The following is a 71,855-nucleotide window of genomic DNA, read 5'->3' on the forward strand; positions in this document are numbered from 1 at the left end:
CAAGAGTAGTCAGTCCATTCCCTTTCTATGTCCCTGATTCTATTATAATCACCAGTTCATTCTGTTCATCAGATTATTTATTCACTTGATTCTTAGATTCACTTGTTGATAGATGCATATTTGTTATTCATAATTTGTATCTTTACCTTTTTCTTCCTCTTCCTCTTCTTAAAGGATACCTTTCAGCATTTCATATAATCCTGGTTTGGTGGTGATGAACTCCTTTAGCTTTTCCTTATCTGTGAAGCTCTTTATCTGACCTTCAATTCTGAATGATAGCTTTGCTGGATAAAGTAATCTTGGTTGTAGGTTCTTGGTATTCATCACTTTGAATATTTCTTGCCACTCCCTTCTGGCCTGCAAAGTTTCTGTTGAGAAATCAGCTGACAGTCGTATGGGTATTCCCTTGTAGGTAACTGAGTTTCTTTCTCTTGCTGTTTTTAAGATTCTCTCTTTATCTTTTGCTCTTGGCATTTTAATTATGATGTGTCTTGGTGTGGTCCTCTTTGGATTCCTTTTGTTTGGGGTTCTCCGCGCTTCTTGGACCTGTAAGTCCATTTCTTTCACCAGGTGGGGGAAGTTTTCTGTCATTATTTCTTCAAATAGGTTTTCAATATCTTGCTCTCTCTCATCTTCTGGCACCCCTATAATTCTGATGTTGGTACGCTTGAAGCTGTCCCAGAGGCTCCTTACACTATCCTCGCATTTTTGGATTCTTTTTTCATTTTGCTTTTCCGGTTGGGTGTTTTTTGCTTCCTTGCATTTCAAATCATTGACTTGATTCTTGCGCTCCTCTGGTCTGCTGTCGGGAGTCTGTATAATATTCGTTATTTCAGTCCGTGAATGCTTAATTTCTAGTTGGTTCCCCAATATAACATCGAGGGTCTCATTAGTTTTCTTGTAGATCTCATTAAGTTTATCGGCGGCTTCTAAACAGTTCTTGAGAGACCTTAAAAGTGTGGTTCTGAACTCTATATCTTCCATTGACAATTTTGTCCTGTTTCTTTGTCTCCGCATTTTGTTATGCTTTCTTGGTGCACCCCCTAGTGGTCTTTGTGCGCAGTCCTATAAACCTTGATTGTTGTAGCTAATACCAGGGAGGGTTTGACCTCCAGGCCAAGTGGCTATGAGAATCAGCTGTGTCAGCAGTGAGAGAACTTCTGTCCTCTAGGGAGGTGCTAATCTAGCCTTTGCCTGAGGCTATCCGGCAAATGCCTCTGTGCAGGGCTTGGGCAGGGCGGGTCGCACAGGATCAACAGGGTGGGCCAGAGAGAGCAGTTATGGCGGCTCTCAGTCCTGTCCCCAGGGGCTCTGCCTCTCTGAGTCCCAGCACCCGCTGCAAAGCTCGGAGAGAAAGCTGCACTCGCTCTGACCGAAGCCAGACAGTCCCGCTTCTCCCGTTTGTCTGGGTCCCTAAAGACTCGCCCGGATCTGGAGCTCAGAGTCTGCGACTCCCTCCCGATTGAAAACGCCAACCGCGCCCTCCGCCGCCAGCCCGCTCGCGCACTCCGCACCTCAGAATTTGACTTCAGCACTGCGCCTCCTCTGGGTGTCCGTATGCGTTTCTCTTTCCTCCTAGTTGTAGGTCTTCCACTCAGCCAGCGTTCCTGTGGTTCTGGGTGATGTCCCTACCGTCTTTTAGTTTCACTTTTGAAGTAGTTGTTCAAAGCAGCAAACTCCGGCGTTAACCTATGCCGCCATCTTGGTTCTCCCAGATGAATTTTTGGAGAGTTCGTTCTAGATCTGTGAAATATGCCGTTGGTATTTTAGTGGGAAGTGCGTTGAATTTATAGATTGCTTTGGGTAATATGGTCATTTTGATGATGTTGATTCTACCAATCCATGAACACGGTATGTTCTTCCATCTGTTTATGTCTTCCTCTCTTTTTTCAACATCCTGTAGTTTTGTGAGATCTTTTACCTCTTTAGTTAAGTTTATTCCTAGGTAGCTTAACTTTTTTGGTGCAATGGTAAATGGGGTTGTTTTTTTAGTCTCTCTTTCTGAGAGTTCACTATTGGTGTATAGAAATGCCTTAGATTTCTTGGGGTTAATTTTGTATCCTGCTACATTGCCAAATTCATGTATTAAGTCTAGTAGTTTTTTGATGGAGACTTTAGGGTTTTGTATGTATATCATGTCGTCTGCAAATAAGGACAGTTTTACTTCCTCTTTTCCAATTTGGATGCCTTTTATTAAAAGTCTTGTTTTAAAATGTGTGCGTCATTCAGAGTAGTGTGATGAACCCTCCCACTGCCCCCTCCAGATGTGAATCATCCCTTGGTCTGGAGTGTTCACCCTGTATACCTGACCTGCCCTAGTCATTTAGCAGCCATTTCGGTTACCAGTTCAACTACCTCAAGTACTTAGGTTTCAAGTAAACTTGATTTAACTTAATAATGGCCCAAAGCACAAGAGTGAACAATACTGTAAGTATGTATGTATAGGGAAAAAAAACACCATATATAGGGTTCTGTACTATCTGTGCCTTCAGGCATCCTCGGAGTGGGGGTAGGGGCAGGGGAGGGGTGGGGGCAGGGTCTTGGAATGTATCTCCCACGAATAAATGCGGATACTCGGAGACTCCTGTCCTGGATCTCAGTTGCCTCAGCTATATAAAACGCGGCAAGGAGGACTGTTCTTTGGATTCCAGATCACAGTGCTTGGCAGGTGCCCCATCAAGAGCAAGGTATTGAGACCACCGGAGAGACCAGGGGTATGCTCAGGCCAGAGAGCAGTATGGTGTGGGGCGGGTGACAAGTTCCTCCTTCAGAGAGACCCCCCGCCCCCCTCTGCTATTCTCATTTAATCTCTGCTTTGCCAGCTCCAAGCACTCCGCGAACCGCTGACTCAGGGGTAACGGAACGGCGTGACTACAGGGAAATGACCATTTTTTTTTTCCTTGCCCGGAGTCCCGAAAACCGACGAGTCTGAAATGGCTTCTGCTGCAACAACAACACCACCAACAATACCACGACCACCACCATTCCCACCGCCCCCGCCCCCGCCGCCGCCGCTGCCGCCGCCGCCGCCGCCGCCGCCGCCGCCGCCGCCGCCGCCGCCGCCGCCACCACCACCACCACCACCACCGCACCAGCACCAGCACCAGCACCAGCACCAGCAGCCAGAGGGTCAGGATTGGCCAACCCAGACTTTGCCCCCAAGCAGCCTTCCCGGGATTGACCTCTAGCACGGAGCCCGCAAAAAGTGCTGAGTCACGCGGAGGCGGCGCCACACGCCCCGAGGCGGGCCGGCCGTCACGTGGCTGGGGCTGTATCACAACAACCGCGCGGCGTGCAGCGCCCGCGCTTCCTCCCGCGACCGACCCGCTCTCCGAGCATGCTCAGCTCGGCCGCGCGGCTGCGGGAGCACCCAGCGCCCCGCTCCACCGTCCGGGTTTTCCCGGCGGCCGCCCTGGGTGCTAGGAGCCAGGGATGCGCTGTCTGAACCGCCGCTCTCTGGGCTTGGTTCCGGCCCTGAGAGTCTCCCCCCCCCCTCCCCCCCCTCCCGCGAAGAAATCACCAGGAATCGCCTTTGGGAAAGGCCTTCGGAAGAGCCGATTCTGCAATATACGAGCTCCTTCTTTCCTCCTGAAGGATCGCTGAAGCCCTAAGCATGTCAAACTCGCGGCATGTCAAACTTGCTTGCTTTCGGGGCTGTCTGCTGAAAACCCACTCCCCGGTCCTGGTTGCAATCTGCAGAATGAAATCCAGAAGTAAACCTAAAAATGCAAAACTCTGTCCAATAAAGGGAAATGACTGTTGTTGAATGTGACTTCCGTTGGGCTGATCTGTGGTGGGTTTCTTTACCCCTTGTAACAGTAGTTGGAAAGGCACTGTAGAGACCGTGGTTTAAATTGTGCATTAACTGCCCACGCTGCGCCCAATTGGGGATTGTCCAGAGCCCAGGAGCTCACTCTGGGGGTGCTAGTTTGGAGTTTGGGGGCTCTTCTGTGAGAATCAACCGGAATCTGAGACTGAGTGACTCAAATGATAGTATTAACTCTCACTACATCCAGTATCACGTAGAGCATTAGCTAGATTAGAACTATGGCTCTTCCGCCCCCCACCCCCCCCACCCCCTCACTGTTTCCTTTTTAAAACGAAACTGACGCTTTCCCAAGAGACCAGCTTCACCATATTGTGAGGAAATGAAGCAGGTGTAGGAGAAAGTGTGTGCTTTGCAAAGTGTAAAAGTCTACACCTGCGCTGCTTTAACTGGAAATGCAAGCCACATATGTAATCTAAAAATTGCCATTAGCTACCTTTAAACACTGAAAAGAAACAGGTGAATTAATTTAAATTGTTTTGACATATTCAAAATACTACTATAGCAACATATTCAATATAAAGTTATTAATGAGATATTTGCATTTTGGGGGTACTAAGTTTTTGAATTGGGTGTGTGTATTATACCCACATCACACCTCCCAGGCCACTAAATTTTCATTGGAAATACTTTATCTGTGTTTCATAAAATTAACAGATGGAAAAGTGGATTTATATCCCAACCTCTTCCAGATTTACTGAAAAGTCTTCAGCAACCAAATTAAATATCAATTTTGAAATTTATATTTAGGTGGGCTTAAATAAAACTAAAACTCAGTTTCTCAGTCAAATTAGCCATATTTCAAACATGGTAGCCACAGATGGTGGATGGCTATTGTGTTGAACAATGCAGATCTATGCAAATATGTGGTGAGATTGTGAGAATAACAAAAGGATCCTTTGGATGCCTCCTCACCTGTATTCAAAACAATGACCAACCCTGTCTCCCACCCCAGCCCCCATTACCTGCCTTCCATAGGAAGCAAACATTTATGCAAAGCACTTTAGAATTAAAGATACAAAGGCATAAATTATCTCTATCCCAGAGGAAGTCACTATCTAATGTGGAGATATTTTTAAAAGGATTCTTTTATAATGTAGAAATAGAGGCATGTTCAAATGTAATCAAAATACAGGGAGGAGTAACTGCAACTGGAAGAACAGGAATGTGTCAGGTGGAGAATTCTAAGCAGAAAGACACAACAGAAAGCCAGGACCACACAGGTCTGGAGAGATGGGTGGGGAGGGTACACGGAAGAGTAGGGCAGTAGGTGGGGTTGTTTGAGTCAGCTGGGGGTAAATTAGAATGAGACTTGGTTTCTATCCAGGCTATAACTCCAGGATTGAAACATCATCCCCTGAGCTTCAAGCACTGCCACACTCCAGCCCCTCCCCCCCCCCATACATACACATACCCTGCTGTGAAAATTACAGCCAGATCTTGGGTATACATGTCCCCAAGCCCTGAGATGGGCACATCCAATATGAAGGGTATGAGAGAAGAGACTCCTATCATATATCCACTTAGCAGTTAATAAGTGCTTACTAAATGTTAACTTTGTAGTGTGAGGGAAGTGGGCACAATAAGTACACACGTTCTGGCCCCAGTACATGTATGATCTAGTTGCTGTCACCCTTTCCCTGACCTGTCATGTCATTGCTCTGTCAACACATTTATTGAACAACTACTTTGTGGTGAGGTGCCTTGTATCTTCCCTTTCTTGCCAGGTAGGGCCAACCCCAGCTGTTTCTTCTATCTTCTACCCCTAGGGTAAACTCACACGAACATTATTGTAACCACTTACTGGATGACTCTTAGGCTAGGACCAGGTATTTATTTTTGGAGGTGATTCCTTCCAATGACCCATCTAGGGATATGGACAAAGTCCCCTTTGTTGCAATAAATGGTGTCTGTGTCATCCAAAGAATGTATGTCATCAAATAATTGGAGAATACACACATATTGTAATATACACACGTATCTAAAAACTTGTAGACAAATTGATTCTTCTTAATAACCAGATCATTTATTGACCATTAACTCTATGCACCTGTGCATATGCACATTCTTACAACAGGCAAAAAAGACAGGTAATATAATTTTGTACAGGTATGAAAATAACCTGCCCAAGGTCTCACAGGCAGTCAACGGCGGACACTAGAATTGAACACGTATTTCATCTGCCTCCCAAGTTAATATTTTTCTTGCCATACCCTGCTGTTCTCACCGTGCTTTTATAAGTGTGAAGCCCCTCTCACCTAAAAAACAATCCGGTGGGTCCTTCATTAATTCAAATAACCAACTTTCTTCCCCAAACCCGAGTCGATATCTTTGGGTAAGAGAAAACTAACTTCTACATTTCGCTTTTGCTTTCAGCCAGGCCGACCATACTCTTCGCCCCCCGGGAGCGCCTTCCCTCTGACTCCGCCCTAACCACGCCTGCGCACGCCCACCCCTGCAGCCCGCTTTGGTCTCTTCCGGCGCTCGGCCACGCCCTCCTCTGACCCGCCCCTATCCCCGGCCCCGCCCCTTTCCCCGCCCCCCCAGCCCGTAGTTTATAAGATCCGGAGCGACGGATCACTCCCAGGAAGGGCGGGCGCGCGGATGGGAGGACTGGGCATGCTCCGCGGCGGCGCAGGTTTTGGTCACAAGTAGGAAGGAGCCAGTGCAGGGCACCGGCAAAGAGAAGCGGGAGCCGCCGCGGCCCCGCCGCCTCGGAGCAGGAGCGGGAGCTGGGGCGGGCGAGGGGCGAGGCTGCCGGGCCGAGAGCTGCCCAGCCTGACCTCACGTCCTCTGCCTCTCAACCCGCGTGGTGCGCCGGACCCTGGGCCGGTCCCTGGGCGGTCAGGACCGCGCGCGGGGGAGCCGGAACGGACCGGACCCTCCCCCGGCCGACTGCGGCCCGAGGGCGCCCCCCCCGGGGCGGAGCAGCTGGAGCCGCCGCTGCCTCCTGCGGGCAGCTGAGTGTCCGGCTCGCGCCCCGCGCCGGGAGCGTGCGGCCGCCGTCAGCGCCCGAGAGGAGGAGGAGGGGGCGGCCATGGGGCTGCTGTCCCAAGGCTCGCCGCTGAGCTGGGAGGAGACCAAGCGCCACGCCGACCACGTGCGGCGGCACGGGATCCTCCAGTTTCTGCACATCTACCACGCCGTCAAGGACCGACACAAGGACGTGCTCAAGTGGGGCGATGAGGTGAGAGTCCGCAACCCCCCCCACCCCCCTCCGGGCCGCCCGTCAGGCCACCCTGCGCCGCCTTTGTTCCGCAAGGCCCTACCTGCGAGCCTCGGCCCCAGGACCCCACGGCTGTCTGCGCCCTGCACGGCGCCCCAGGGTCCCCGGGCGCCTCCCTGCCCCGGCTCGCCGTCCCTGCCCTCTCCCACTGGATTGCCTGGGGCGTGGGGCCCTGCTCTGAGCCTTCCGGCCGGGCTACTCTCACCCATTCATTCATTCATTCATTCATTCATTCACTCATTCACGTGGGTTTCCTCCTTCTCTAAGCAAATGTGGATTGGGCACTGGGAGGGCTCCACCGTGAAAAGGCGTGACATTTGGTGCCGCGGGGAGTTTACAGTCTCTGAGACTTCTCTGCCGGCCGCCTTTCGCGATCTCATCTCAAAATGCACTGTTGCTATTAAAGCGAAAGGAAAGTTGTCCTAGGAAGGAAGGCCCGTCGTTATTAGGGATCAGGTCTAAAGGATGTTCCCTTCTGCGCTGCACCCAACTCCTCATCAGTCCCCCCTTTGCGCACACACACACACACACACACACACACACACACACACACGATAGGGATCAAGTGAAACTGAACTTCTTTTGCCCCTGACGAGGAGGAGCCCTCCTGGCCTTGTTTAATTCTAACTGGGAACTCAGCGCCTCATAATTGGGATTGTTAGTACCTCGCCATGGCCTAAATCCAGCATCTTAAACTTTACACATCAGCGCTTCAGCATATGTTCTGCCTGGAGGTGAAATGTCTCTGGGTTCTCAATATGTTGAACCTTAGTTTAATTGGAATGATCTGGAAAGCATTGCCTCCGGTTAGAGTTACTCTTTTCTGCCAAAGCATTTTGTGCTCTCCTTCCCGTTTTAAAAAAACACAGGTATACAGTTTGCAGTTAAGATAATTAAATGACTTCTTGAAGAACCCATTTATATTTGTGTTTTTCTCACTCGCCTTCTATGGCGTGGTCAGGTGTAAATGATTTCTCTTCTAGACATTGCTGTCACTCTGGACCTAAGTGTCAAGGTGCTGCTCCACCAATACAGACTCTCTCCCTGAAAAAGTTTTTCTGTTTCTAAGACTGGAACATAATTCTACTTCTTGCAGTTGAAGGAATTGTGCAGTTTTAAGTTAGAAAAGTATAATAACCAGTAATTCACATTTCTACTATAAGTGTTTTTTTTTCCTGTCACAAAAGGAGTACAGTATGTTTGGTGATAATTCTTCAATTTTAGTCAAAAGTTCATTGTTTCTTTACAGCATCTAGCATTTTATATGTTCATTTGTGTATTTTATGATCTATCTACTGTACCCCTTAGAATTTTTTTCTCTCTAGGACTTTTATAAAAATGGAATACTATGAAGAATATTGATGTATTCATGCATAGTAAAGAATATCATGTCAAACTTTTGAGTTATTTATTTGAGGTGGTGTGTATTGGGTCACATTTAGATTATTTCTTACTATGGTTTCAGTTAAAGGAGTTGGAAAGCCAGGTTTATTGTGGAAGGCTTCCTTGATGAGATGAGGCTGTGAAAAAGAGCAGTAGAGTAATTACTCCAGTGTTAGCACTAACCCTTACACACAGTAGGAATTCATAACCACATTTGCTGAATAGAAGCCTTCAGGCAGGGGCAGACAGCAGGCGAGTTTGTTTTCATACAGAAGCCTAGGGCAGTAATTGAGAAACTGGCTGGGCAGATAAGAGGAGAGAAGGGTGTGGTGGGTAGCATGGCCCCTGAGATGAAGAGTGGCCTTGGCCGACAGAAAATGGTGTTTGGGAGGCGATATGCTGGACAGTGTTAACATGAAACCAAAACATTGCTCTTCATGGGAAGGTTTGGTGTTGTGCTTACCAGATCATGGACTTGGATTGAAAAAGAAGAAAAAAGTGCCTTGACACTGTGGCAGGAGAGCCTGCCACGTTAGAAATGCTCAGCCCTGGTTACTAGGACACTGCTGGTCTCTGGTGTTTAATCAGAAAGAACCCTGGCTCTGGAGTTTCACTGGTGTTGGATTCCAAGGCCTGCCCAACTGCCTGTGTGATTCCCAGCCTCAGCTTCCTCATTTGGCAAGTGAGGGAGTTGGACATTCTTTCCCTTCCAGCTTTTACAGTTTAAGTACAGTTGGAATAAATTTTTAAATAATGTACATCTTTCAAACTAGTATGTCAGTCTTTGAAACTCACCTGGAGATAATCTTTAGATTGCTGAGTAAATAGAGAAGGCTGTCACCAATGGCCATGGTAAAAATGGATTGTATAATAAAGGTGTGTGTATGCTGGCTTATTGGAACTAAAAAAGTGGGAACCTTATAGATAGGTAGAGTCCAAGATCAGCTTACAGATGCATTTTTTTACCTTTAGTGTGACAGGTGCTAACCCTTGCCACCATTTATTCTGTTTCTGTTGGAAATAGTTCTAACTCCTAGGTGCCAGGAACTCATAGGTTCATTTTGCCCCAGGACGGGGTGGGGGTGGAGGGGAGAAGATGGATATCCCTGGGTGCTCTATTGCTGCTAAACATAGTATGTATGCAAAAAAGTATGCACTTCTCTCTTCACAGCTCACACACAACTTTTCAGGTATAGATTTTGTTTATAACTTGGAGTCTGCATATTAAAAGACAAACCTATGAAATCTATGGTGCAAATGTGGCAATAAATACAACTTTTGAATTTTCCCTGATAATCACTCTAGTGTTAGCTACCTGCCAGCCCTTTGCTGCTATTTAGTGGCAGAGGCATTATCAGAATTGAAATCTGTCTGACTCGAGGTTCATTTCTTAAACACATTATACCGGGTTTGGATTATTTACAATGTATGAGATTTCATCAAATCTCCATTTACAGAGTTCAAACTCTACAGGTTGTGGAGGTGCCAGAACACAACATTTAAAAGCAAACATTTTTCTTAAATGTTTTAATCCAATGTTGTGTGGCTCTCAAAGGCAAGAATGTAAATTGTCCTCTAATTAGAAAAGTCCGTGTGAACTTTGAGAGGAAAATATATGTCTTTAATATTTATGAGTGTGTTCTTAACATGTATAAAACTAAGACTGAGGTGGTGGGATTTAAGGGTTAATGTAACATCTGTTGATTTTGAGCTACAAATTTGCCAGTGTAGGTGTGCTTTTGTAAGAGTGCTTAAGTGACTATTTAGAAAATGCATGGCTTGTCAGTCAATAAGATTATGATCATGTAGCAAAAGTAACATAATCCTCAGCTAAAAATCTGGAATCGACAAAAACATAGTCATTTTAGCCTAATGGAAAGTTTTGTGTAGCAATTACTTAATCTCTCTTAACCTCATTTTTGCCATCTGCAAAATGGGGACTATAGTACTATAGTCCCTTCCTGGTAGGATTATTAAGATTTAATACTTCTGTACAGCTGGCTCCTCTAGAAAAATGTTTCTGTACTTCTGAACCAATTACTATATCCCCATCATATCATTGTCAAATACCTCTGTGAAGAGGAATGCCTAGAGTATCACTTCTAATACTACTTATAGTAATGTCTAGAAGTGGTATTAGCCAGTGTACTTACTAGTATTCTATGTGTAGCTTCATTTTGAGGTGTAAATTTAGGTAAAGTTTATTAAGATCCCATATCTTGAGAAAAGATATCAGGATATTAATTGAGCCTTTAACATCAGAATTTGTGTTTCTGAACATTTTTAGATACTCAAGTCATCTGAATGTATTGTTAAACCTAAACTATATACAGTGGGGCCTTGACTTACGAGTTTAATTCGTTCCGTGACAGAGCTCATAACTCAAATTACTCATATGTCAAATCACTGTGACGTTCGCTGCGCCAACTAGCGGTGGGGTATCTGAAGCTGGCTCGTAACCCACATTTTTTTGAGCTTGCAACTCAAAGCAAAAAATCGACCGAGAGTCGGCGCGTATCTCAAAAAAACTCGTTAGTCGGGACACTCGTAAGTCAAGGCCCCACTGTATGGGGCATTACTGATGTTGCTGGTATTATTGGATGGACCATATCCTAATGAGCTTGCTAATTAATATTCTCTGTTCATGATTTAGCCAAGTTGTGTGTGTGTTTTTGTTTGTTTTTGGTGAGAGAGGATGTAGGGGAAGGAGGAGGGCAGAGAGAGAAAGAAACATTGATGTGAGAGAGACACATCGATTGGTTGCCTCCTGTTCATACCCCAACAAGGCTGGGGATTGAGCCTGCAGCTGAGGTAGGTGCCCTTGACTGGGAATCGAACCCATGATCCTTCAGTCTGTGGGCTGAGGCTCTGACCACTGAGAAAAACTGGCCAGGGCTAACCAAGTTCGTTTTTTAATATTGTAACAGCTTTATTTAGATATAATTGATATATAGTAAACTTCATATATATAAAATGCACAATTTGATAAATTTTGATATATGTATATACCTGTGCAACCATCACCACAAAATGTCCTGGTGCCTCTTTGCAATTTCCCCCTTCCCTCCCCTTCCCTAAGGGATCTTCTTTATATTACTGTAGCTTAGTTTGAATTTCGTAGAGTTTTATATCTAGGAAATCATGCAGACCAAAAATCTTGTACTTTTTTGGTCTCACTTTTAAACTCTGCATATGTGTTTGAGATTCATTCATGTTGTTGCATGTGTAAGTAGTTCATTTGTTTTAACTGCTGAGTAGTATTCCATTGTATGGATATACTACAATTTTGTTTATTCACTTTTTGGATTATTTCCAAATTTTAGCTATTACAATAATTCAAAACACTTGTGAACATAAACAGAAGTTTTTGTATGGACTTATGCTTAAGTCTTTATTATTATGTAGGAATGATGTGTTTTAGCTTTTCAAAGAAACAACCAAACATTTTCAAAGTGGTTGTACCATATTTTACATTTCCACCAGCAGTGTATACTAGTTCTAGTTTGTCTACATCATTGCCAACACTTGGTATACTCAGTCTCATTAATTTTAGCCATTCTAATAGGTGTGAGGTAGTATTTCATTTTGTATTTTTAATTGTATTTCCCTACAGACCAGTGATGTTGAGTATCTTTTTTATGTGCTTATTAGCCATCTCTTTATTTTTGGTCAAGAGTGTTAAAATCACTTGTCTATTTGAGATGCTTTCTTATTACTGAGTTTTGAGATTTCTTTATGTGTTGTGGACGTAAGTCATCTGCAAAATGTTCCTACCTATGTTCTCATAGTTTATTTTTGTTCTCTTAACTGTGTTTTTTGAAGAACAGAAATTGTTCATATTGATGAAGTTCAATTTGTTCCTTTATAGATTATGCTTTTGGTGTGGAATCTTGCCTTAATCCCAGGTTACAAAGATTTTCTACTATTTTTTCCCCCAAAAGTTTTATAATCTTAGGTTTTTACAATTAGGTCTGTGATCCATTTTGAGTTAATTTTTGTATATGATGCAAGGTATGGATTTTTGGTTTCGGTTGTTTTTTGCATATTGCCCCAGCACCATTTGTTGAAAAGACTGCCTTTTCTCCACTGTCGAAGGCATGCCATTTGTACCATTAGCTAATATCAATTGTCAATGTAGTTTTATTTCTGGATTTTTTGTACTCTTTCATTGGTCTATTTATCCTTATGGCATTACCACACTTCTTATTGCTATCCTATATAATAAAAGGCTAATATGCAAATAGACCGAATGGAGGAACAACTGGACAACTGAATGATGTGCGCTGTCCACAGGGGGCGTGTGCATAACATGGCAGGCTTTGGCCGCGGTGGGATGGTAGAGCAGTTGAGTGGGGGCACCAGACCAAGGCAGGGCACTGGTCGTTGTCATTGGGGCGAGCCTCTGGTACTGAAAATTCTTTGCTCCCACATTATGTGGTCCTGCCTGGCACTCACACCTGCTGCTGGCGCTGGCCCTACTTGCACCTGCTGCTGGCGCCAGCCCCGCTTGCACCCACTGCCAGCACTGGCCCCACTTGCACCTGCTGGCAGTGCTCAGCGCCTGTCCCAATCACTTGGCGCCATCAGCAGGTACGAGTGGCAGCTGCCGGCCCTGATAGCCACTGAGGGCTTCTCCACCTCACCTTGCTCCTGAGGGGCAATCAGGGCAGCAGCTGCCGCTTGCACCTGCTGATGGTGCTGGCCCTGCTTGCACCCGCTACTGGCACCAGCCCCAATTCCTCTGTGCCATCAGGAGGTGCGAGCGGGGCCAGCGCTGCTGGCAGACAGGACTGGGGGCCGCTGCAGGAGGAGCCAAGTGGGGGCGTGGAGAATGGGCTGAGACCCGCCCCTGTGCCTGCTGCAGCCTTGTGGCCCATAGTTCCTTTCAAGGTGCACAAATTTGTGCACTGGGCTGCTAGTAATTTTATAAGTCATGCGATAAGATAGTGTTAACTCTACAGCTTTGATTTTTTTTTTTAACTTGTTTTGACTCTTCTGGGTCCTTTGAATCTCTACATAAATTTTAGAACCGGCTTGGCAATTTCTACCAAAAACAAACAAAACAAACCCTGCTGGGATTTGGACTGGGATTGTATTGAATCTATAGGTCAATTTGGGGAAAATTGACATCTTCACAATAATGAGTCTTCTGATCCAGGAACAAATACATCTCTTAATTATTTATGATTTCTTTAATTTCTTTCACCAGTGTTTTGTAGTTTTCAGTGTACAAGTCTACATCTTTGTCAGATTTATCACTGAGTGTTTTATATTCTTTTATTCTATTATAAATAATATTATTACCTTTAAAGTTTTAATTTCTGGTTCATTGCTAATACAGAGTGGGACAGAAGTAGGCTTACAGTTGTGGTAAGTGAAAGAGTTTATTCTTGTACTAGCGGTCCAGTGCATGAACTTTGTGCACAGATGTGGTCCCTAGACCTGGCAGGCGATTGAAGCGTGAGCATCTGGCGTGGAAGGGCAGGTTCCAGCTGACCTCTGGGCCCTGGGCAGCACCCCAGGCCCCCTCGCACCCACCTCCACCTGAGTCACGGTGCCCAAGTCCCCACATGGAGATGTGATGAGCGCGGCCAGATGCCATGTGTCGGGGTGCAGTGGGGCCTCTGGGCCGCCAGCAGTGCTGCATGGAAGCCGGTGGGCAGTGCACTCTCCTGGCCAGCTTCGCAGACTGGCTCCTGTGCAAACCCACGGGGAGCCCAACCGGCCCCTGCAGTCCTGGTGGCTGTTGTCCAGCTCACCCAGAAGAGGTCGTGCAGGTGCAGGGAGGGCTTCTCATGGGCCTGCCTGGCATCCCTGGGGAGGGTAGCAGGGGGAGTAAGAGCGAGCTCAGTGGGTACTCCGCATTCTCACCACACCTCCATCCCCGTCACCCCTGCCCCTAGGTAGCCAGGGAGAGGTCGCAGCCCCCCAGCCCAGGTGCTTCAGGAGGTTGGTCGCCACCACCCATCCCCAGTTCCCCAGCCCAGCCCAGGGCCCAGCCCCAATCGGGCAATCAGGGCCTGCTGGCAGCTGGTAGCCGTCTGCAGGGCGATAGGTTGGGGCCAGGCCCGCCGCTCGGCTCCCTCAGCGCCTGTCGCCATCTGCGGGGCAATGGGCAAGGCGATTGGGCCCCTGCTCTCTCCTGCCTTGGCCTGGCACCACCTGCTCACCTGCTCCACCATCCAGCTGTGGTCCTGCTCTCGTCAGGGCCCATCGGGGCCAGCAGTGCCTCCACTGCCTCCTGCTGCCAATGCTGCATCGCTGACGCCTGCCATGTTCTGTGCCACCCCCTGGTGGCCAGCACAAGTCATAGTGAGTGGTCGAACTCCTGGTTGAACTCCAGGTCGAGGGGACAATTTGCATACTAGGCTTTTATTATATAGGATTATTATTTATTAATGTATTTCCATATGAACAACTGTAAACATACTTTTTGCATACCATGAATATAGAAATAAAATTTTGTATATTTATTTTGTATCCTCCAACTTTACTAAACTCACTTTTGAACGTGGACTATAGTTCTAATCACTGTTTTAATGTATTTGTTAACTCTCATCTTTGTCATTAAAGGTCAGGTCAGTGGGATTTTTTTCTCTTCATTTTGAATGTGTTTTCCTGCTTCTTTGCATGTCTAGTAATCTTTGATTAAATGCTAGACACTATGAATTTTACCTTGTTGGGTACTTGATGTTTGTATACTCCTAAAAGTATTCGTAAGTATTCTTTGTTCCTGGAATATAGTTATTTGGAGATAGTTTGTTCCTTTCAGGTGTTGCTTTTACAATGCCTTTATTTATTTATTTATTTATTTATTTATTTATTTATTTATTTAAATTCTCACCCGAGGATATTTTTCCATTGATTTTTAGAGAGGATGAAAGAGAGAGGGAAAGAGAGAGAAATATCAATGTGAGAGAAACAACATTGGTTGGTTGCTTCCTGTATGAGCCCCAGGAGGAGCCTACAATCCAGGTACGAGCCCTTGACTGCAAAGGAATCTGGGACCCTTCCATCTGCAGGCTGACACTCTATCCAGTTAGCCAAACCGGCTAAGGCAGTGGTTCTCAACCTTCCTAATGCCGTGACCCTTTAATACAGTTCCTCATGTTGTGGTGACCCCCAATTTCATTGTTACAAATTGAACATAAAATGTGTTTTCCGATGGTCTTAGGCGACCCCTGTAAAAGGGTCGTTCGACCCCTAAAGGGGTCGCGACCCACAGGTTGTGAACTGTTGGGCTAAGGGCTGCTTTTACAATTTATTAGGCAGATCTGGAGAAGTCTCAGTTTAGGGCTAATTCCCTTCTACTGAGACAAGACCCTCATGAATACTTTCCCCAGTGATCCTAAATTAGGAGTTATTCCATTATGACTTGTGGGGACAGCCTGCCCCAGCTTTGAGTTCTTGCCTCACATGTGTGGGTTAATTCACTACTGAATCTTTAAGGGGGACCCAGGGTTTTATGAGCAGCTCTCTTCTTTTGGTAGTTGGTCTTGTGACCTCTAATTGACTTGGTTTCCTCAGACCTTCAGCTCCATCTCTTCAATCAGGGTGTGGTTCACCTCCCTGCCCATAATTTAGAGCAGCGGTTCTCAACCTGTGGGTTGCCAACCTGTGAGTCGCGACCCCTTTAGGGGTCGAACGACCCTTTCACAGGGGTCGTGTTGCCTAAGACCATCGGAAAACACATGTATAATTACATATTGTTTTTGTGATTAATCACTATGCTTTAATTATGTTCAATTTTAACAATGAAAATACATCCTGCATATCAGATATTTACATTACGATTCATAACAGTAGCAAAATTACAGTTATGAAGTAGTGAAAATAATTTTATGGTTGGGGGTCACCACAACATGAGGAGCTGTATGAAAGGGTCGCGGCATTAGGAAGGTTGAGAATCACTGATCTAGAGTCTCTTTTTGATCAGTAAGTTGGGGCAGTTGTAGGGCTCCCTTAATTTGTGCCCTCTCACCCCATATCTTAGGGATCTCTGCCCTTGGTTATCTGATGTCCAGTGTCTTGAGAAACTATTCTTATAGCCCTAACCGGTTTGGCTCAGTGGATAGAGCGTTGACCTGTGGACTGAGGGGTCCTGGGTTTGATTCCAGTCAAGGGCACATGCCCAGGTTGCCGGCTCGATCCCCAGTGAGGAGCATGCAGGAGGCAGCTGATCAATGATTCTCATCATTGATGTTTCTATCTTTCTCTCCCCTCTCCCTTCCTCTCTGAAATCAATAAAAAATGTTTAAAAAAACTATTCATATATATATATGTGTGTGTGTGTGTGTGTGTGTGTGTGTGTGTGTACACACACACACATATTATATTCTCGCTCTCCCATTCTCGCCTTCCCCTCCACCCCTATTCCCTCTCTCTCTCTCACACACTCTCTTTCCCCTCCATTGTTTAGGTGGGTGGGTAAAATTTGTTGCTATTATACTATCTTGATCAGAAGTGGAAGTCTTGCAGTTTTCCTGTTCTTTCAGCTCTACTTCTTTGGCTCTAAACTTTGTCCAAAGGCTGGCTAACCTCATGGTTATATCTCCAGCAACTAAGATGTAGCCAGATTTTTAAAATCAGGATTTTCTTCGCACTTATGCTGTAATGTTCAACACTTGATATCACTGTTATCATCCTATGGCCAGGTTTTATTTTGAAAGTTTGCATCTGTTTTCTGAATGGACTTTAATTTGAAGATAGGAGTCCAATTCTTTTCAAATGGTTGTGTGATCATAGATATGAAACTTAAATTTTTTTGGACCACAGTTTCCTCATCTGTAAGACAAATAAAAGAAATCTTAATGCTTGGTTTTGAATTGTATGCTTTTATATATAGGTAGATATACCTATATATATTTCTAATTGTATCTTTTAACAATTTAACTGTGTCAGAATTCTTCAAATGCCATACGACTTATGAAAATCAGTAAATACACACTGGAAATGGTAGAATCCATTTGCTTGCCTTGCCCTGTCACTTTTTGGAGTTTAGCATTTTTCTAAGATAATATATTTGGCTACTAAGAAACTAATCTGATTATAAAGCCATAGATCAGCCATGGGCAAACTACGGCCCGTTTGAAATGAATAAAACTAAAAAAAAAAGAAAAGACCGTACCCTTTTATGTAATGATGTTTACTTTGAATTTATATTAGTTCACACAAACACTCCATCCATGCTTTTGTTCCGGCCCTCCGGACCAGTTTAAGGACCCATTGTGGCCCTCGAGTCAAAAAGTTTGCCCACCCCTGCCATAGATACTAGGTTTCTAGAAATGTTTTCCTTTAACTTCCTTAGTAAACCTATTTGAGTCTCACAATTTTTTTTTTTTTATAAAAAGCAAGATGGTATTACAAAACTTTTCCCTTAGGAAAGCTGAGACTTAACCTTTACTTAGTGTGGCAAAATACTAAAAGCCTTTATTTCCATGGTGGATGACTTTTAAATTAAGAAGTGCTTATTGAGTACCTACTATATATTGAGGACTTATGCTAGGTCATTGGGTTGAAGAGAGAAACCAAGAAAAGAGAAGCTCTCTGCCTTTGAAGAATACCAGTGGTTGGTGGGGTGGGTTTGCTCTATACCCTGACATCCTGGGAGTCTTATAGATGGGGGGACCTTCTGGTAGGATTTCAAAGGGCATGTGCAAATATGAAATTTTAAAGGTGCCTAAAGTTGAGGGAGTACTGCTATAACATAGGACGAAAGCAGGGGATAGGGAATGGCTGGAAGTTAAGGTATAAAAGTGGATTGGGTTCAGGTGGTTGAAGGTCCTTTATAATAAAACTAGAGGCCCGGTGCACAAAAATTTGTGCACTCGGGGAGAGAGGGGGGTCCCTCAGCCTGGCTTGTGCCCTCTCGCAGTCTGGGACCCCTTGGGGGATAATGACCTGCTGGCTTAGGCCTGCTCCCGGGTGGCAGTGGGCAGGCCCAATCCCTAGGTGCAGCCCCTGGTCGGGCTCAGAGCAGGGCCGATTGGGGAGTTGGGGTGCCGCCCCGTCATGCACAGAGCAGGGCGGATCGGGAGGTTGCAATGCCACCTTCAGTAACACTCAGGGTAGGGCCGATTGGGGGGTTGGGGCACCGCCCCCTGTCACACTCAAGGCAGGGTCAATGGGGAGGTTGCGCGCCACCCCCTGTCACTCACAGAGCAGGGCCAATCAGGGCGTTGGGGCGCTGCCCCCTGTCACATACAGAGCAGGGTTGATGAGGCGGTTGTGGCGCCACCCCCTATCACGCACAGAGCAGGGCCAATCAGGGGGGTTGGGGCTCCATTCCCTGTCATGCACAGAGCAGGGTTGATCAGGGGATTGAGGAGCTCACCCCTGTCACAGAGTAGGGCCGATAGAGGAGTTCGGGCACCGCCCCCTGTCACACACACAGCAGGGCGGATCAGGGGGTTGGGGCGCCACACCTGTCACACTCAGGGCAGGGCCGATGGGGAGGTTATGGCTCTACCCCGTCACACACAAAGCAGGGCCCGTGGGGGGACGCGGTGGGGCGCCGCACCCTGTCACACACAGAGCAGGGCCAATCAGGGGGTTGGGGTGCCACCACTGTCGCACTCAGGGCAGGGCCGATGGGGAGGTTATGGCTCTACCCCGTCATACACAGAGCAGGGCCCATGGAGGGGGGGTTGGGGCGCCACACCCTGTCACACACAGAGCTGCAGGGCGATCAGGGGGTTGGGGAGCTCCCCCCATCAGGCACAGAGCAAGGCTGATCAGGGGGTTAGGGCGCCTTCCCCTGTCACACACAGAGCTGCAGGGCGATCAGGGGGTTTGGGCGCTGCCCCCTGTCACGCTGATCCCGGTGCTGGGAGGCATATTACCCTTTTACTATATAGGATAGAGGCCTGGTGCATGGGTGGGGGCCGGCTGGTTTGCCCTGAAGGGTGTCCTGGATCAGGGTGGGGGTCCCCACTGGGGTGCCTGGCCAGCCTGGGTGAGGGGATGATGGCTGTTTGCAGCTGGTCACACCCCCTTCAGGGTGGGGGTCCCCACTGGGGTGCCTGGACAGTCTGGGTGAGGGGCTGAGGGCTGTTTTCAGGCTGGTGGGTGACTGAAGCTCCCAACCGCTCCTTTTTTTCTTTCTTTTTTTTATTCTGGGCCAGCTTTAGCTCTGGCTCCAGCTCTGAGGCCTCTGCTGCTGAAAGCAGGTATCTGGTTTGTTTTGGTTCTATAATCGAAACACTGTATCATCTCCAGCTCTGAGATCCCGGCTGGCTGAAAGCGGGTTTCTGGGGTTTTGTTTAGCTTCTTTATTTGTTACAATGTTTCAAACTGCAAGCTCAGAGGCTGGCAAGGCAGGCGGGGAACGTTGGAGTCCTCTGTCACTGAAGCAAGCAAGCCTCATGTTTGCTTCAAGCTGCCTGGCTGGCAGTTAATTTGCATATTGCCCTGATTAGCCAATGGGAAGGGTAGCGGATGTACGGCTAATTACCATGTTTCTCTTTTATTAGATAGGATAGCCAGTGAGGGCAGACATGGTATTATAAGTCCAGGAATGATGCACAGAGATTTTTTTTTTCTTCTAGATAGATTCCTTTGATAACAGTGTGAAAAATGGGTTTGGAAGGGTCACTAGAGAAAAGATGCACAGGGCATCGAGAGAGAGAGAGAGAGAGAGAGAGAGAGAGAGAAGAAAGTCTAGCCTAAGGCTCTAGAAATAAGAGTGATGCATATTAAAGAGCTACTTTGATGAGGAATCTGAGTACTTGGCACCTGAGTGATTATGTCTCTCACCCAGGGCCCAACTTAGATGACCAAGTGAGTAAGAATTTCTGTGGACCTAGTTTCTGAGGGAACTGGTTTGCTGTTGTGGTTTGGAACCATTAAGGAGCCCTCCTGTACTACCTCTACCAGATGGACAGTGAGGAGACAGCTGGAGCAACATTTGAGCTGGCTGTGTGTGTGCCTGCGCAGCCACAGACCTAAAGGTGGGGAGAGCAAGGTAACCAGTGAGAGGAAAACCTTGGTGGTGGTCAGAACCCTGATGAATACACAGGTAATGGACAGGTTTAGTGTGCGATCTGGGAAGGGGCGGAGGACCGCTGTGTGTGGAAGAAGTGTGGCAGATTTCCAGAGGTGTGGAAGGATGGGAGCCGAAATGAAGCCATTGGATTTGCTGATTAGGAAGGGACTGCAGACTTTGGCAGCAACCTATTTCAAACATATTAAGAACTTGGGAAAAGAGCAAAAATTGGGTTCTGGCCAAAATAAATGGCACAGAGCCCATCCATGTTTTCAGAGCTTGTAGAGTCCTTGAAATCATGGTGATAATTTTCAGAAAGAAACGGTATTGAACTGAGAAAGCATGTGAGTTTGGGTCACTTAAGTAGTATCTCTGTGGCTGCTAAGTTGTCTCTGTTGTATATTGAAAGTGATTGTAATGGATTGAGTGTGTTAGGATAGCGACCCTGAATCTCGACTTGAAGGTTAGTTTCTCAGACATTGTTTAAGAAGATGGGGAAATATGAGGAAGCCTCAGACTTCTAGCCAGAAGAGCTCATTTTTCATACATCTTTATATAGGTATCTACAAAACTTGATTTTCTAGATCACTATGCCTTGGAGAGTTCATTATGGCGAAGGTTCTACTCTGTTGGACACTCTTTGGAGAGCTTTCTGTATTCTTAGATTTTTGTGCCTGTTATGGTCAGGACTTGGTAGTTAAACTATTTCTACAGCAACATTACAAAAGAACCCCCAAACCAGATGTTCCTGATTACATTAGTATTCACACAGACCCACTGTCTTTATCTCCCTCCCCCGGCCCCTTTTTTAGTCCTTTGGAGTCAGTTTTTTCTTTCTTTTTGAACTGGATGCTGACTTAGCAGCCCTAAAACAAAACCCTAAGGTGAGAGACTCCACGACCCTTTTCCTGGAAATTAGTAAGACTCAGCCTGCAACTTCTGCCACTTTTGGATCACTCATAGGGCTGGGGTGCCCAGAGTTTCACATATTTTAATGCTCTGGAGAGATAGTAAAGATGAAGGACCTGTGAAAGCTGGCTGGCACTTCTTGGAAGCTTTTTAAAGAGTTAGGGGTTGTAGTAGTTGACCCTAAGCACAAGAAAGTTAGCAGTTTGTTTTGTTTTGTTTTTGTAATCTTGTTTGTAAAGTATATACTCTGAGAACTGTAAGCTTCAGATCAGCGGTCGTCAACCTTTCGACCTCACGGACCACTGGCTGGCGACCACTGCTTCAGATGAACCTAAAAAGGTTATTTGGGGTTGCTTCCTTCATTTCTTTCTCTAAATATTTATGTATTGACACAAATAAGGTCCTTGGGATGTATGTTGTTGTCTAGCACACTTCTCAACAGTCCTGCTTGTGCTGAGTGTGGTAGTCCTCCCCTCTGGGCCCCCAGGGCCACCTTGGCCATGGAGGGGTCAGGATCTGCAGGGTGTTACTCAAAGGGTAAGAACTAGGAAGCAAACAAAAGTCCTGTAAGTACAGAGTTCATGCACTTTACTCCTGGAAGTGTGTCTCTGGTCCTTGCCCAGGGATCACTGACTTTATAACAATTCCTGCAAGCTCCTTCATCTAGGTTTCCAGCTCAGGATGAAGTACAAAATATCATTTGAAGCAGAAATGAGAGGCCAATTAAGAGAGAGGAACTGTGAAAGGAGCTCTAGACGCAGCAGCCGTGGGTCTCTAGGACCTTGCTTTGTTTGGACTCTAGTTAGAAATGAAGTTGCTAATGAAGTCCAAAGCCTTAATAAAAAGTGGAGGTGTATTAGTTTCTTCCTGTTGATAGAAGAGGATGTTTTAGAAGGAGTTCCCCGATATACATATAATTTTTTAAGACATCACATGCTTAAAAAGGTGTAAGCTTTAAGGAACAAGAAAATGCATTTGAGTAAAATTACATTCCTGGCAATGCAGAGTAAATAATGTATTGTATTTGAGAGTAAAATAAAAATTGATGATTATATACTAAGAGGATTTCTGAAAGAATTTAATTACAGAAATAGTAGTTTAGAGCTGGAAGGGACATTAAGGTGTTTTTATTTCTTTCTTTTTTTTTCTTCTTATTTTCCAGATGATGAAACTAAGGCCCAGAGATCAGAACACACCCCAAATGTCTATAATTACAATATTTGTGTCAAGTGAGGGAAAATGAAGATGGCTCTGGGCAGGTAGCCACCTTGCACAAGTCCCAGAGGCACTTGTGTGATTGGCGCCTCTAGGGGGTGGGGACAAGAAGAGGGTCTTGGTGTTGGGGCATGTCAGCAAAGTTTCTCTGAAGAGGTATTGGACTTGACACCCACAAGAGCCAACTATTTGAAGGGCTGAGCTAAAACCTTTCCAAGCAGAGAGAACAAAAGTGTGTCAAGGCCCTGAAGTGGTTGTTGGAGAAACAGAAAGGTGGCCAGTGTGGCTGCAGTGTGGTGATGGGGGCCGGGTTGATACGGAGGGAGGAAGCAGAGGGGGAAGATGATCTGAATGCTTTTGGTAAGAGGGTTGGATTTTTTGCTGATTGTGAGCCCTTTAAACGTTTCCAGGAGGGAGTGACTTGATCTGCGTGGTGAAGGGACCCAGCAGGGTCTGCCTAGTTGCAGTGTTGGGTAGGTTCCTACACTAGTAGCTTCACCTTTGACTGAGACCATTAGTACCTAAAATAAATGCTGTTTGAAACAACATTTTGGTGAAATAGTACTTTCCTTCCCATAAATGACAGATTCTGATACTTTACTCGATTTTATTTCAAAAAGATTTTTTAATATTGACTGCAACCCACCATGGCCCTCTAAGGGGTTGTAACCAGCATTTGAAAAACACATATAAGACACTATTCTGCCTCAATAAGTGTACCACGGCCCTAGAGCTAGAAAATAATAAATGCTAACATTTGAATGGAATTTGTACATACTACTCTTGTAAGCACTTTATATGCATTGTTTCATGTAATTCCCTCCAGTGGCTGTATGAGGTAGCTATTCTCCCCATTTTACAAAAGAAAAAACTGAAAAAGTTAAGATTCAAACTGACTCCAAAGCCTGCACTCCTAGCTGCTCACCTAGGGACCACCTCCCAGATAGATACCTTGAAGGAAAAGAGCTCTGTGACTGTGTATAGGCTGCAATTTGAGATGAGATTGAAGGTGAAAGGAAAAGAAGAAAGAATAGAGGAAGGGGTGGTGTCAACAAAGAAAGTAGGATTTTGTTTGTTTCTGAATGAAAATATAATTGCCTTAGAGCTACAGATGCAGGCTTAAGTATTTTTCGTTACCAGATGGCTGCCAGTGATTCCCTTTTAGTGAATGCCAGTATTCCTTCAAAACTATAATATTGAATATGATTTGTCAATTTCTCGGACTGAAGGACAAATGTTAACAGGTTTGGTAATGTGGCCACAGCGTCCCAGCTAATGTGCTGGCAGCAGAGCCTATGACCAGGCAGCTGCGGACGGGCCCTTTAAATGAAGATCAGGCTGACCTCACTTGATAGTTATGCAGACTGTGCCAGCCTCATCCCAGGACAGCAGGTAGCGGGCCAGAATCAGAGCCCCAGTCAGGAGCTTGACTCACCTCTTCGAGAGCTTGCTCCTTTCACTGGACTCTCAAATATGGCAGTGAAGGAGTTTATGTTACCAAGAGTCTCCATCTTCCAAATCCCATCTGAAGCAGGTCTGTTGGTGGCTTCTGTCCTACCACCCAGGAGTAATTCCTGAAGGAGAGCCCCAGTGCTGCCCTTACGAGATGTGATCATGAGAGAGGAACTGCTCAGATTCTTGTGATGGTGGAAGAGCGTTAAACGTGGAGATCTTGAATCACTGTCTCGGGGGGCATAGGTGGGCCCCCTCTGAGCACAGCAGTTACTTTGGAGTTAGAATTCCTCTGTGGTAGCATTTGCTCTTGGTCTCTTTAGAAAGCACTCTTTCCCCCCCCCTTCTTCTTTGACTGGGTTAGTCTACCACCAGTTCCCAAGAACTAAAACCCTGATTTTCTCATAGGCAGTCCCTGAATTTAAGCCAGTCTAATTTATGAACATATTAGGGGCCCAGTGAACGAGTTCGTGCACCTTGAAAGGAACTGTGGGCCTCAAGGTGGTGGTGGGCACAGGGGCAGGTCTCAGCCAATCCTCCGCACCCCCACATAGCCCCTCCCGCAGTGGACCCCAGTCCCCTGTCTGCTGGCAGCCCCGCTCCCACCGCTTCTGCCGCTCGCACACACTGACAGTGCTGGCCCCACTTGCACCCACTGATGGTGCGGAGTGATTGGGGCCGGCGCCAGCAGTGGGGGCGAGCAGGGCTGGTGCCATCAGCCGATGCGAGCGGCAGATGCCGCCCTGATGGGCCCTCAGGAGCAGGGGGAGGTGGAGAAGCCCTGAGGGGTGATCGGGGCCCGCAGCCGCTGCTCGCACCGCTGATGGTGCCGAGCGATTGGGGCTGGCTCGGCCACCAGCGGCAGGTGTGAGCGGGGCCAGCTCTGGCAGCAGGTGCGAGTGCTGGGCAGGACCGTGGTGCATGGGAGCAAAGAATTTTCAGTAACCACCAGAGGCTCGCCCTGATAACAGCGACTGGTGCCCTGCCTTGGTCTGGCGCCCCCACTCACCTGCTCCACCATCCCGCCGCAGCTGATACCCGCCATGTTCCACACGTGCCCCCTGCTGGTCAGCTCATGTCATAGTGGCCGGTTGTTCGGTGGTTCTGCCGTTTGGTTTATTTGCATATTAGGGTTTTACATATATAGATGTCACAAGGGAACGTGCTTGCTTTCTCGCTTGCTCTTCTCTAGTAGTGTATCAGGCCCTGAGCTGGGGTCCCCTTTGGAGGGTGGGTGTTCTGTAGCAACAGTCCTGCCTCTACTAATGTCCTGAGCTCTCTGTACCTGGTAGGAGCCACCTTAGAGGTTCTTGATGGACCTTACCCCCTACAGATTCTTGATGCGACCTCACTCCCTCTCACAGCCCCTGTCCCACCTCCAGCTGAGCACTGCAGAGCAGTTGCTTTAAAGCAGCCTCTATCTGGGGGCCAGAATACCCTCCTTGGACTCTGGTAGGGGAGTGTGTTCTCAGGAATGAGCCAAGGAATTCACTTGTCCTTAGAACCCAGAAGCTCTATACTCAAGTACAGGTATTTTGAGGTAAATAAAAATTACTTACATTGTTTCTTTAGGAGGAGCAGTCTTCTGGTTTAGGTTCAGGTTTCTCAATTGCAGACTGTCTGCATTAACTTGGCAGCCATAGCAAACATCACCATTGATAACTTTACTTGATGTGCTACTTTTTCTGAGGTTCATTTGTGTGAGAAGACTGGTTGGGTTCTGTTAGATTTGGTTTAGAAATAATAGGAGTGCCTTAACCATAAGAAAATGAAAATTTCATATGCCTGAAGTGTAGTGGTATGGTTAAAAAAAAAAAAAAAAAAAGTCAGCTAATGTAAATTCTCTGGGCCAGAAGTGAAAGTCTCATTCCATCTGTAGGCCATGAAAGAGCAGATCTACATTCGGGGATTTCCTGTGTGATGAATTCGTATGTCCGGGTACAGTTCCAGGGTTCTGCTCTCTCTTAGGTATAGTCCAGTGCTGTCCAGTACACCTTTTTGCAGTAATAGAAATGTGTGCACTAACCATAGTTGGCTAGTGGGACTTGGGAACTGAATTTTAACTCTAAATAGCCACCTGTGCCTTGTAATGGACAGCATGCTTTTTCTCTTCCCTTTAGTGAAAGGTGTCATTGTCCCTCTTAAGAGATCCACCACAATTTTCCCAGCAGCTCCCAGTTTCTTTCTCTTTTAAAGTCCTAAAGTTTGTCACTTGAGTTTCATGTCACTAATCTTGGCACATGAAGAACTTGTTTTCTCAATGTGGACCAAGATAACGATTCAGGGAAGTTACTATACCTAATCGTGTAGGAAATTCATTGCTGTTCTGCTGCTCTGTAGGCTGCCCACGAAGATAAGGTCAGAGTGAGGCCACGATGATTTTGGTTTCAGAAGTGTAAACTTCCTTAGAGTTCACCTGTGTAATTCTGCTGTATGAGATCATATTTTATATTGAAGGGGGAAGTGAGAGTCAAAATATATTATACTATGAAAATTTATATGTCTTTAGACGACACTGCTATAACATTTCTTTCGGGGACATAGCACAGTTTAATTTGACATATCAACAGCTACCAGTTTAAAACATCATGTACACAACTATACAGAAGCACGTTATAATTTCTGCTTCATACTTGTCTCCCCCAAATGCTCAAATATTACCACATAAAGCAGTGGTTTTGATATTTAGTAATATCATCCTTAGACATATCTAACCTGGGAGTTTGCCTTAAACCGAATTTTGAGCCATATCAAACCTTATTACATCTATATTAGAATTTCTTACTGAATTTTGACCACTGTTTTAAGCTCAGCTGCTCTTTTGGTCTTGTCATTCAGGTCTTCCCTATTTAAGTATAGGTGATTCTTTTTAAGTGTCACTATGGCTAGCGCCTTTTTGGGTATTGTGTGCTAGATATGGAAAAGGGTGCCATCCAACTAGATGGTTGAGAGGGCTCAAAAATATTAGTCATTTATATTTTGCCACATGGGGAAATAGTCTTCTGGACAGAAATCATGGTCACTAGCATTAAAACAGTTTATAATCTAGAAAAGGACTATTGTAGCATGATCCCTGTGGTATGGGGCCAGTTTATCTGTATCTCTGACCAGTCAGACAGGGAAATCCTGTGGGAGTTTGTGTTTATATTGAAGCATCAGCAGACTCTCTCCTTTGGGGCAGTCCCCTTCCTCCCAGAAGCCTTCTGATCTCCCAGATGGGACCATATTCTCCTATTAGATGTGCACATCTCAAGCACTCACGCAGGTCATTTAGCTCTGTAGTGTTGGTTGTGGCTCCAGCCACAGTGTAAGCTCGAGAACAGGAACCACACCTGCCTGGCTCCTCACAATATTCCCGCACAGGACTTCCTTGAGTGGATGAAAGGACCAAGCATATGGGGGGTTAAGGGAGTCGGGCGTGGCAGAGGGGGCAGCAAGATGCTGTTTGGGCACTGATTTGGTCATCAACTCTCACTAGAACCTTAACCCTCAAAGGGCAATGGGTTTCTTTTTGGAGTTAGTGTAAGGAGAAACCTGGGCCTCTGAGAAGCAGCAGGTAGTTCCTAGCAGTCAGGACTGTAGGCTTGGGCCTGTGGGAGAGCCAACAATGAATAGAGGAGCTGGCCCCCAACCCTGAATTTTGAATTTCAGTAGGGTGGCTTAGAGACCAAGGAATTTTCTCAAAGTATAACCTCTCTAAATAGGGACGTGCCTATAATTGCTTCTGAGTCTTATAGAAGTAGATTGTTTGCCTAATTAAGCACTGTTTTCACCTCCAGAGGGTAGAAATTTAAAAATATATATTTTATAAAATGTCTAGCCTTGCCTTACATTCTAAGTTCCCTGTAACCCGTACCTTAATGGTAGAGTATTAGAATGTTTTTGTTGTAGTATTAAAAAGGAAAACTTTTATTTTAAACTTGGTAAATACCATTTAAAGACAACATAAATACTAAAAAATTTAATGTTAACTGTTATCTTGAACTTTAATCCCACAAATATTTCACAGTCTACTATATGTTCAGCATTGTACTGGGTACTTACATCACCCTCAATTAAGATTATATTTACTGGCCTAATTTCAGATGAATAAAGCATCTTGTGCTTGTGCAAACCTGCATTAAATAACTAGAGGGTTATTGTGTACAGGTCATTCCTAGCAGTGCTATGTAACAGTAAACTAATAGTCTTTGAATGTGCCTTTGATTAAACACCTCAGAGATATTAGTGACTGTTATTCTAGTAGGATAACATTTAGCCATTTAGGAATGAAATTTAAAAGATTGTCATTGTAGAAAAAGTAGAGTGCATTTTTAAAAGATGAGTGTCTCACAAAGAGTGTAGGTTATTTTTATGGGGCTTATTCTCCCTCCACTAAAAAAGACAACTGTTGGGCACCAAATAGCAGTGTCCCTAAGTTACATCTGCATTATGATCTTTGTACTGAAAATAGTACAGTGGCTATTTTTGCTTTTTTCAAATGATGTGTTAATTACACAGATTTGAATTAGTCACTCTGCAGTGCATTTTATGTTCTTTGGGCATACACTTTTAGAGTTGTGTATGTGTGCAGTGCACATAGATATTGCTATAACTCTGGGTGTACCGCCTACATGCTATTCAAAGTCAGGAAGCTGGTTCAATTTAATCATTGGCATCTATGTTGTGTACAGAAGGGCCTGTATATCCTGTTTTGTTATTTTCCCTTTAATTTTGTCTTTTCCTCTCATCATCCGTTGTATGCAAAAAGATTTAGGATGGGGACAAACTCCAGAAGGAATAAAATAAATCACTGTGGTTTTAGGTATTTTATATTGGGAAAGCATTGTCTTATTGTATCACTTTTTATTACCTCTCAACAGCAAGGTTACTGAACCAAAATCCGTTTCAGCTCTAGTTTGACTCTTAAAGATTGAGTTAATTATTTGAGTGTTTGTATGAACTAGAATTGGAAATAAATATAAATGTATTGAAGTTGGTGGGGAAGGATTAAATAAGATAACAAAAAAGCCAAGAGGATAAGGAACCATTTGGGGCACTGGAACAGAATGGTCAAGATAACTGTAGGGACAGTTACTTCAGAATGCCTTACATTTGAGTTTGAAAAATCTTCAGGGAATTCTTAAGGTTTCTAACTGAATTTAGATTTTATCCAGAATTAAGTTTGTTTTTCTTTCTCATTTGATAAGTGTTCTGATGTTTTTCTGTTTCATTTGCTTAATGAGATCGAGGCTCACTATTTTTCAGTTAAGGAGAATTGGGTTTGTTAGGATTTTAAGTGTCATCCATTTGGCTGATATGTAAAGCTCAAACTGAGTTTGAGTGCTTTGCTCTTTTTCCCCTCCCAGGTTCTATCTAAATTGTGGGCTAAGAGTGATTTTTGAAAACCAAGGATTTTGACTATTTCAAAACAAGGAAACTAACAAAAGTAATTGCAATTTAGGTTATGCAATTGGTGCAAAAGTTCTTGTTCACTGTGATATTAAATGATGGGAACCCAGTAAACTAGGAAGTTTCTCTTCATCTTTCAGAAGCATGTTGTCTGGTTAAGAAGATAACCCTGAAAACATGCTGCCAGGCAGATATGTTGGAACCAGTGATGGAAGGAGAAGTACTGAAGGAGAAGATGCCTTCTAACTGGGAGCGTTAGGAATGCTGGATAGAGCACATGTGCGCTCGCTCCTTCCTGAGCCTAAGAGATGGGCTTACCCATCTGTTTAAATCTGTAACCTTACTGTTATATCTCAGCTACTATGATACATTATCAGGCCCACCTCATAAAATTGAGGCATAATCAGTTTGAGAGATTTTCAGCCAGGATTATAACCTTTCCCTGCCTCATGTAGCTTACAACAAATTTTTAAAAAGCTTATTTCTAACCAAGACTGGCATCCTCTATAGTCCTAGCAGTAAGGTGTGCTGGGCCTTGAGGCCAGTCAGAGCTGGGTTCAAATCCCTGCTCCGATACTATGGCCTTGGGCAACTTACTCGGCATCTCTGGGCTTCTTTTTCCCATCATGCCAAAGGGTGATCACGCCAACTTTGACAGGTGATCGTGACGGGTTTGAAGATTAGGATCCATAAATGAAAGTTTATGGCATACCTTTTCTCATTATGATCATTTAGAGGTATATTTGTTTCTCATACCTATGATATTTCATATATTCATCCTGAGACTTAAAGGTTCCTGTTCCATCATGTTTAAGCTATTCAGGAGTCATGTGTCTGTAGATGCTATCTGAAAACCTGTACTTAAAATTGGGAGCAGTTCCAGATTCTGCCGCCCATGTTTCAGGCATTTCACATGGGGTGATTGTACACGTACAATCCTACACTTCTGGCTCGTGTACCTAAATCAAGTAGTCTTACCTACTTTTTGAACTAAAAAAATTCTAATGGAGAAGCATGAATGGAAACTTGGACTCATTGGTGAGGTAACTATCTTGTCAGTTCAGGCTGCTGTAACAAATACCACACACTGGGTGGCTTATTTATTTCTCACAGCTCAGGAGGTTGGGAAGTCCAGGGTCAAAGGTGTTGGCAGATTTAGTTCCAGGTAAGGGCCCCATCCTGGCTCACAAATGCCTGCCTTCTTGCTCTGTCCTCACACGTTGAAGAGAGAGATCACTTTTTATCTTGTCTTCTAAGGGCACCAATCCCATCATGAGGACTCTACTCTCCTGACCTAATTACCCCCAGAGGCCTCACCTCAAATACTATTACATTGGAAATTAAGAGCTTCAGCATATGAATTTGGGAGGACAAAAACATTCAGCCCATAGCAACAATTAACACAAGTTAATTCAAAGTTCATTATTTTGTTGCTTAAACTTGCCAGGCTATTTCCTATGGTTACTAACAATCCCCCACCTACCCCTCTTTAATTATATTGCTTAGCTGAAGGGCAAAACCATTTCTGTGCTAAGGATGGCTGGCTCAAATGCCTTCCAAGATGGGACAGGTACACATAAATAAGGGGATAGGCCACTGTAGATCACAGAGCACCCCCCCCAAAGGGGAGCAGCCCAGCCCTGTAGGACCGTAACATAGTGCTGGGCTCTGGGTGTGTGTTTCTAAGGCTGGGAATCTGGATTGACATGCAGCTGTCAGGTAGTAGATGTATTGTTGCTTGCCTTTTTTTTTTTTTTTTTTAAATTTTAATACTATGATAAGCCAAACAAAATACATCTGTGTATTGGCATGCCTGTGGGGCATCAGTTTGCCTCATCTTCTCTGTTTTGTGCCAAAGGTACTCAAGTGTTTGCCTGGAAGATCCAGTTCCATACCTTTCATTTACATAGGGTAATGTGTGTTTTATTTCCGTTGTGGAGAGTCATAATCTTCACTGTTCATATCAATAATCATGATTTAAAGCACCTGGTTGAGGGAAAACAAAAGCAGGTTTTATGTGTACTCTGTCCAGAAAAGTCTTACTTTGGTATTGAACTGTTGATTTTTATCAGAATTCCCCCAGGTATTGTTGTAAATGCACTAGAGCTCCTTGCATTATCCATTTGATCTGGTTTCAGAGTTAGGAAAGTATCTTACATTTTTACTGAAAAACACTAAATCAAGCATGTCAAACTCAAAGGCTAACACGGACCAAATAAACGAGGCGTGCCGAGAGCTTGACGTGCTTCCACTAACTGGTTGAAACTCCTAAAATAACTGCTCCGTATTGGTGTGTTGATGATTGAACTCTCCAGTAGTGGGACTTAAGTGGGATTATTAAATAACCTGCTAGGAAGTAAGGATCATCTGCCTTGGACCAGAATGCCCAGATAACCACTTTACAGTAAGCCAGTGGAGGAAATAAGTTTTAAAATGCAACTTCTTGCCAATGTAATGTATAGAATCTTAGCTTTGGAATACTTCCCTCTTGAAGTACAATTTTCCAAAATGGGCATCTCAACCTTTCTGTAGCATATTAAGTAGAAGAGGGGAAAGAAGGAATTGAGGTATAAGAGTGGTCCTCAGTGCCACTATTAACCATTTTCTTCAGGTTTTCATATTATGCAAACATGTTTATGATATGCCATCATGTCAGGAATGTGACAGTCTCAAGTTATTGTCGATCCTTTCCAACCTCCATGTTTCCTCGCCTTCTCTTAAAGGTCACACTGAGCACCAGTCTGAAAGAATGTTCCTCTTTCTCTCCTTAATCTCAATAGGTGGAATATATGTTGGTGTCTTTTGATCATGAAAAGAAGAGAGTCCAGTTGGTCCTGTCTGGAGAAGAAGTCCTTGAAACTCTACAAGAAAAGGGGGAAAGGACAAACCCGAAGTAAGCTGGAGGCTTGTTTTAGTGTTTCTGAAACTGTCAAACTACTAGAATAGCCTCTTTCCTCAGATGTGAAGGACACAGGATAGCATACCAGTTTAGAGCCGGGCTCTGATTCCCAGCTGCCTGGGTGCAAATCCTGGTTCCTGTACTTAATAGTTGGGTAACCTTAGGCAAGTCCCTTAACTTCTCTGTGCCTCAGTTTCCTCATCTGTAAGGGAGGGATAATAATATCTACCTTGTAGGGTATTGACATTTTAAAATCCATTAACATATTAGAGCACTTAGAATAGTAAAGGCAATATAGAGCTTGTTTACTATTTTTAAAAATTGCCATAGTGTTCCTGAGACCACGAACGATGGTGCCAGATTAAACTTGCAGATGGGTTTTGTTTGGCTGGTGGGATGTTTTCTAAATATTTATTTAAGTAGACAAAGAGGGGAAGGGGGCCTGTGCTCTGCAGTTTATTTTTCTCCTCACCTCAGCCCAGAACTGAAAGAGCCTTAGGGCCTCATCTCCTTTCCTGCACAGGGACTGGCTTGTCCTGACAGAGAGTGCCCTGTGCGTGTTTTCACTTATTTATAAATATTTTGGACCTGGTACTTTTAACCCTTATATAGTTGAAGAGCTATGGAAAATTAATGGCCTTTGGGAATTATAAAGCAGTTTTTAGCTTCATTTATACCTAATAGTTTCTAACATTTTTGAGGCAATGCTTTAAAAGAACTTCTAAGAATTGAGTAGACTGCAGCAAAGAATAAGATGGAGCAAATTTTTATTTTCTTCTCTGTAGCCACCCTACACTTTGGAGACCAGAGTACGGGAGTTACATGATTGAAGGGACGCCTGGACAGCCATACGGAGGAACCATGTCCGAGTTCAACACAGTTGAAGACAATATGAGACAGCGCCGGAAGGAGGCAACTTCTTTATTAAAAGAAAATCAGGCTCTTTGCACAATAACTTCATTTCCCAGGTTAGTTCCTACGTGAACATGCCCCAGGGGACAGTTCAGAGCTCAAGGTTATAAAGAGCAAATCATGACCAAGCATTTGACCCTAAAAGTTCTCATACTTTACAGACCGGTCATTCTTCACAGCACTGCCTTTGGCTGCCTCTATGTTAGAGCTACAGGCAGATGTTGCACACCAGCTCCAGTGGGTGGTGTGGCCTGGAGCCCTGTGGTAAGGGCTGTGTCTGGGCTTGGTGGGAAAGACCAGGAGGACCACTGTGGCCGGGTAGCAGGGTGGAGGCAGCAGCACATCCTGTGCCATGCAGCTCTGACCTTGTGAGGAATAGTGAGTTCTCTGACCAAGTGCTCCTTGCACCCTCACATGTGTTTGCCTACCGGTAAAGGGTGACATTGGTGGCCTATCAGAGGTCACCTGTTGGAGGGCCACCATCAGTGCACCCAGGGCGCTATCGGCATTGAACAAGGGGCGGAGGGGGCATTAGGTCATATTTTCCCTCTCCCTGCCAGAAATAAAAATACGTGGAAAATGTTCTTTTCCACATATTTGGATATTATGGGGAAAAGAAAATTTTAGATTTGTCTAATTGGGAATTGTAAAGCAGTTTTTAGCTTCATTTATACTAATCTAGTAATGGCTAAAAGTTCACAAATATAAATAGAAATAGTGAGATTATGTTTTTAGCTTACAATGAGGTACATAAATATGCTACAATTATATGGAGGACCTGTAGGTAAGAATACGGTTCTACCAAATCGTCAATCTGATCTATGCTAGATATCTGTCAGAGTGTGACCAAGTATGCTCACCTCCTCAAAGTTCAGAGAGCTTCGGGGATTAGTATCCATGTCCTGGAACAGTTTGATAAATGTCTGTAGTGGACACAGGCATTCAGAGTCACACCATTGGTCTCAGAAGGACACTTGAATGAGAATTTTCTTTAACATTTCCGTGGTCATATCTAAATAGTTGAAACCTGTTTAAGCAACTCATCAAACATTTAGAAAAACATCTCTTTCTGTGATTCCTTTGTTCATTTGTGCAGGCCACTCCCCTCTCCCTGCCAGAAATAAAAACCCCATCTGGGTGAGGGTGGGCAGGTGTGCTTGGAAGAGAATTGGCATGTTCCTTTGCCCAGTGTTTGAAGGAGGTAAAGAATTCATGACTGCCATTCACAGGATACCCGAGTGCCCGCTCCACACCAGACCCACACAGTGAGGATGCAACCATGAGGGAAAGTAGTGAGGGGGTGTGGTGCACAGAGAGAGTGACGTGGTTGTCTCATGGCCTCTGCGTGGTGGAGGAGGGCGCTGCCCAGGGAAGATGATTGTTAGAGACATCCGAAGTTCTAGTAGAGTTTAATAGAAGTGGAGAGGGAAGGCTGTACTAGGAAGGGGGTGCAGCATGGGCACACGTCCTAAGATGAGCCAGGGGAGGACCGAGCCTAAAGAGCTGAAAGAAGGCTGGCCAGTGTGATGAGGATGCTGAGAATGAAATGGAAGTGTGGGGTAAGGTGATGCCGGGCAGGTCGTTGGTGGGCCAGTTGTGTTAACTAAGAATTTCAGTTGCTATCCTAAAAGCAGTGGGAGCCTTGGGAAGGTCGGGTTGGGCGGATTGCATCACGTTTTAGTTCTGCAGCCCTGCACTTGGGCTGTGGTGTCAGTGTGGCTGTAGGATGGGTGCAGGGCTTGTTAGGAGACCAGCAGGGGGCTCAGTGAGGAGGTGAGGAGTTGAGGGCAGCCTGCAGAGGGTGGGTGGCGGAGATGGAGAAAATGGATAGATGAAGAGATGGGCAAAATCAGCAAACGGGGTGGAGAGAAGAGATGGCAAGGCTGTTGGTCAAGTAATTATTATGAAATTTACAGTAATAATACCTGTAGCCTACTTCTTGGCCTTTATTTGACAAGTTTCAGTGAACTGGAAAATTCAGTATCTTAAATTTTCCTTTTTTTCCTTAACATTAAAGGATTCTACCTTTCACTTAGCAAATTAAAAAGAAAAAGAGGTTTGTAATGCAAACCAGAATTGTTTTCTCTTATACTTCAAAATTCAGAATGGTTAGTAGTGTGGCAGTAGGCCGCAAAAGGACATTTTTTTAAGTTAAATCTAATGTGTTTTTTCCTCGTGATAATGGCTCTGTATGGAACCATTGCCACCCCTGCCCCCCTTTGTTTTTAAGATCTAGCTTCGTAAGTCATTATGAGGGGGAGTTGAGACAATGAAATAAGTTTTATTCTAAAAAGTCTACTGTATGTTTTGGACTTGAAAACAAAACAAGAATAATATTTAGTTGTAGAAGTTGTAGAACTTCACCTTACATCTATAGAAAATGATAAGGAAGGTTTTATTTTGGGATCAACAGTAAAAATAGTACTTGGTTTCTTAAGTGTAAACAGCATGATTTTTCTCTCTGTAAAGAGGCAAAAATTCTATAGTGTGGAAGTGTAGTCCAAAACAATGGTCATATGACAATTTGAGTTTAATCAAATGTACAGGGAATGAAGAATTCCATTCCCCAGTCACACTGCTGCAGTCCGCTCTCAGGGGTCCCCTGTGGCTAGTGGCCACATGCTGAGATTGGACAGCACAGGTGTTAATGGGGCCGTCTTGGCAGGAGGTTCTGTGGGGGTGCTGGTCCAGAAGCAAAGCAGAGCTGTGCAGGAGTCTGAGGATCTGAGCTCTGACCCCCAGATCAACACCCTGGCGGGGAATGCCCGTGTACACTTGTCACTCCGCTAAAGGACTCTCCCTAACGCACAGGGCATGTGCCACAGGAGTTCCAGCAACCCTGGGAACTATTTTCTAGATAAGATCAGCAAATTCAGTTGTTCTCAGGTCAGGTGGAAGTGAGGCGTGGAGGCTAGTCTTGGCTCTCAGCCAAGTTTCCTACCACTGATCTATACCCTGACAAGAACCTCCCTTGTGTGGCTTTCACTAACTTGATCGTCTTTGCCCTCCCTCAAAGCACACTTAACCACTGACCTTAAAATTCTTAACTCAAAGAACAGGTGGTGTGACAGCAAGTGAGGTGGAATTGGAGCGTTCTGACCACAGGGATGCATACAGAGCTGCCCTTTTCTGTGTGGGAACTAAAACTTCTTTAGGTCAAGTAGGTAATAGGGTTGGGTTTCAGACCTCAGAGAGAGATCTCAGGGGTGGATGGGGACACCAGTGGAGACACTAAATCTAATCTTGAAGGATTTGTGAGGTGACCTGCAGAGGCAAAAAACAGGAGACCCCTTTCAGATTCAGGCAAAGCTTATCAGGGGGTTGGGGCAGTGTCAGTACAAGGGTCAAAAGATAAGCTGAGAGTTTAGAGCTAGTAAAAGCAGAAGCCTCAGAAGCTGGATAGGGGGCACCTATAACCCCTGGGTTGATGCTGTTAAATGAAGAGATGGGCAGGATGCAAGTGGGCCTTCTCTAGAGCAGCGGTCGCCAACCTTTCGGACCTCACGGACCACCAGTGGCCCTCGGAGCACTGGAGCACTGGTTGGCAACCGCTGCTCTAGAGGGTGTTCTGTGGGCGATGAGTGAACGAAGTTCTCTGATGAGGTTAGTAAAGGGCTGGAATCACAAAAGAAGATCTTGGTGAATAAGAAAAGCAAAGGCGTGGTTGTAATGGAGCATAATATTTACAAACCATTTGTGTGCTTGACCCTCTGAAAAAGGGAATGATAGAGGCTAGGTATTTTAACAGGTGCAATGATGACGAGGCATAATTAACTCAATTTGTTGTAGATTAGGCTGTCCTGGGTTCACGCTGCCTGAGGTCAAACCCAACCCAGTCGAAGGAGGAGCTTCCAGGTCCCTCTTCTTTCCCGATGAAGCAATAAACAAGCACCCCCGCTTTAGGTGAGTATAGCTTTGTGTTTAAATACAGGTGCCCCTCACTCAGATCTCTGCCTTCTGAGAGGATGATAGGCCTGCCCGGGAATCCTTTTCAAGCATTTACTGAATTCTGGCTCCCTCTGTAATTAACCAGAGAAGACAATATATAATACACACACACATACACATGTACACACAAACACACACCTGTTGTGTACCCAAGGCTGCTTGATTATTGCTTCTGGGGCCAGGTTTGACTTGCCTATTTCCAACTCATCTTAAAGTCATTAACTTAGCCACTGTATTCTCCTTTAATGAGCAGATTATTTTCCATCCTAGTTCTGTAAACACCTATTTTGGGAAAGCTTTCCCGTAGTTATTTCTGCCTTGTTCTCCTCTAAGTTACCACCAGTATCTGTGTGATCTTTTCTTCCCATTCTGTATACCCTGGTAATAAGGTAAATTATGTACATCTGCATATAATAGGCACTCTCCACCTTTTGTTCTATTATAGTGGTTCTCAACCTTGGCTGCACATTAGAATCACCTGGGAATCTTTTTAAAATCCTGATTTCTGGGCTTCATCCTTTGGAAATTCTGTTTCTTTGTTACTAATGTTGTGGCCCCACCCCATAACAAACAGAATTTCTGGAGTATGAGGCCCAGAAATCAGGATTTTAAAAAGATTCCCAGGTGATTCTAATGTGCAGCCAAGGTTGAGAACCACTGTTCTATTATCTTCTAGGTCAGTGGTCGGCAAACTGCGGCTCTCGAGCCACATGAGGCTCTTTGGCCCCTTGAGGGTGGCTCTTCCTAAGCCTTAGGAGTACCCTAATTAAGTTAATAACAGTGTACCTACCTATATAGTTTAAGAAATTTGGCTCTCAAAAGAAATTTCAATTGTCGTACTGTTGATATTTGGCTCTGTTGACAAATGAGTTTGCCAACTACTGTTCTAGGTCTTTTTGTGTTTAATTCTTGGGTTTAAGTTGCTTCAGGGCCCACACCAGTCTAATAGCTTTGTACCTTGAGTCTCACCCTTCATCCTGAACCTGGCGCCTGACCTAGAGTTAGGGATGTTGGGACTTGTCAGTACTCATTTTTAAGAGGTCTGCAAAGTTTTTGGGGGGAGACAAAGATTTATAGACATAGTTCCCAACTTCAAACGTTAGAGTGTGCGAAGGGGAAAATAGATATTCAGCTGCAAGAAAAGATAGATTATGACTCTGTTAAAAAAAAAAAAAAAAAGGTAGCATTGCCCTGGCTGGCCAGTGGCTCCGTTGGTTAGAGCATCATTCTGCACACCAAAAGGTTGCAGGTTAGATTCCCATTCGGGGCACATACATACCTAGGTTGTGGGTTCAATCCTCGATTGGGGCGCGTATAAGGGGCAACTGATTGTTGTTTCTCCCTTTCTCTCTAACAGAGACAATATAAACATATCCTCTGGTGAGATTAAAAAAAGAAAATGGGAGTGCAGGGATCCTCCTGGGAGAGAGCAGGTGCTTCTGACGGAGAGGATCCATGCAGGCTCATGAGGCGATGGCACTGAGTCTACAGCGGCACTCTCCAACAGGATGTTAGTTTAAATTTTCTAGTAGCCACATTTAAAAAGTTAAAAATGTAGACTTGGCTTTATAATATATTTTATTTAACCCTATATATCTAAAATATTATTTCACCTTATGATCTATTTTTAAAGTATTAATATGAAATTTTTTTATACTAAGTTGTCAAAATCTGGTGTGTATTTTTCTCCTCCCAGCATATTTTTATCAGGACTAGCTACACTTCAGGTGCTCAGTAGCCACATTTGCTTGGTAGCTCCTAGATTAGACATCACAGGTCTAGAGGATAAGTATTAAAGCTGCAGGTTGGGAGCAGCAGTAATGAGGTCTTGGGGCTCCAGAGATGCCTGGGAGAGCAAGGCATCTTTTAACTAAAGTTTGGTTAAAGTCTTTGTAATGTGGGAAGTGTTAGAGGTGCAGGGTGAGACCAGACCCTGCGGACTCCAAACACTGAGTTAGGAGGCGCAGGGGTGAAGCAGGGGAGAGAATGGCAGTCTTGAGTAAGCACCCAGGGGAGTGGTATTAATGTGAAGCCCTTTTTCGGAGGATCGCTCAGGGTATCTTGATCCATATAAATTATCTAGAGTGGCCCCAGAATTAGTTTGAAGGTACAGGATGTCATTCATTTACTTGTATATGATCAAATTTTCTTTTACATAATGGGTCTTTGGTACCGATGGGACTGATGGACGGTGTTTGGTTGTCTGTTTCAGCACCCTAACCAGAAATATCCGGCACAGGAGAGGAGAAAAGGTGGTCATCAATGCACCAAGTGAGTCCACAGGCGTGGCAGGTGGAGAGGTTCCTGTGGAGTTGTTGTTTAATCCTTGGCTCTCACCCATTTCTTTTCTTTTTTTTTTTAATACAGTATTTAAAGATAAGAACACACCGTCTCCGTTTATAGAAACATTTCCTGAGGATGACGAGGCGGCCAAGGCTTCAAAGCCAGATCACATCTACATGGACGCCATGGGATTTGGGATGGGCAATTGCTGTCTTCAGGTACTAGCTCCCAGGCAGAGGCGAGTGCCCTCGCCCACTTCTCTCTATAACTTCTGTCCTTGACAGGTTTGTGTTTCCGTTTTAAAAATCATATTTAATCAGGTTGAAAAGGTAGCTGGTATGCTTTTCTGAAAACCAGTGAAGTTATTTTAGTAAATTCGTTGGAAACGCTCTCTTGACAGAGAATTGACAGACTCTGCCTTCCACTGCAGGGATGCGTAGTTGTTGATTAACATAAAATGTGAACTGTTCCCAGTCACTGTCTCTGTTCTTTCTATAAGCCTGATTTTTGCTGCCATCTAGCGACAGTGTAGCTTTGAGGTTATAAACATGGCTTCGATCTCTTGTTTCTGAAAGTGAAGTCTAATAGATGCATTCCAGTGATTTTGTCATCAAGGGAAGGACTGTTTGGACTTTAAATCTTTATATTCATGTGAGGCCACCTGGCAGCATAAAAAGAAAACAGCCTGAATTTGCCCTGCCCCTGGCTGAGTTACACAGGAGGTAGAACAGCCGTTCTGACCTAATCAGATCACGGAGCCCCTGGCAGGGACTGTGCCCAGGCTCACTTAGGGCCTGGGGGGCAGAGCCCGGGACTCCTCAGGCAGCGCAGGGCCTGGCTACTCTGGTATTTGGGTAACTTCCTTCACTTTTTTTGGCCTGTTTTCTCAGCAGTTTAAAGAAGGGTTTATATTAAGACCTCTTCTAGGTCTGACTCCAAGCTAATATTTACTTCTGTTCATAAAAACAATGAAATATTTATTTTTAATCTTTATTTAAAATCCTCTCAGAACAAGAGTTGAAAATTTGAAAAATATCAAAGAAAAGGGAGCCTCTTGTTATTTAAGGAGGTTTTATCTAGGTCTCATTATTTCAGCTGATTAGGAACAGTGTTCTTGGAGCAGCACCAGGCATTGTCCCCACGTAAGGGCCCCTGGACCTCCAGCCCGAGCACTTTCGACACAGGGGCCGGGAAACCAGCCTCCCCATCATCTCAAACAGCTGCAGCACAGGCACACACCTTCCTGCACATATCTCTAATGCATTTATTTTCACGGCTATGTGGAATCAAAATCGGCTGCCAGGGTCCGAGTTTTCCGTGCTAAATGTGTTTCAGTAACCATGGCCAAGGGTACAGTTTTCTCCTGCTTTTCCTGACTTCCATAGGTAGTATAAAGTATGTGGCTTCCAAATAAACAGGCCAGCAAGTTTCCTTACACATGGCCGCACTTCATAAAAAAGGAGACCTTTTGACTGTTAACTGCTTATCTGCCTCCCTATCTTAATTACAAATATTTCCAAAGAGAACCATTAAGCTCTAGAACTCTCAGTGCACAGCTTTAAAACTCTATTGGTGCTGTGGGAGAACCGCTTGCCTTTTTTTGGTTTAATATTAAACCAAGGTGTTCGCCAGGGACATTGCAGTTGTTCTGTTCCAAAGGGCTATTCTTTGAAATGCTGTATTTTTACAAATAAATGCAGTCTCATGCTATCTACCAGCCACATTTTTATTGCTGGTTGATATAGTTTTCTATCCAATTTAAGCTTTGTCATGGGTTTAAATTTCTTTTTCTCAATGGTACGTCCAATACCCAGTGTCAGTACTGAAAAAATTGGTACAGATGTGAAGTGTGTGGCACAGATGTGAAGTTGTGGCAGAAACAACTTCCACAATTCAACACAGAGCTTCCTGCTGTGAATCTCTTTAGTGGAACACTAGCAACTGCTTATTACGGTAAAGCAGAAAAAAATGTTTAAAAAGTAATTGAAGATTAATGGAAAATTTACAAGACAAATCATTTAACCACATTCAAAATTGACTCTTGGGAGCTTTTCAGTAATCATTTATTTATTTATTAAAAAATATATTTTATTGATTTTTTTTACAGAGAGGAAGGGAGAGGGATAGAGAGTTAGAAACATCGATGAGAGAGAAACATCGATCAGCTGCCTCCTGCACACCTCCTATTGGGGATGTGCTCACAACCAAGGTACATGCCCTTGACCGGAATCGAACTTGGGACCTTTCAGTCCATAGGCCAACGCTCTATCCACTGAGCCAAACCGGATAGGGCTTCAGTAATCATTTAATGAGTTCATGTCAGTAAGTTCCTGTGTGTTGTAAGAGGTCTCCCCACACCCAGAAAATCATGTGGCTTTAAACTGGGTTCTAGATAAATTTTAAATATACTTGTATTGATTTCAGAGAGGAAGGGAGAGAGAAAGATCAATGATGAGAAAGAATCATCGGTCGGCTGCCTCCTGCACACCCCTGTGGGGGATCGAGCCCACAACCCGGGCATGTGCCCTGAACGGGAATCTAACCATCACCTCTTGGGTCATAGGTCAAAGCTCAACCACTGAGCTACACCGGCTGGGCCTAGATAAATTTCAGATTACATATTTAGGTTTTTAACATCTACTGGTATTTTTCATACACTCATTTTTCCCCTCTCATCAGTTTCCTGGTGACATTGCTTCTCTTCTTCTTTTTTTTTAAAATCTTTTTTATTGATTTTTTTACAGAGAGGAAGTGAGAGGGATAGAGAGTTAGAAACATCGATCAGCTGCCTCCTGCACACCCCCTACTGGGGATGTGCTCACAACCAAGGTACATGCCCTGGGCTGGAATCGAACCTGGGACCCTTCAGTCCACAGGCTGACACTCTATCCACTGAGCCAAACCAGTTAGGGCGCTTCTCTTCTTTAAATACTTTAAATGGATACCAGAAGCCAACTGTTCATATATTTACACCTTTTTAAGGTATTAGAACTTTTTTCCTTTCTCCACTAAGCCTTTATCTGCAGTGATGTTGCATTTGGTTTGGTAACTATGGTATCAGCTCTAGAGTAAGGAGGATAGTAAGTGGATTTAGAATAAGCCGCTGTGCTGTTGTAACGCAGCTATTGAATTCCAGGTGCTAATTTTCTAACTCGTCTAGGGTTGGCTTTCCCAGGATCTGCCTGTGGATGAGCTAGTATGCAGTAGGCCAGTTAACAGAACCCAGTCACAAAACTGAAAAGAAACAATGCTCACTGTACTATCTTTTTAAGAACAAAAGTCACAGACACACACTAAAATTTTTAGAAGTGCTGAATAGGACCCAAGTAAAGTAGAGAAGTCTATTCAGAAGAATTCAGCAGTCAAAATACTTGGGGAACATTTAAGTGCTTGTAATCTCAATCCATGTGAATTTGGCCCATGGGGTCACAGTTTTTCAAGTATCTCATCTCACCATTTTATTAAAATAAAACTTACCTTTGCCCGTGTGTTCTCCTCTATAACACCCTCATTCCTTCAAGATACTGTATAAATGTAATAAATATCTATTATACTAAGTAGGCATCAGACACTGTTCTTCACACTTGGCATAGACATCCCTGCTGTGCTGGAGGTTTCTGTGGTGGGGTCACAGCAGATAAGTGAGTAAATACTTTGTGCACCCTCCCCCATCTCCTCACTTCTCGTTTACCCCTTACCCAGCACAGACTAATTTCCGAGTTTCTGCCTCTTTCCAGACACTACCCTCCTTCTGGTTATCAGTGACCTAGTTGCCAGCCCTGCTCAATCTTTATCTGTTTAACCTTTGATACTCTTATTCGTTGATGTCTATGACTCAGCTCTTCTCTGGGTTGAATTAATCTGTAATGGCTGGGCAATTATTACATTTTACTGAAAACATAGCCTTAGCATAGGAAGTGTAGGAAGATCAGGACACAGTAACCTGTCTGAAAGATTGTTTTCTATAGTCACCACGCTGACCTGAGATGCCACTGTGAGTCAGCAGGTGCACCTGTGACTCCAACAGCAGTTCTTGGCTTTTAAGAATGCAAAGTTGAGACCTGGCTAAAACTATTGGAACTAACATGTTGGTTTAGCTATTTCAAGTATTAAGCAATTTAAGTAATTTCCTGTGCCAACATTAAATTCAAATTATCATCTTATATAATAAAAGTATAATATGCAAATCGACCAAACGGCAGAACAACTGGTCAGCAGAAGTGGGGCCGGTGAGCAGGCAGTGCCCGGCCAGCCAAGGTGCATGCCAGCGGACAGAGGGAGGGAATGGTGGTGGGGGGTGGCAGTGAGTAATGGTGGCGGAGGGGTGATGGGGGGGGCGGGGCTGGCCACTTGTCGGCCGGTGCCGTCCCCTGATTGACCCGCCTGGTCGCCTCCTGCAGAGGGAGGCCATGGGTGGCAGCAGTGGCAGGGCGATGGGGTTGGGGCCGGCCACTCGCCATCCCCTGATTGGCCTGCCCAGTCGCCTCCTGCAGAGGGAGGCCAGACTGTGGCTTAGGCCTGCTCCTGGTGGGGAGCGGGCCTAAGCCGTCAGTCAGACATCCCCTGAGGGCTCCTGGACTGCAAGAGGGTGCAGGCCAGCCTGAGAGACAGCCCCCCTCCCCAAGTGCATGTATTTTTGTGCACCAGGCCTCTAGTCCTATGTAATCCTATATAATAAAGTGCTAATGTGCAAATAAATGATTGTCACGCCCTCGTGCTGTGGCCGGGGGACCTGAGGCTGTGCTCGCCCTGCAGGGCTTGATGGGGGTGGGGCCAGCCGGGTCTGGGTCTCGCGCGATTTTGAGGCACACGCGGGGGTGCGGGGACTAGACTCTGGGTCCCACGGCGCACCCCAGGCTCTGACAGGAGAGTTTCATATACATTTTACTAATTTTCTTTCATCTCTGACACTTCTATTATAGAGAAAGGACAAATAGCAATATTAAAATATTTCCTCTAATTCCCTTTTAATGTGCACAAATTTTGTGCACCAGGCCATTAGTTATTAAATAACAGTGACAGGAAATTAGAACTGTTCCCAATTTGCAGTTAATGTAGATGTGCCAACACAACCACAATTTATATCCCTTGCTCCCTTCCACTGCTCCCAGTGTCCTGCTCCAAAAAAGGTAGAACATTTTTTTAGATTCTTTTTAGTAGTTATTTGTGGAGGATTTGTACTAATCATTATGTGATCTTTTTCTCTGCCTAACTCTTAAATGTCCTACTTACCCATCATGTGCAGACTCTCTAGGTCAGCGGTTCTCAACCTGTGGGTCAAGACCCCTTTGTCAGTCGAATGACCCTTTCACAGGGGTCGCCTAAGACCATCCTCCATATCAGATATTTACATTACGATTCATAACAGTAGCAACATTACAGTTATGAAGTAGCAACAAAAATAATTTTATGGTTGAGGAACATGAGGAACTGTATTTAAAGGGCCAGAAGGTTCAGAACCACTGCTCTAGGTGATCTGCCCATCTTCAGGACATCATCTGAGCCTACTCCCCAAATATTTCTCCAGCCCAGGTTTTTCTTCTAGGCACCAGTTCTGGACCCAGCCACTTACAGGGCGGCTTTCTTTGTCTGTCTGTCCTTGGCTCCGTAAGCCTTTGCCTCTTCTTCCTGTCTGTCCTGGGAGCACCCAAGCCAAGTGCTAAGTCACACCCTCACTCTCTCTACCCTGTGGCCTCAAGAGCTGGCTGCCTTGTTCCAGTGTGCTCAACTTTTTCTTAGGCGGTTGCAGCATTTGAATTTCTCTGCCTTCCTCCAGTCTTGCCCCTTCCAAGCTGTTTACCAGTGCACTCTGAACCCATCCTCGGTATCTCCAAGTCCCCTTTTCACCAAAATGCATGTAACCTCTCAGCCAACTGAAGTGAATGGGAAGCTCTTGAAAGAAACCAGTAGAAGAGGAAATGCCTTAATGAACTTTATCATTTATCTAATGTCTTGTTTTTCTTCATTGACTTTTAAAATCTTATGTTAGTTTTGAACATGATTAAATACCACTTTCTAGCAAAATTCGTCTAGGACAAGCTTTTAAACAAACTCCTGTATTAAACGTTTCATCAATGGAATGACCATTACATACCAGGCCCCTCCCTTCTTCAGTCTTCTTCTCAGACTTCACTCCTAGGGGAGGATGTTAATAATTCTTTGTTGTTAATAACTTGCAATTCTTACACAGGTAACGTTCCAAGCCTGCAGCATTTCCGAGGCTAGATACCTGTATGATCAGTTGGCCACTATCTGCCCAATTGTCGTAAGTAGAAATCATATCTTACTTTAAATTCTTCTTTGCATAGAATAAAGACCGCATGTCCGAAGTTTGCTGAGTGTGCTAGTTAAGTCCATTTCAGACTTCATTCAGAAATGAACTAACCCAGATAATATGTAGATTAAGAACCAGTGGACTCAGTCTAAGCTGTAGACTGTTACTGTTGCTAGGAAGACATTTATGTGCTAAAGTGTTAAGTTCCAGTATAGCCATCTTCCCTCTTCCATCCTTCATGTCCTCACATTAGAGAGAGGATGTTAAATGTACCAGATGCAGGGATTCAAGTCACTCCTGGGGTATTCCACTATGAGAAACAGGCACAGACAGTGCAGTAGAGCTGTGTTGCATAACTGATTCTTCGTGACCAGAGATAACTGCATGGAGCTTTTTTCAGCATGAAAGTGACATTTTGAACCTGCAGGTGCTGACTTCTGTTTGTTTTTAGATGGCTTTGAGTGCTGCGTCTCCTTTTTACCGAGGCTATGTGTCAGACGTTGATTGTCGCTGGGGCGTGATTTCTGCATCTGTAGATGATAGAACTCGGGAGGAGAGAGGACTGGAGGTGGGAATGATTTTTCCTTCATAGCCTTTTTATATCAAGCAGATCAACCAGAGCTATTGTAATAACCACTTGTGATTGTGAAGTTTCCCTCAAATTTTTATCTTGAGTCACACATGGGAAGAAATTCATCGGTTATAAACCTATCTTTGTGGTCTTTGGCTTTAAAGTGTTTGTTCTGGGGTGAATATGTGGAAATGTGATTTGGTTTGGGGGGGGGGTTTAATTTTCATCATTTGTTGAAATCTGTATTTATTTTATCTTCTAAATTAATAGTGTAGTTTTTGTTTTTAATATTTTGGCAGTCACTGCTGATGGCTGTTTTTACCAAATGCTTTTTGGCGCTACATGAGTGCTTTGTATATGATGCTTTCTGCCGTGGAAAGTATACTCTGTTGTCACAGATTTTTTGCCCCATATGAAGGGTTAGGTTTTGCCTTATAAGGGTCAGTTAGTGCCTCTTGTTTGCCTCTTGTTTGAATTGTGACCTTGCATTTCTCCAACCAACAGTATCCATCAGAACCACCTCTGGAGATCTTTAAAAAAATAGACCCCTGGCCCATCTCAGACCTTTAATAAGTTTTCTAGGACTGGAACCTTGACATAGGTGTTTTTAAAGGAGCCCTCCCAAGTAACTCTGATGTTCTGAACCAGGGCACACTACTGCTACTCTGCTCTTCATGCAATTGCTCATAAATTGTTGAACATGCTTTCTAAAAATAAACGAACTTCAAAGGAGAAATCATTTTGATAGTTTTCTTTTACAGTATAGGCTTTTTATTAATCATTTTGCTGTCAATCTTGGCATTTATTTTTGAAGCTTAATAAGAATGAAGGTGATGTGCTTTAAAAAAGAAAAAAGTTAAGGTATATTTAAATCATCAGGCAAAAAGGCTACTTAAAAATGAGGGGGGGGGGGGAAGGCTACTTAATTTATCCAGGCTTTTTAAATATAATTTTCCCTAATATTACTTTTCAGTGTTAACTTATTTTTTCAGAGTCTTATGTTAAGGTTAGACATTTTTATATAATCATTATATATAAAAACATACGGCATTTTAATGTAATTATTTGGGGCATTAGTTTATTTCCAAATGATTTTATATGGCATTCATTCACATTTTTTAAATTTTAGCCACTGAAGAACAGTAACTATAGGATTAGTAAATCCCGATATGATTCAATAGACAGTTATCTGTCTGAGTGTGGAGAGAAGTACAATGACATCGACTTGACAATAGATAAAGAAATCTACGAGCAGCTGATGCAGGAAGGTGAGCATCCATGTCTTTTTTCCTAGATTTGACTGTACGCCTTTAGTTCTTCAAAACTCTTTTAAACTTTTTTTGCTGACTCTTGGTCTGGTTTCTGTTTTTAGTGTGAAGTCTCTAACTTTTCTTAGGAGGCTGCTTGTTCCTAAAGTTTCAAATTCCAAATACTTGTGAGATCTTCTTGGCTTTTAGCAAAAAGAACTTACTTTGGAGGTCTGTATCTAGGCCCCCACCAGTGCCCCAACAGGCATTGTGTAAGTAGCGAGTGAAACTCCGGCGCTTCCCCAGGGCCCGTAGGATAAGGGCCTGGGCAACATGAGTTACCGAACACACCAGCCATTGCCTGAGCTTCTAGACACCCGCTCTTCAACCTCCTGAGCTCTGGATCTCCAGAACTTGGCTGGAGATCCTGGCTGGAGATCCTGGCTAGGCTGCTGATCAACTGAACTCCGTCTCCGTGTCATTCCTTTTCGCCGACTCCATCCACACCTCTGGGGACCCCTGGACCTGCTGGGGTTGGACTCCGGCATCCGGCACTGAGCTGTCCGTCTTCCTTTGGGACTTAGCGGACAGTGGAGTCTTGAGCTGTGTAGTGAGTCCAGTGCAACCTCTCTTTGCAGGCATTGACCACCTCCTGGCCCAGCATGTTGCTCATCTCTTTATCAGAGACCCGCTGACTCTGTTTGAAGAGAAAATACACCTGGACGATGCCAATGAGTCTGACCATTTTGAGGTAGTTCCTGTTTTAAATGCATTTTTATCTCACTAACCAAGACGGAGGCAGTTTTCTGTGTCTGTGAGAAATTGGCCAGTGGAAACCTCACATGCCTTTCATTATCCAGTGCAGTATAAAACCAAGACAAATTTTAAATTGGTTCAAGGTACTTTTATTATGATTCTTACAGGTTATAGCTCCAGTTCTAAATTTCTTATTCTGTATTTTCTCTTGTTTGCAGCATGGTGAAAAGTTCAAGCATGCTACATAAAAATAACCTGATCAGTTATTTCAGAGCTGCTGGCATATAACCAACTTTTATTAAACACTTGCTGTTTGTTTTCCTAGCAGGTCACATTCCAAGAAAATCTTAAGTTGTACCTTTTTGTACTTATAAACTGAAGAGTATTAGGTATGGACAGCAAGCAGTCTCCCCTCATTAACTATCAAGTCATCTTAATATTTTCTGGGGCCTATGGAAAGTTGGTTTTATTCTCTGCCTTTTTTATTATAGAACATTCAGTCCACAAATTGGCAGACAATGAGATTTAAGCCTCCTCCTCCAAACTCAGACATTGGATGGAGAGTGGAGTTCCGGCCCATGGAGGTAAGACGCGCATCAGCAGGAGCGAACTCACACACCCGTCTTCTGAATGCCCATGACCCCGTGACGCTCTTAGCAGAGGCTCCTAAATTAACTGGAAACCGTAACAGATCAAGTGTGTGCACGCAGTGAGCGCGTCCAGAAGCTAAGGAGGGTTGATTTCTGAGAATAGATTGTGAGCAGACTCAGACCCTGGTGGGGAATTGGGGGATGACGTGATCCAAGGAGGGCTTTGTTGGGGAGTGGCTTGTGTGGTGGGTTCCTAACTTCTGGGCTCCTGCTTGTCTAGGTTCAGTTAACAGACTTCGAGAACTCGGCATATGTGGTGTTTGTGGTGCTGCTCACGAGAGTGATCCTTTCCTACAAATTAGATTTTCTCATTCCGCTGTCAAAGGTAAGAGTGTGATAAAGGGTAGCAGCGGGTCTAGATAGCTGTGACTATTCTGTTCATTTGTATGTCATATTTATTTTAAATGTGACCTCATTTAGAATTGTTCACCTTTTAGAATAAAATGCTTCTCCCGCCACCTTATTGTTTTTTTCCTTTTTGATGCTACACTGGTGGAAACTCCTGAAAAAGTGCTAACAGTGGTTTCTTACTCAGCCCATTTGAAAGATAGTGGTTGGAGTGAGTCCCACAAACAGATTTCATCCTCCCCACCATCTTATTTTGGTGACAGTAGTAAGCCTAGGGTGTGAGGAGAAAGGGTACCTGCTGTGGGGCTGAACTGGAGCTGTTCCTGGAGAATGTGATGGCTTGGACCATCAGAAAAACAAATCCAATAAAAAACAGAAAAGGAAACTCCGGGAAGCAGTTTCCTGGCAGAGCCTCAGAACAGTTCCAGGCTGTGAGGCAGCAAGTAGAAGGTTTGGTTCCCGGGCCAGTAGGTGTGTTGGCAGAGAGAGAGGCTGGGAAAGCTGCGGGCAGAGCGAGGGGTCTGGTGAGGTGTGAGGGCAGAGCGAGGAGAAGAGCAGCCCCGTCCCAGCAAGTGTGGAAGGAGGAAGAAGCCGCTGCTCCCTCTCCCCCGGGGGCACCGCAGCTGCCCTGTCCCCCCAGACCCGGGAGGCAGTCTGGCTGCCAGCTCGTCCCTGCCTGCTCTCACACCCAGGCCGAAGGGGACCATGGAGTCCCGCGGCCCATGTTGCACACCAGGTGTGCCTGTTGGGGAGAGCAGCCTGTCTGAGGCACAGTCCATGGAAGCTACCAGTCTAAGCCTTTGTTTACAATAGATGTCTAAATGTCAGTAGGAAACCAAGAACTTTTAATGGCCTTAAAGAGCCTACAAAAAGTATATTATCCTCAGTGAAACACAGCTAATTCAAGAAATTGGAAAAAACTCTTAAAGAAATTCTAGAGAAGGCTCACATCCATGAAACACGCACTGTGGACCACCGAGCATTTGGAGAATAGTTGCTAGAAACAAAGAACAATGGTAGCCACAATTTTAAAACTCAGTAAATGGCCCAGCCAGTTTGGCTCAGAGGATAGTGCCTGCCCAAGGACTGAGGGTCCTGGGTCTGATTCCTGTCAAGGGCACATACCTTGGTTGCAGGCTCAGTCCCCAGCCCTGGTTGGGGTACATTTGGGAGACAACCAATCTATGTGTCTGTCCCCCCCCCTCCCCCGCTTCCCACATTCTCTAAAAATCAATGGAAAAATATCCTCAGGTGAGGATTAACAACAAAGATAAACCACACCTCAGATATTGAAGATCAAAGTCAGTGATTTAGGAAGCCAAAGTGGGATCCAGCCCAGCAGATGGCAAAGAAATGAAGAACTGGAACATGGAAAATTGTTCTGGAAAGTTCAGTGTTTGTGTAATTTAGAAGAAAAGAATAGTCTATATCGGGTGGAGAACCATTTTTCTGCCAAGGGCCATTGGATATTTATAACATTACTAGTGGCCCAGTGCACAAAATTTGTGCGCGGGGAGAGGGGGTGTCCCTCAGCCCGGCCTGCACTCTCTCCAATCTGGGACCCCTCGGGGAACATCCCTCTCACAATCTGGGACTGCTGCCTCCTAACCACTCACCTGCCCACCTGCCAGATTGCCCCTAGCCACTCTGCCTGCCAGCCTGCTCACCCTCCCCCGGCCTGATTGCCCGTAACTGCCTCTGCCTCTGCCTCGCCACCATGGCTTTGTCCGGAAGGTCTAATTAGCATATTATCCTTTTATTAGCATAGATTTGCTTAATATAAATGTATGTTGCTATGTTAAAAGCTCCTAAGTTTATTGAATTTTGAGTCCTGCGGGCAGTTGCCTTGGCAGGGCCAGACCAAATGGTTTCTCCGGCCTCATATGGCCCATGAGCCAGGCACTCCCTCCCCCAGCCCGGTCTGTATAAAAGAGATGTAAGATATGGTAATCAAGGAAATAAGACAATTTTCCCTGTAAGAGTCCATTAGGTCTAGAGATAAATATTTAAAGAAGAACCCACTAGGAATTTCTGAATCTCAAAGAAAAATAACAGCTGTCTAGATAGAATTAGGATAGCTGCCAAGAGGGTGAAAAACAAACAGTTTATCACTTCTATCACTTCTCATCTACAACAATAAATAGTAAAAGAGACTGAGAAAGGTCTTCAGAATCCTGAGGGGTTAAAAATCACAACCATCGAATTGTCTTCCAGTCAAATTATTCTTTAAATTCCAGGTAATTCTAACAAAACTTGATAGATTATTAGGGCTAAAAGTATGCCAGAAGTCTTACCTAGTGAAGGACAGTGGAGGAGAAGGATGGTAGATACTCTGTAATACTTGGCATTTAGAGAGAATTCAAAACTACTTGTTTAAAAGAAAAACTAGTAATAGATAGCTACAGGTTAATAGTAAATCCTACTATTAACTATCTACTATTAACCTGCAGCTAAAAGGTGTGGGGTCAGGGGAGTGTAAGACAGGATAGCCCAGAGAGCATAAAATGGTTAAAAAAAAAAAAAGACAACAAACTTGAATAAACTCTCCTATTAAAAAGCTGAAACAGGTAATATAGCAACATAATGGCATCTATTGTTTGCATACAATATGCCTAAAATAAGGACAGTGTGGAAAATAGCTATCTTTGAAAAAGATAACCATATTGACAAATGTGATAGAAAGTATATAAATGGGATAGAGGAAGCAGTTTTCTTTACCTTAGAAAATCAGTGTTAGACTCATGATTCTCTTTACCCCATAAAGTGTAGCAAACATTTTTCAGAAGCATAAGAAGCATTTAACGGCACTGTGGTATGGTAGATACGGCTTTATCAGGCCGATGCTCTATCCACTGAACCAAAACGGCTAGGGCAGCGACCATGGTGGAATTTTAGCCTGTATTTGAATATGTTTCTAGAAGTCCCTAGATTATTCAGGTCATATGTGTCTTTAAAAAACAACAGTAGGAATTAATGAATACAGTGAAGAGGCTAAGTCATCCAAGACTTTGAATAGCCCATGCTAGTTCAGTGTGACCCTCTAACTTGTGTCTTTCATATATTGAGAATCCTCTCAGATTTCATTATAGGAAGTAAGGGATTACTAAGAAGTTTTGAAAGCTCTTTGTGAGTCTTAAAAAGTCACTGGAGAAATGGAGAATTCACGAATGGCGAGGTTTTGGTCTGTTGAATAAGTGGACACGGCCAGGGCAAACAGTGTTGCTGACCCTCTGCCCCCGGAGAGCTGAGCTCAGTCCAGATCTGACGACAATGTGAGGCAGCAAAACCCCGGGGCGGTGGGGGGCAGAGCACTGACCTGGGAGCCAGGGCTGGGTTCCCTGCCTTTCCTCACCTGGGCCTCGGACGAGTCCTGTGCTGTGTAAAGGGAGCCAGCCACCTGCCCTCAGACAGGTTTCCTGGAAGGCCAGTCACAAAGGTGCCTTGAAATGCAGGCAGCCACGTGATTCTATGCTTTTGTTTTTTTAAGGTGAGCTTCTCTTTTCCCCCATTATTGTTAAAAAGCACATACCAATTTGTGGTTGAGTGACACAGTCCCCACATAAAGGTGAAAAGTCCGCTCTTCTGACCAGAAACCACGGGAAGGACAGTAGAATTCTTGAGGGAGGCGAGTCCTGATGGCAGAAGTGACGGAGGCACGGCTGGTTGGTCAAGAGTGTTCTGACTTGGGCATGTTCTTTTTCTCCCCTAGGTTGATGAAAACATGAAAGTCGCACAGAAACGAGATGCTGTCCTGCAGGGAATGTTCTACTTCAGGAAAGATATTTGCAAAGGTATTACATCCTCTTGGACTTCTGGGGCCACTTAGGCTACAACAGGCCACTAACGCTGCTCTGCCATCACCAGCAGGTGGCAACGCTGTGGTGGACGGCTGTGGCAAGGCCCAGCAGGGCGCGGAGCTGGCCGCAGAGGAGCACGAGGAGTATGCCCTGATGAGCATAGACACCATCATCAATGGGAAGGTAGGGTCCTGTGCGCCCACTGCCTGCCGGCCGGCCGACACCCACAGGCAGGGAGCTCATGGCATCTCCTGCTTCGTGCAGGAAGGCGTGTTTCCTGGGCTGATCCCCATTCTGAACTCCTACCTGGAAAACATGGAAGTGGATGTGGACACCAGATGTAGCATTCTGAACTACCTGAAGCTGATTAAGAAGAGAGCATCTGGTATGGTATCCTTTGCTTTCTTTTTTCTTTAAAAACAAATCTCAATGTAGGCAGAATCTCACAATCTTAAAATACTCAGATTCTTAAAGTCACCAACTTTTTAGACCTCACGGACCACCAGTGGTCCACAGACCACCGGTTGGCGACCACTGTTTTAAAGGATGCATTTATTAATACACACCTTTCACATTTTGACATCTCTACAATCAGATACACCTTATAATCTCTGATAGTCACAGTTTAATTAGTGCTCTATTTTTTAATACTGATTCATCAAATTGGTGCATCTTTAAGTCGATGGCATTGTAGAGAATGCAACACAGTGCCTGGCTGTGACTGAAGTCCAGCCGTGTTCATTGTGCACCATCACGGGCTCTTTTTGTAGGGCTGAGTAACTCTGTAAGGTAAATAAGCAACACAGCGAGGGCGTCGGGGTCTTCAGCCTGCTGCATACAGTGAGCACCCCAGGAACCCCACCTCTGTTAGCCAGGGGAGCCGTCAGCTGTGAACCAGAGCAACGGTGATGGTGGTAATGGCATCTGTATTTTACAAAGGACGTACCCCCAGTGGTATGTCTGCCAGTTTCCCATTCCACTTACTGTTCTTTTCTCTCTACCTCTTTGACCAAAGGTCGCTCTGGCAAACGCGGGACCTGCTGTCCTCTGAGGTAGTCTCATGACACGGCCAGCATATGTGGTCTTCGCCCTTTGGCCAAATGGGAGGCCGCGTGCGTTAGTGCACGTGCTGGCTCTCGTTTCTTACGAGCTGGCAGTGTCGGTCAGTGTGCGGGCAGCATCTGCCAGGCAGCACTGGGATGTGTGTGGTCTAGTTGCCTGCCTGCAGCCTGAAATTCTTTTCCAGGAGGAGTCCTGCAAACACTATGGAAAGCATGCTTTCCCAGCCCCGCCACCTGGCCACACCAAAGGTCACGCTGCTTTTTCTTCAGGATTATGCATCCTGGCCAAATGTCAACTTGTATTTTAAAAAGCACTACTATTAAAGTGTCCTAAAATTTTTTTTTCTTTTTCAGGAGAACTAATGACAGTCGCCAAATGGATGAGGGAGTTTATCGCAAACCATCCCGACTACAAGCAAGACAGTGTAATAACTGATCAAATAAACTATAGTCTTATTTTAAAGTGCAACCAAATTGCAAATGAATTATGTGAATGCCCAGAGTTACTTGGACCAGCATTTAGGAGAGGAAGATATAGCGGAAGTAAAATGGACTCTTCCAACTAGGCCCCTGCAGAGGGACTCGCTTGCTGTTTCATCGGAGAACTGGCCGCAGCTCCAGCCAGAGCCTGGTGTGACCAGGTTAGCAGGACCATACCGGCTCCTGGACCCATGGGCCGGAAATGGCCTGAGAGGCTCCGGCTCCCTTCAGCGGATAAATCTAGAGTTTTTACAATGAACCTGTACATAGTAAAGTATTTTTATGATTAACAATGTATTTTAATAACATATCTAAAGTGTGGACTGGCTTGTACATTTCCCAATTCTCACTCTGGAGCAACAACTGCCCAAGCAGTTTTGTAAATGTGATGTTCTAGTAATTGTACTATATCTGCATTCCAGAGTTCAAAATGTTTACTGTAAATATTTGTGGGTGTTTTTTGTTTTTTTTTAAAGACTTTACCTGGACCCGATTCACTGAAATTTATCACTTCACTTTAAAACCAGTTTGTCTTATTGATGTTCTTTCAGTCATCTCCTTTGTTTTATATCTAAAATCACTGTCGGATCCATTGAAGGGCTTCAGGGGTAACCCTGGATTCTGGCACCTTATCTGTTTCTTTGGTAATCGGAATAGCTAACCACCAAGTAAAGCCATCGAACTGATGGCTGTTATGAAAGGTACTGTCCTTTTTTATTTAATTCGATGAGGCAGGCATTAAAGAGAACTCTATAGGAAGGCAGGAGACCTGTACCCTGAGTTCACATGTAGTGATTATTGGGGGTGATGGTTTTCCTCCTGTGCATAATATACAGAGTACTGTCAAAAATGGCACCCGCTCCTGTGTCTGTTCTGGTTGCTGCTGTGTATGTAAATGTGCAAATCAGGTGCAGTTGCTGAAGGTGGTTTTCTTACTTTTTTGTAGTTTCCAGTAAGCATATTGACAGACTTTCTTATAAAAGCCGTTTGCTCTAGGCTTTACCTGGAGGCTATCCTACGTGCTGCTTATGCCCTTCTCCTTGAAGCTCTTCAACAAATCATGATCTGCACTAAGTTTTGTGAATCAAGCCCCTAAATGTTTAACTGTAAATAAGTTTCACATAATTATTAGAGCATTTTGTTGAAGGTTTTTTCCAATTAAAGTCTTAACCTACTTCAGAAATAACTATGTACAGTAGATTATGCAAACCTTAACAGGCATCAATATTTAAACTAATGTGAATTTTAAGAGATTGTGACAAAGCTGCTTCTAAATCTGCTTAGGTATAAATACTAGGGTTTGTGCTATGTTTCATACACGCTCGTTGGAGGGTTAATGAATGCCTGCTTTTCATTTGCTTGTAAATCAGGTTGTAAAAAGGCAGATAAACTAAATGTTTGTGGGATGAGGAAATAAAAGAATGGAATGAGAATCCTGAAAACTGTTGAATGTGTGAGTTCTGCAACTAAAGGGGTGGTGGCGGGTTTGTGTTTAATCATCTCAGATATTCTGTGAAATTGTTTTCATTGCAATCCTCAGAGGTTTTCAGAAAGAAGCACAGTGACAAAAACAGACGCCTCATCTGCCCTGTCGCTGTCAACCCCAGAGGGGAGGGGAGGGAGGGGCTTCATGTTGGGCTGAAGTGACCCCTAGCCACAGGAAGTGAATTTTTTTACTCCACACTGCTCAGCTGAGCCAGTGGTCATGGGAACACTGAGGAACTCGGGTGCTGACGCACACCACCTAAGCTGGAGAGTCTGCAGGTCCTGCAGAGAAATCCTTTCAACCCATGGCTGCGTCAACATCCTCTCAGCATAGAGTTCGTGTGATCATGCTTGTCCTGGGGCCAGTCTGCTTTTCTCAGCTTTGTTTACCTGAACAGCCCCAGGGCTGTGCTTGTCTAATTAACCTGCATACAAACCTCTTGGGGGTCTTATTAACAAGCACAGTCTGGCTCTGTGGGCCACACTGAGTGACGTGGACTTACTGTACTCAAGTTGTAGACATATCAGTTGTATATCTCCAATGACACTTGCTTTTCATTCCATCGGTTGTATCTAGATTTTTTCTTAGTGAAAAATAGGGAATGGTGCTCTGTCTCCAAGACGAAGTGAGTTGTGCCTTTCATGAGCTTTACCACCTGAACACAGCAAGGACTCGGTTTCAGGAACAATAACTGTGAACGCTGAGATAAGTAAAAGGGCTTTCTCCCTTTGGCTGAGCCCAGACTCAGACCCTCACTTAGAAGACAGCCTCTCCCACTCTTACCCCAGGTCTAGTCTCCTGCCCGTCAGTTGCTCCTGGGTTAACGAGGCTCTTCCGGGTCCCAGGAGGGCTCTGCCCCGACCACTTGGCTCTTCCTGAGGCTGCTCATGAGCCTTTCCATTCAGAAATGGAGGAAGCTCGCCGTGGCCGCCTGTCTGAACTGCCTCCTGACAAAACTAACCGGTGACATGTGGAAGTCCAGGGTGTGGCACAGCTTAGGCCACGTCTCTGAGGAGCTGAAGGGACATTTTTGGGTACCTGGAACTGTGCAAAGACAAAAAGTGGACGTTCCTTCAAGCAGCTGGTAGCCCTTGCTGTTGGGGGAGGGACCACAGGGTGTGCCTGAGAGGCCAGGCCTTTCAAGTTCGAGGTCAACCCCCGACTTCCCCTGAAGATAAGCCACTGAGCTCTACCAGCTGCTCCTCTCCTTGATGCTTTTGCATAAACATTCAACATTCCCTGAACATGCATGCCAAGTGATACGTAGAAGAGTGTGATTTAGAGGGGACTGATGAGGTTTGGAGTCGGAGTGAGGAGACCTTGGTGGGTGGCCTTGGCAGGTGCACTCCTGCCTGTTCAGGTCTCGGTATGTGGAGCTGAACGAGGCTGGCTCGTCCCCGGAGCCGCTTCCACTCTTACTGTCCTATGACATGAAACACTACAAAGCTAAAAATGAAAGATGCAGTAAGTGCCGCCCACTTTTCATTTCAAACCAATCGCAAAGCTATAATAATCAGTATGGTATTGGCATAAAAACAGACAGATCAAAGGAACAGAAAAGAGAGCCCAGAAATAAATCCATGTACGTACGGTCAATTAATTTACGACAAAGGAGCCAAGAATATATACAGCCTCTTCAATACATGGAACATGGGAAAACTAGACCACTAGCTTACACCAGACATGAAAATCAATATGAATTAAAGACTTGAAAACCAGCACCTGAAACTACAAATTCTAAAGGAAAACAAGTAGTAAGCTCTTTAATATTGATCTGGTGGTGATTTTTTTTTTTAAAAAAAACCTGACACCAAAAGTGAAAAACAGGTGGGACTACATTAAACTAAAAAGTTTCTGCACAGCAAAGGAAACCATCAACAAAAGAAAAAGGCAACCCACTGAATGGGAGGACATGTTGGCAAGTCATATCTGATAAAGGGGTAATATCCAAAATAGAGAAACAACTCAATAGCAAAAATCCCTGAGTAACCCAATTTAAAAATGGGTAGCAGATCTGAGTAGACATTTTCCCAAAGAGACATAGATGTCCAATGGGTACCTGAAAAGATGCTCAACATCACTCAAGGGAGATGCAAATCAAAACTACAATGAGATGTCACCTCACTTCACACCTGTTAGAATGGGTATTTGATAACAGGAAATAAAAGTATTGGTGAGGATGTGGACAAAAAGTAACCCTTGTGCCCTACTGGTGGGAATGTGAATTGGCACATCACTATGGAAAACAGTTCAGAGGCTCCTAAAAAACTTGAAACTAGAACTACCACATGATCTAGTAATTCTACTTCTAGGTATTTATCTGAAGAAAATGAAAACAGTAACTTGAAAATATATGTTCATCTTCATGTTCATCGCAGCATTATTACAAGAGCCAAGATAATGGAATCAACCAAAGTGCCCATCAATGGATGAATCAATAAAGATGTATATATATACACAATGGGATATCTACACTAATAAAAGAGAAACATGGTAATTGGCGTACGACCACTACCCTTTTCATTGGCTAATCAGCAAGATACACAAATTAACTGTCAGCCAAGATGGTGGCTGGCAGCCAGGCAGCTTGAAACTAACATGAGGCTTGCTTGCCTCAGTGACGGAGGACTCCAGTGTTCCCCGCCTGCGGCTGCAGGCCTCTGAGCGGGCAGTTTAAGAAACATTGTAACAATTACCGCTGGACTTCAGCCAGCAGATTCGCAACATTGTAAGCAAAGGCCAGAAACCTACTTTCAGCTGCGGAGGCCTAAGAGCTGGAGCCAAGCCTCGAGGTAAAGCTGGCCCAGGATAAAAAAAAAAAAAAGAAAAAAAGGAGCGGTTGGGAACTTCAGTCACACCCAGCCTGAAAACAGCCCTCAGCCCCTCACCTAGACTGGCCAGGCACCCCAGTGGGGACCCCCACCCTGATCCAGGACACTCTTCAGGGCAAACCACCGGCCCCACCCATGCACCAGGCCTCTACCCTATATAGTAAAAGGGTAATATGCCTCCCGGCACCGGGATCAGCATGACAGGGGGCAGCGCCCAAACCCCCTGATCGCCCTGCAGCTCTGTGTGTGACAGGGGGCGGGGCCCCAACCCCCTGAGCAGCCCTGCTCTGTGCCTGATAGGGGGAGGCTCCCCCACCGCCCCACCCCCCCCCACACACACGGGCCCTGCTCTGTGTGTGATGGGGTAGAGCCATAACCTCCCCATCGGCCCTGCCCTGAGTGTGAGAGTGGTGGCGCCCCAACCCCCTAATCGGCCCTGCTCTGTGGGTGATAGAGGGCGGTGCCCCAACCCCCTGACTGGCCCTGCTTTGTGCGTGACGGGGTGGCGCCGCAACCTCCCCATCGACCCTGCCTTGAGTGTGACAGGGGACGGTGCCCCAAACCCCCAATTGGCCCTACCCTGAGTGTGACTGAGGGTGGCATCACAACCTCCCAATCTGCCCTGCTCTGTGCATGACGGGGCGGCACCCCAACTCCCCAATCGGCCCTGCTCTGAGCCCGACCAGGGGCTGCACCTAGGGATTGGGCCTGCCCTCTGCCACCCGGGAGCAGGCCTAAGCCAGCAGGTTGTTATCTCCCGAGGGGTCCCAGACTACGAGAGGGCACAGGCCGGGCTGAGGACCCCCCATCTCCCCCGAGTGCACAAATTTTTGTGCACCGGGCCTCTAGTTAATCATATAAAAATGAAATCTTGCCATTTGCGACAACAAGGGTGGCCCTTTGAGGGCATTATTCTAAGTGAGATAAGTCAGAGACAAATACCATGTGATCTCGTGTATGGAATAAAAATCAACCAAGAAACTAAACTCAGCCAGGCCAGTGTAGCTCAGTGGTTGAGCATCGACCTATGAGCCAGGAGGTCACGGTTCAATTCTGGGTCAAGGGAACATGCCCGGGTTGCAGGCTCGATCCCCTGTAAAGGGCATGCAGGAGGCAGCCAATTAATGATTCTCTCTCATCGATGTTTCTCTCTCTCCCTCTTCCTTCCTCTCTGAAATCAATAAAAATATTTTTTTAAAAAAAACCAAGCTCACAAATGTATATATAATAAATTGGTTTTTACCAGAGGTAGAATGGGTGGAGGGGGTCAAAAGGTGTAAACTTGCATAGTAACTATAGTTTATAATACTGTTCTGCATATTTGAAAGGTGCTATGAGGTCTTAAATGTTTCCACAAGAGAAAAAGAATCTGTGTCTGGTGGTGGATGTTAACTAGATTTTTAAAAATTATTTCACAATGGTGTTAGATAATAGTGCCCTCTAGTGGTGTATGCTGTAGTTGCCTTTTTAGTTTCATTGGTTTACAACTATTCAGACACACGCTCTGAACAAAGATAATATAAAGTGAAACTCCATATTGAAATCTATTTTATTTCTATTGTCATTTTAAAATGGAAATGGGCTTGTGTTCTAGCATAATTAGTTAAAGCTATGGACTTCACTTTTATTACTGTTTCAGCTATAACCACGCATTTTATGTTGTATTTTCACTGTCCAGTTATAAATATTTCCTTATTCCTTGTAATTTTTTGTTTGATCCATGGGTAATTTCGTAGTGTATTTCTTCATTTAAAAGTCTGTATTTACCCAAAGAAGACAAAAATACTGATTTAAAAAGATATGCATCCTTATGCTCATTGCAGCATTACTAGTAATAGCCAAGATACGGAACTAACCTAGATGTGCATCAGTATATGAATGGATAAAGAAGATGTGGTACATATATAATGAAATATTACTCGGCCATAAACAGAAATGAAATTTTGCCATTTGCAACATGGATAGAACTAGAGGGCATTATGCTGACATGTCAGACAGAGGAAGACAAATGCCATATGATCTCACTTTTATATTGAACCTAAAAAAACGAGTAAATAAAACTGAAACTGGCCCATAGGTGTAGAGAACAAGCCAATGGTTGCCAAAGAGGAGGGGTGTGTGGAAGGGGAAATGTAATTACTCTTCGACCCAGCAGTTGCACTCTTAGGCATTTACCGCAGATAAATAAAAACTTGTATTTACACCCAAACCTATACACAAATTTTCATAGCAGCTTTACTCCTAGTAGCCAAGCACAGGAAACAACCCCAATGCCATTCAAGGGGTGAATGGTTAGCAGTGGTACATCGACATCACCAAATACTCTCAGCAATAAAAAGGATCCACGTATTGACACAACAACAGTCTGGATGAATCTCTAGTGAGTTCTGTTGAGTGAAAAAGGCCCAATAACCATTAGTGGTCAAAAGAGTGTAGGGACGGGGTGGGGAGGGAGTAGGGGAGCAATGGGTATGGTTATAAAAGAACAGCACAGAAGAGCTCTGAATGATGGACTTGTTCTGCATCTAGACGCTGATGATGAACCTGCACGTGTCATAGAATTGCATAGATACACATAAGAGTACAAGAAAACTGGGAAAACCTGAGAAAGACCAGTGGCTTCTATCGATGTCAACACTTTGGTTGTGATACTGTATTATAATCCAAACTGTTTCCATTGGAGAACACGGGGTAAAAGACAGATCTCTCTGTATCATCTCCTACAACTGCATATAAATCTGTAGCTCGAAGTTTAAAAGCGTAGTTGTGCCAGGTGCCAGGAGGTATAAAGAGGTAACACATGTTCTTGCCATTAAAGAGTTTATTACCATGGAGATGCAGAGTTAGGAAGCCAGTGGTTTGAAAGTGGCCAAGGCCGAATGGTCACGTGCAGGAGAGAGTTTAGTTGTAAGACATGAAGTCTGTTGTCAGGTAATCACACCAGTGAACATTTGAAAACAATCGGGCAGTCCTGATTGGGCCAGTCTTGAGCACCATTTCAGCCTTACGGGAAGGGTGCTGCATTATTTGCCAAAAGTCTTAGGTTCTGATCTCAGTCTGGATCTACATATTAACTGAGGAGAGATCCAACTACTCGATCGCTCTATTTGAAAAAAGGAAATTGGAGTACACTTCTAGAATCCTCACTGCATGAGCATTCGATATTTTTATAGCGCCTTAAAATGACTCTAAAATGAGTAGTAAAAAAGAATGTTTTTCATCCCCATTTTGACAAGTAGAACCATCTCCAGTGACATCATTGCTCCCTCTCCCCCAACCCTTCAAGTGTTTATTGCACTTCTGCTCTAGGGCATATGTTGAGTTTTCGGTTTTATTTGGATTACCGATGCACACCCCGCACCTCCCCCCTCCCCCCATTCTGGCACCTTTCTCTATTTCTTCTTGGAGAAGACCTCTAATCTTCCAGGCATGGCCAATTTCAGACGACAATAGCCATTTATTGAGTGCTTTCCAAGTGCTAAATTTTGACACAGGAAGGTCATTTAGTCAATACAAAACCTGTGAAATGGATACTCATACTGCTTTTTGACACTTAAGGCTTAGAAAACCCAGTGGCTGGTCTAAGGACACTCACTGATAATGGTAGGTTGAGGCAGGTCTCAAACCCTCACCTACCTAACTTGGCCACACCTAGAAATATTGTATATCCCTTTAAGCCTTGCAGAATCTGGTCATTTTTTTAGCAGGTGGATTGTTCCATCACGATTTTTTTTTTTTTTTACTTGCTCATTTTGTTTCTGAAACTCCATTGTATAACAAATCATTTTAATCAAAGTGCCTTGTAATTCCAACAGTTCCCACATGGTGGCAGTATAAGACTATTCCATATGCTTGCAGCCTTCCGCGCCAAGGAGCCTGTAGGTCATGTCATTTCACATGCTTTTTGGTCAGCTCTGGGGTTACGTAAAATACCAAGTCAGGGCACACTGGAGGGAAAGAAAGTTTCAGGCATTCGGGATATTTACCCCAGACACAATAGAGATTCAACAAACTTGCAAAACAGAAAACAACTTCCTATGGGGAAAAACAAAGCACCTACTTGTTGCCGCCCACCATCCAATAACTGGCCTTGGAGGCCTTCCAGCAGCACACACAATAGCCTCGGCCACAGATGTTCCCCCATTTCCTCTGTCCCCTCAAAACCAACCCTTTTAGAATAAATAGGCCATTTCTCCTTTCTTGATTTGCCCCAGTGATTATAAACAAGGGGACAAACTAGCATACACTGTAGAAATGCCACATCTTTTTCCTGACCACATGAACACTGCCTAGGGACTAAATGAAAAACAGAAGGATAATTCAGCCAAGGTTCTCAAAGTGTTTGATCAGGACACACACCCCCCGCCCCCCAAAAATGCAATAAACAATAAACATTTATTGAACTTCAGCCAAATCTAATATACGTTTGGGTTGTCTGCCCAGCACAGAATGTGTGTGTGTGTGTGTGTGTGTATTTTTAGAGAACTGTTTCATCTATCCAGGCAGAATTAGTGCCTAGAAACCATGTTTTTACTTCATGACTCTGTCATAGCTGATTGGACTAGATGTGAACACCTGACACTGAAGGTGTCAAGCCATTGGCTGTCGAGCAGCCAAAGAGGTTCTCTCTTTTGAGGACTCCAACTAAAAAACAGAGGTGCAGGTTACTGAGCCTCCTCCTGGGTGGAGGGCCAGGGAGAAAGCCCAAGGACTCCCGCTGCTGACCCTGGTGGTCAACCTCCCTCTGATCCCAGCAGGTACCCAATATCCCTCCCAATAAACCCACAGGTTTGTTCCAGCTCATTCTGAGTGGGTTTCTGCTACCTGCACTCCCTGTGAGAGGCACCACAGTCCTGTGCAAAGTCCAGTGGGGGTATACGCAGAGTTTATGACTGTGCCCTGAGTCTCTGGAGTTCAGCCCAGCTTCCTGGCTCCGCAAACGTCCTTTGTTTCTCTCAGAACCTCAGCTCGGTTCTCAGTGACCCCGGAAAGGATACCTCTGCCTAACCAAGTCATTTCCAGCAGGCAGTGCTCGTCTGGCCAGGTGCCTGGCACAGGCAGGTGCTCAGTCGGTGCCAGCCCCCACTCTGCCTTGCAAGCAGGTCCTCTGGCTGGGCTCAAATGCAAGTCACACAGACCCCGGGGGGACTGTTCATAGGAAATACCCCTGTCATTCCTAAGAAGGAAAAGAAATGCAACCACGATTATGGCTGTTTAGCCAGGGATCGACTTTTCTCTGTTGGCGCCTGCAAGGGCGGGGTGGGGTGTCACTGCTCCTAAGAGATAGGCTTCTGGAAAGAGGGGGTGTGAGCAGCTCCTGTATTTTAAGCCCATTTTGAAGTTTGAGTAGGAAAGTCCGGAGCCCACCCGCTTGGGGAGGATAATTCAGCCAAGGTTCTCAAAGGGTTCTGTCAGGACAAAAAAAAAAAAAAATGCAATAAACAGTAAGCATTGTTTACGGGAGCAGGTGAGTCCAATGCTCCCTCCCGGGCAGCTGCCCCTTCCTGCTAACGGTCTCTCCCGTGAAGAAAACTGTGACATGACCAACTCGGTCTCATGAAGGCTCAAGGGGCTCATGTGGATGCCCCTCTTTGAGGCTTTTTCAAAGAAGCTAGTGAGGATGACACAAACGGAAAACACTCTATTCGTGGAATTTCAGGCACCACTGGGGAAGCCTTCTTCTTAGGGCGGCTCTCACAGGATCGTTAAGTCACCCCATTAGAGATGGGACATTTGGTCTCTTTCTCTGCCTGAGCAACATTCCTTGTTCCTGTAGCTGCTGGGGGTCCTTAGGGTGCCAATGCCCTGTGGCTGGAAGCATCGACAATGCCATGCTGAGTGTCCCTGGCAGCCAACAGCCATTGGCCACACTCGGTGCCACAGACCATTGAACCCGAGATGCGAGATGACAAGACGGCAGTCCTGTTCTCAAGAACTCTGCCTTCTCGTGAGTCTACGCCACCTGTCACACATGGGGCTCAGGACCCAGACTGTTCCCACTGCCCAGCCCCTCCGGATTCCATCTAACATCTATGGAGAGCACCAAGAGCTGCTTCCCCAAAGCCCTTTAGAGCAGTGGGCACCAGCATCTCTCTCTTTATTATTCCTTAAAAAAAAAACACACCGCCAGAGGGCAGAGGACGCTCTTGCCCATTTTGCAGCTGAAGGTTGAATTGTGTTGCCACCACGACATTATTGTCACTTCCCAGGTATTATATCCCTCGCTGGGCCCCACCGTCTGGCGGCTCAGGTCAGACAAGTATGGGAGGTGGGAGCCATGTGAGCATGTGTGAGGCGGCCACAAGGAACGCACCGGAGCAATTATTACCACAAGCATCACTTACACAATCGAACAGACAGGAGCAACGTTTTCAAGGTCTACGTGTAAGTAAGATTCTCCCTGAAAAAGAAACGAGATGCTCTCAGCTCAGCCCTGTGCTAAACCCATCTCGGATGAGGATCCAGGTTTGCTTTGGCATCATGGTGGTCCCGGTACCAGATCTTTTAACTGTCTTCTCCCCCTGTTGAATATGTGTCTGAGTGTCTGAGTTTGGTCTAGAGAGCCTAGGGTGCATTCTTTGATAGACAGGGGAAGAATAGGCTCAGCACAGCGCTAAGCTTTAAAAAGAAAAAGAACACAAATAAAAATAGGGAAGATCCTTTCCTCTTCTGGCTCAAAAGCCCACTAGGAAAGTGAACGTGTGGTATTATCCGTGTCACTCACAATACACAGGGCTCACGGAGAGCAGACCCAGCTTCAGAAGTCATTTGCCTGACAAGGTGCCATGTGACATTTTAAATACATTCCTTAACGCTCCTTTCTTCCCCAGCTTGTTGGGCCTGCTTCTGTGTCACCAAGCTAAAAAGGCTGCTGCTCTGGGGGCAGGCGTGGTCCTGCCCTGTTAGGAACAAATCTCTGCCCTGCCCCCCTCAGCCAGACCCGGGGCCTGCAGTGGTCTTGTCGCACTGCGGCGGGACACCACGTCTCCTGGCTGGCAACGATTCTAGATTCTATCTCGAGCGTGCAGTTTCTCTGCTCCTTATTCACTCTCCCTGCCAAACCTAAAAGAAGTTTGAATGAACGTGAGTGGAAAGGAGAGAGCTTAAGTAAGGAAGGGAGGCAATAGAGCATCGAGATAAAGGGATGAGGTGTCTGGCCTCTCACTGCCTGGCGTTAATGGTGTGACCTTGGCCAAACTGCCGAACTGAACTTCCTCGTGCCTCAGTTTCCTCATATGTAAAACGGGGCTGATAATAACAGGACCAACCTCAGTTCAGAGCTGTAAGGATAAAAGAGTGAGTATGTGTGCAGCACTTTAGACCGTGCCTATAGAATAGCAAGCACTCACTAAACGTTAGCTGTTATCCTAGCGCCGTGGTTGGCAAACTGCGGCTCGCGAGCCACACGCGGCTCTTTGGCCCCTTGAGTGTGGCTCTTCCTAAGCCTTAGGAATACCTTAATTAAGTTAATAACAATGTACCTACTTATATAGTTTAAGTTTAAAAAATTTGGCTCTCAAAAGAAATTTCAATTGTTGTACTGTTGATATTTGGCTCTGTTGACTAATGAGTTTGCCAACCACTGTCCTAGTGAAGTGCAGTTTTTAAAAATTATCCTAAATGCATTATGCTGAACACTTGAAACGGATATAATGCTATATGTCAATTATATCACAATAACAATAACCCTACATGAAAAAAGATATTAAAAACTACTGTAAATTTTAACTTGATGTAAAACATATCAAAACATCATCAAGGTGGAAGGGTAAAGGTTGGCTCAACATATGCAAATTGATCAAAATAAAGGGTAAAAATTATCTGATGCAGAAAAAGCATTTGTCAAGTTATAACATCCTTTTATGATTAAACCACTTAATAAAATGGATATAGAATGAAAGTACATCAACATAATAAAGGCCATATATGACAAACCCTCAGCTAATATTATACTCAGTGGTGAAAAACTGAAAGCTTTTCCTCTAAGATCAGCAACAAGACAAGGATGTCCACTCTCACCACTGTTAGTCAACATAGTACTGGAAGTCCTGTCCAGAGCAATCAGGCAAGAGAAACAAATAAAAATTATCCACATTGGAAATTAAAAAAATAAAATTGCCACCTTTTGCAAATGCCATGATTCTTTTAAAAAATACATATTTTTATTGATTTTGGAAAGAGGAAGAGAGAAGGAGAAAGGGACAGAAATATCAATGATGAGCGAGAATCATTGCTTGTCTGCATTCTGCATGGCCCCTACTGGGAATTGAGCATGCAACCTAGCATGTGCCTGGACCAGGAATTGAATTGTGACATCCTGGTTCATAGGTTGATGCTCAACCACTGAGCCACACCAGCCAGGCAATATGATTCTATATATAGAAAACCCTAAATACTCTCACACACAAAAAAGCTATTAGAAACAACAAGAAAATACAGTAAAATTGCAGAATACAAAATCAATGTAAAAAAATCCATTGTATTTCTATATACTAGCTATGAAATTCCAGAAAAAGAAATAAAAAATTCCTTTTGCAATTGCAACTAAAAAATAAAATACCTAGGAATAAACTTAAAGAATGTGAAGGACCTATACACTGAAAACTACAAGATGTTCTTAAAAGAAATTAAAGAAGACACAAAGAAATAGAAAGATAACCTATGTTCATTGGTTAAAAAAAATCGACATAGTTTAAATGGCCATATTACCCAAAGCAATAAACAGATTTAATACAATCTCCATCAAAATCCCAATGGCATTTTAAAAAAACAATAAAATAAAAATTATCAGATTTGTACAGAACCACAAAAGACCCCAAGTAGCCAAAGCAATCCTGAGAAAAAAAAGAACAATGCTGGAGGTATCACACTACCTGATTTCAGAGCTACAGTCATGCCACCGAGTTACGATAATCAGAACAGCCTGGCACTGCCAAGAAAACAGACACATGCCAGTGGGACAGATTTGAAAGCCCAGAAATAAACCCATATTTATATGGGCAAATAATTTTCTACAAAGGAGCCAAAAACATACAATGGAGTAAAGAAAGCCTCTTCAATAAATGGTGCTGGGAAAATTGGAACGCCAGATGCAAAAGAATGAAACTTATTTGTCACCATCCACAAAAGTTGACTCAACATGGATCAAAGACTTAAATCTAAAGATATGAAACAATAAAATATATTGAAGAAAACAGAGTTATCAGACTTATGGACCCTGGTCTTAGGACTTTATGAATTGGATTTCAAAGGCAAGGGAAGTAAAAGCAAAAACAAGTGGATGGGACTAAAAACTAAAAAGCTTCTGCACAGCAAAAGAAACCATCAAAACTTTGTAAAACAAAAAGGCAACCAACCAAATGACCAAATGGGAAAGGATAGTATTTGCAAACAACACCTTTGATAAGGGGTTAATATCCAAAATATATATATATATAAATATATATGTATATAAATTTTTTTTACATTGATATATATATATATATATATATATATATATATATATATATATATATATATGAGGCCCGATGCATGAAATTCATGCAAGAGTAGGCCTTCCTCCCCCTGGCTGCCGGCACCAGCTTCCCTCTGGCACCTGGGACCCGGGCTTCCCTCGCATCCCTGGCTTCATCCAGACATACTATCTCTCTCCTTTCCTCTCTGAAATCAGTCAAAATAAATAAATAAATAAGACTTAAAATTAGGGGGAAAAAAAATAAAGCTTGGAAAGACACACGGTGTTCATGAATTGGAAGACTTAATATCGTGAATGTGTCAATACTACCCAAAGAGATCTGCAAATTTAGCATAATTTGTGTCAAAATCTCAATGGTTTATTTAACAGAAATAGAAAATCCACCCTAAAATTCACATGAAATCTCAAGGGACCTGAGTAGCCAAAACAATCTTGAAGAAAAAAAAAAAGGGACATATTGGAGATTTCATTATTTTAAAACTTATTACAAAGCCACAGTATTCAAAACAGCATGGTACTGGCTGACATAAAGACAGACATATAGACCATTGCAACAGAATAAAAAGCCCATAAATAAACACTCACAATTATGGTCAAAGGATTTTTGACAAGGGTGCCAAACCCATTCAAAGGGGAAAGGACTGTCCTTTCAGCAAATGGTGCTGGGAAAACTAAATATCACATGCAAAAGAATAAAGTTGGACCCTTACCTGCTTACACTATATACAAAAATCAACTCAACATGGACCAAGGACTTAGATCCAAGACCTAAAACTATAAAACTCCTAAAAGAAAACTTCAGGGAAAATTTTCATGACATTCGATTTGGCAATGATTTCTTGGATACGACGCCAAAAGCAAAGCCAACAAAAGCAAAAGTAGATAAATGGGACTATTCCAAACTTTACATTTCTGTGTATCAAAGGAAATGATCATTAGAGTGAAAAGGCAACTTACGGAATGGGAGATAATATTTTCAAACCATATATCTGAATTTACACATCTGGAATATAGAAGGGCCTTCTATAATTCTACAACAACAGCAACAAAAACCCCTCACAAATAACTCATCTTTGAAAAATGGACAAAGAACTTGAATAGCCAAATCTCCAAAGGAGATATACAAATGACCAACACACATAGGAAAGGTGCTCAGCATCACTAGAGAAATGCAAATCAAAACCACAATGAGATGTCCTCTCATACCCATTCGGATACCACTATAAAAACACACCAAACAAAACGGAAAACAAATGGGGGCGAGGATGTGGAGAAGTTGGAACCGTGTGCACTGGACTGTGAAATGGCGCGGCTGCTATGGAAAACAGCATGGCAATTCTTCAAAAATTCAAAAATAAAACTACCATATGACACAGCAATCCTTTATCTGGGTATATACCCCAAAGAATTGGAAGCAGGGCCTCGAAGGAATCTTTCCACACCCATGTTTATTGGAACAGTCTTTAGCCTGTTTATTGGAACAGGCTAAAAGTGGGAGCAATCCAAATGTCCATCAACAATGAATGGATAAGCAAAAGGTAGTACATGCAGATACTAGAATATCATTCAACCTTTAAAAGGAAGGAAATTCTGATACATGCTACAACATGGGTAAACTTTGAGGACATTATGCTAAGTGAAATAAACCAGTCACAAAAAGACAAACACTGTCTAATGCCACTTGTATGAGGCAGTCAGAGTAGTCAGATTTATAGAGACAGAAAGTAAATGGTTGTTGCAGGGGCTGGGGGAAGAGAGTATGGGGTATTGCTGTTTAACAGATATAGAGTTTAGTTTTATAAAATGAAAAGGATTCTGGAGATCGGTTGCACAATAATGTGAATGAACTTAATTAACACTACTAAACTGTACACTGGAAAATGGTTAAGATGATAAACTTTGTTATAAGTATTTTGCCACAATTAAAACTTTTTAAAAATTGTTTTAAAAATAAAAAGGAAAAGCTAATGAATATAAGAAAAATATACAAACTCATTTGTAATTAAGAAAATAAAAATTAAAATAAAATCAATTTTGCTGATCAAATTAGCAGTTGTGTGTTTTTTAGAGTATCATATTTGGTACTGACATAGATATAGCAAAATGGGCACTTTCCTATACTTCAATAACACTAAGTTTAAAAGCCTTAAATATTTATATTTCATATTCAGTAGTTTTATTTAGAGGAATCTATTCTATAAAATTTATCAGAACTACAGAGTATCCTATATAATAAAGAGGTAATATGCAAATTGACCATCACTCCAACACACAAGATAGCCGGCAGGGGAGGGCAGTTAGGGGCATTCAGGCCAGCAGGGGAGCAGTTAGGTGTCGATCAGGCTGGCAGGGGAGTAGTTAGGGGGTGATCAGGCAGGCAGGCAGGCGAGCAATTGGGAGCCAGCTGAGAGGGATGTCCGACTGCCCATTTAGGTGGGATGGGGCCTAAACCAGCAGTCGGACATCCCTTGAGGGGTCCCAGATTGGAGAGAGTGCAGGCTGGGCTGAGGTCCACTCTCCCCACCCCACCCCCTGTGCATGAATTTTGTGCACCGGGCCTCTAATATATATATATATATATATATATATTCTAAAGATGTCTCTTTAAAGTGTTATTTGTAATCTAAAAAAATTAGACAACCCAAAGTTACCAAGGAAATGGTTTTAAATGTTATTGAGTAGAATAAGTGTTATGTAGACTTGTTAGAAATGATATTTATGAACAATTTCTAATGACATGAGAAGTGGCTGTGATGTAATTTAAGTACGAAAACAGGACATAGAATTTAACATGCAGCATCATTGCCATCACACAGTAAATGTCGGCGAGCAGAGTAAAAAGAAGGAAAGCAATGTGAGACATGTGCAGTGATTTCCTATAATTGGTCCAACTCTGGGTGATTTTATTTTACTCTCTATACTTTTCTGCCATTTCCATTCTTTTAGTGGACCTAAGGTCACTCCAGGGCCTCGCTGGAACATGCCATCTTTATCATCAGCCTCATACCAGATGAGAAGTAACTACTGTTAGCCAGCGGGTCTCAATTCGCGGACATTAGAGCTACCATCAATCAGCTCTTCTTCAACTCTCAAGTTCGTATCTATGTCCTAGATTCAAGTCATAAAATGTAGTCTTAACAATATTACAAGTTTTTATCTTCTTGTTGTCTGCAGTAAAATGCATACACAAGAGTATTATTACATTTTTAATAAGTGGCATTATTTGTGTGTGTGTGTGTGTGTGTGTTTTTATAAGTAAGGGCAATTAAATATACTGCTAAAAATACCATTGCAATTTTTATGTTGCCATAAATCAGCTTTTATTTTTTCTACTTTGTTCCACAGGGCACCTCTGAGAGGCATTTACAGGTAAGCCAATAAGAAAGGGGTTCTGTAATAAAAGAAGCTTGGGGAACCCTGCTACTTGTTTTGTTTCCAAACCTATGAACCTC

The 71,855-nt window shown here is 44.2% G+C and overlaps 1 protein-coding gene across 8 annotated transcripts; it reads left to right on the forward strand.

Annotated features, from left to right (window-relative positions):
* Nucleotides 1-6,418: 6,418 nt before the first annotated feature.
* Nucleotides 6,419-56,053, forward strand: GCLC (glutamate-cysteine ligase catalytic subunit). Of its 8 annotated transcripts, none has more exons than XM_036316339.1 (16): nucleotides 6,419-7,013; nucleotides 32,166-32,278; nucleotides 33,070-33,252; nucleotides 36,986-37,099; nucleotides 39,357-39,415; nucleotides 39,512-39,645; nucleotides 45,618-45,692; nucleotides 46,153-46,269; nucleotides 47,402-47,540; nucleotides 48,158-48,270; nucleotides 48,767-48,859; nucleotides 49,146-49,250; nucleotides 52,983-53,064; nucleotides 53,138-53,253; nucleotides 53,335-53,455; nucleotides 54,486-56,053. In XM_036316339.1, the coding sequence occupies exons 1-16, from the start codon at nucleotides 6,864-6,866 to the stop codon at nucleotides 54,695-54,697; spliced, it is 1,926 nt and encodes a 641-aa protein (XP_036172232.1). In that variant the 5' UTR covers nucleotides 6,419-6,863; the 3' UTR covers nucleotides 54,698-56,053. The 8 variants fall into 8 exon arrangements, with proteins under 8 accessions (XP_036172232.1, XP_036172233.1, XP_036172230.1 ...); XM_036316340.1 differs by having other exon boundaries at nucleotides 53,141-53,253; XM_036316337.1 differs by having other exon boundaries at nucleotides 53,138-53,455.
* The last annotated feature ends 15,802 nt before the right edge of the window (nucleotides 56,054-71,855 follow it).

This window comes from Myotis myotis, unplaced genomic scaffold (assembly GCF_014108235.1).
Source record: "Myotis myotis isolate mMyoMyo1 unplaced genomic scaffold, mMyoMyo1.p scaffold_m19_p_7, whole genome shotgun sequence".
Classification (NCBI taxonomy): Eukaryota; Metazoa; Chordata; class Mammalia; order Chiroptera; family Vespertilionidae; genus Myotis; species Myotis myotis.

Coding starts and splice junctions, on each gene's coding strand:
- GCLC (XM_036316337.1), top strand. CDS start 6,864: ATGGGGCTGCTGTCCCAAGGCTCGCCGCTGAGCTGGGAGGAGACCAAG. Junction 48,271..48,766: donor ATGAGTCTGACCATTTTGAG/GTAGTTCCTGTT, acceptor TTTTTATTATAG/AACATTCAGTCCACAAATTG. Junction 53,065..53,137: donor CAGGAAAGATATTTGCAAAG/GTATTACATCCT, acceptor TGCCATCACCAG/CAGGTGGCAACGCTGTGGTG.